Source organism: Mytilus trossulus, chromosome 4 (assembly GCF_036588685.1).
Source record: "Mytilus trossulus isolate FHL-02 chromosome 4, PNRI_Mtr1.1.1.hap1, whole genome shotgun sequence".
Taxonomy (NCBI): Eukaryota; Metazoa; Mollusca; class Bivalvia; order Mytilida; family Mytilidae; genus Mytilus; species Mytilus trossulus.
In genome coordinates, this window is record NC_086376.1 from 83,605,541 (window position 1) to 83,677,629 (window position 72,089).

At 31.6% G+C, this 72,089-nt stretch overlaps 3 protein-coding genes across 3 annotated transcripts; 1 reads left to right on the forward strand and 2 right to left on the reverse strand.

Annotated features, from left to right (window-relative positions):
* Window positions 1-229: 229 nt before the first annotated feature.
* On the forward strand, window positions 230-22,807 carry LOC134716156 (retinal dehydrogenase 2-like). The gene is made up of 15 exons (XM_063578951.1): window positions 230-361; window positions 4,006-4,093; window positions 6,838-6,942; window positions 7,559-7,699; window positions 8,291-8,420; window positions 8,796-8,857; window positions 9,263-9,391; window positions 9,870-9,983; window positions 11,242-11,344; window positions 17,416-17,600; window positions 18,101-18,265; window positions 19,018-19,175; window positions 20,268-20,342; window positions 20,809-20,848; window positions 22,172-22,807. The coding sequence occupies exons 2-15, from the start codon at window positions 4,046-4,048 to the stop codon at window positions 22,199-22,201; spliced, it is 1,485 nt and encodes a 494-aa protein (XP_063435021.1). The 5' UTR covers window positions 230-361; window positions 4,006-4,045; the 3' UTR covers window positions 22,202-22,807.
* Window positions 22,808-25,750: 2,943 nt separating this feature from the next.
* Window positions 25,751-31,722, reverse strand: LOC134716862 (collagen alpha-6(VI) chain-like). The gene is made up of 5 exons (XM_063579874.1): window positions 31,552-31,722; window positions 30,800-30,809; window positions 28,648-29,241; window positions 27,983-28,015; window positions 25,751-26,775 (listed from the first exon to the last, which is right to left on the reverse strand). Exons 1-5 carry the CDS (start codon window positions 31,720-31,722, stop codon window positions 26,246-26,248), a joined length of 1,338 nt encoding a protein of 445 aa, XP_063435944.1. The 3' UTR covers window positions 25,751-26,245.
* Window positions 31,723-37,576: 5,854 nt separating this feature from the next.
* Window positions 37,577-44,581, reverse strand: LOC134716157 (cartilage matrix protein-like). Its single transcript, XM_063578952.1, has 7 exons — window positions 44,465-44,581; window positions 42,971-42,995; window positions 40,960-41,523; window positions 40,702-40,746; window positions 39,818-40,375; window positions 39,222-39,257; window positions 37,577-38,436 (listed from the first exon to the last, which is right to left on the reverse strand). The coding sequence occupies exons 1-7, from the start codon at window positions 44,528-44,530 to the stop codon at window positions 37,892-37,894; spliced, it is 1,839 nt and encodes a 612-aa protein (XP_063435022.1). The 5' UTR covers window positions 44,531-44,581; the 3' UTR covers window positions 37,577-37,891.
* Between the last annotated feature and the right edge of the window lie 27,508 nt (window positions 44,582-72,089).

Below are 72,089 nucleotides of genomic sequence, written 5' to 3' on the forward strand. Positions count from 1 at the left end.
ATATATTTGTTCAATATCGTCTGAAAATAAGGTCATGGTTGTAGTATTTGTGAGAGCATATTAATCCACCATTTTCTACATTTGAAAATGCCTGTACCAAGTCAGGAATATGACAGTTCTTGTCCATTCGTTTTTAGATGCGTTTTGTTATTTGATTTAGCCATGTGATTATGGACTTTCCGAATTGATTTTCCTTTAAGTTCAGTATTTTTGTGATTTTACTTTTTAGTAATGTTGATTCATAACAACTGATATAATAAAGTAGCTGCTTAAATTGTCAGCAGGCTGACAACTGCTGAGCTCGCTGCTGGTCCAACAGCCTCAAAACTGTTACTGTTAAAAGGTCCTATTTGAAAAGAAGGTATGTAAGTATTATCAAGTACCAGTTAAACTATCAATTATTTCATGAGGATATATTTTTTTACGTTTTTAATAAAAAATGAATCGGATATTGTATACAGAGTTTACATCCGTAATTTCCTCCTTTATATCTATATGTCAATTATTTTTGTGTTTTTTTCTAAAGGATTACGGTCGGTATGTCATTTTATAGTTTTACTTATTATTTTTTTAAACTTATAAAAAGTATTTTTATGTTTTTATAAATTATTTTTAAAAGGATGCAACATCTTTTTCCATACTTATTTACTTACAGCTGTTGTCAATGATTAACTACTGACATGATTATATACTTTTTTTAGTGATGGATATTTTTATATACATATTTCTATTGATTTATCATGCAACAAATACACAAAATTGTAATTGAAACTGGAGTCTAAATGACAGAAAATAAATACTTTGAATATTGAAATCGTTGACCACTGAATAATAGTTTTCTCTAATTTCCCTTTTGTTCCTTGTTCTCCTTCTTGTTTCTTTTCCATTTTTATGTTTGTTGTTGCAATGCTAGGTATTACTATATTATACACATATTATTATCAAATGAAGAGTTATGGATCATAACAGTGTCTTGTTGAGATTGGTTCTCATTCTTAGGACTGCCACACTATTGAATGATGATTTTACAATTTTACTGCTTTTAATTTTAAATATTACAAAAGTAGGCAATGATTGTTAAGTGGAATTTTAAAATATTTTTCTCGCAATTCAAAAGAAAAATTGTACGGCCTTCAAAATTCTTTGTTGAAAATCAGGCATTGTTGTTTTTGTAGTTTTTTTGTGGGGGATTGACCTCTGAATTTTAATTTATTCACCAATCTTTTTTTCATATTTGTTACCGTTTGAAGGAGCACTACTGATGTGTTACGTTTGACCTGAATTTGTGAAATTAATGGTTCTCTTGATTGACAATTTAAAAATTTGCAGATGAAGCAGGCTCTTTAAAATTTTAAGCAAATATTTACATTTGAAACAATCTACTCAAACAGATAATTTCTTTACAGTTCATTATGTGATATATTTGGGAATATAAAAATAAATGTTTTGTTGGAGTCATCACAAAGGAAAATTACCTATGTCCTTCAAGCAAAAACATCATTAGATTTATAAAATTGTTTAATTCATACCAAAAAATCTAAAATGATTAATAAAACCAGAACCTGTTATTTGCAAATATAAATGATAAAGTAGACCAAAGGTTTTATATTGGAACTTTGAAGTGCTATTATATTTCCAAAATAAGTTTATTTTTTGTAAAACGTAAAAATTGTAATTTACTTTATATTTACTTTGTAAACACGACTATCGTATAACATTGAATTCTGGCGCATAATGGAAGCGTTTTAATCAGCTATGGAACTTCATTGATAAAGTACAATGTAGAAATGGAATTAAAATACTTTCACGTCGGAAATGTTATTAAATTTCAAGACGCTGAACTCAAATTTATAAAAATGAGTAGACATATAGAATAATAAAGGCAACAGGAGTATACCGGTGTTCAAAAGCCAAGGATCGATTGAGATAATAAACTCATCATAGATACCAGGAATAAAATTTAACATTTACGCCAGACGCGCGTTTCGTCTTCAAAAGATTCATCAGTGACGCTCGAATCAAATATGTTATAAAGGCCAAATAAAGTACGAAGTTGAAGAGCATTGAGGACCAAAAATTCTTAAACTTTTTGCCAAATACAGCTAAGGTAATCTATTCCGGAGGTAGAAAAGCCTTAGTTTTTCAAAAATTTAAAGCATTGTTCACAGTTAATTTACAATTTTAAACGTATCAATGATAACTCAAGTCAACACATGAGTGCTAACTACTGGGCTGGTGATATCCTCGGGGAAATAAATCTCCACCAGCAGTGGCATCGACCCAGTGTTTGCATACAATCAACTAAAACCGCATCTTGTTTCCGTCAATCTAATATAAGTTAAACTCGTGTATTGGGGACAATTTTTGATTTTACGTTTTTTCCTTTTTTTATTTTTTTTAAATAATGCGAAAAAGAATAAGGCAACATTAGATACGTTTATGGAAAATAACACCTTTAAGGGGCTGATTGTCGGTTATAACAATTCATTAGTAGATTTTGAAATTAAGTTTCTTTCTTTCTTTCAAAATGTTCAAGATTTTTGTTAATAATGAAAAACAAATCAATATAAGATTTTGGTCATTAAACATAATTGTGCATCTTTTCCATCTTACATCATTATTGTATTTTCAAATGTCATTATGACACTGCACATAGTGTAAACTGCATCATGAGGACACCATTACAAGAAATAGTTGACACTTGATACTTGTTTTATGAATTTATTTGTGTATTTAAAGAATGACATAACGATATTATGATCACTATAACAATAAAAACTTAAGAAATCCATCTGTTAATTTTTGTAAAAAATCAAGGACAGATATATGATATTGACAAAACAGATATATTCTAATTAGTACACAATCTCATTATATTAAAGGCGAACACTTTATACATCCTTTTACCATTTAAGATTCCTGTCTATCTTTTATACATTTTATTATATTCGCGAAAACATTAGGGCAATTAAACTTATAAGGTGCATTGAGTTAATTTATTAAGAGTCGTTTCGCAGGGTACAAATGGTAGACAGATATTGATATCATCAGCATTTTTACTCATGTAAGATTTTCGCTACCAATGACAGTTTTCGAGATAATGAACAACTAATTGCACCTTCTCCTTATGTTTATTAGTCTTAACCGAGCTTGCATTATTGTTTTGTTGTTGTTTTTTTTACGGCTGGCTTAAATCATTTAGTTTAAGAGTAGATTCCCTTATGACGATTATTACAAAGTGCAATGTAATTTTCTAATTGGCCTATTGTTGGTTTCCGAATTGAAGATTAAACAAAAATATTTACGTCGAAGAACGCCAAAAACGATAATAACCAACATAACCCTATAGTGTTTCGATGAGCGAAAATTCAAATTCTCTTTCCAATTTGAAACGTCAGTGTTCCCTATTTTGTAGTGTTGGTTATTCATTATTTTTATATCGTTCAGACCGGTTCATGAATGAATACAGATATTCTGTATATAATGTTTCTGTTTATGCTCCCTGTGTTGTAATGTTTCGGCATGTGCAGTAAAACAGGATCGTGTCTTTAAAAAATGTTATTTTCACTAGGTGGATTTCATTTACCAAATCAAAAGTCTATAATGACTTACTGGAGGTAAACTAGAATTTGTTTTTCATTTACATTGTCTTTCTTTTTGTTGGGAGAGATAAACGACTTACTATGAACGTACCAAACTATTTTTCATATCTTCAATTTTCATTTTAATCTGATACAAAAAGTAATCGAATAATATTGCTCTCTTGAAATGTAATTAATATTTGTAATCTTATTTGTAATATTATATTTAAAACAAAAGATACATTTGTGTGTGCTCTACACGTGGCGCCTCAATCACTTTAACACGATCGAACAACAAAAAAATAGTTTTGTTAATTCAATGACCTGTTTGACAGATCGACTTTTTGTTCAGAAAGAAATAATGCCGTGACGAGGGTTACCTATTTAAAGAGAAAAAAATCGTTTAAATCTTTTTTATTGACAGACAGCTGTTGGTTATAAGGTTATAGATCATAGTGTGCAAGATGGGATTACCAAAACCTCAAGCAAAACCTGAAATCAAATACACTAAGGTCAGTTAATTTTCATTACTTTTTCTTATTCTTTCATTGATTGGAATCTATTTACGTTTTTTTTATACCGCAGTACAGCCTTATTGTGCCGAAGAAAGCGTAAAGCATTCACCTATCCGACAATCAGTCTTTTTGTTTTATGTAATCACAATTTTTTTTTATACCATTATAAATATGGGAAACTTGAACTGCATTTCTCTCTTCAGAATTGCCATTTACAGATATGCATCATTGTTAGCATTTGTAGATATAATATGCAGGGCAATCTGTGCTCAAGATTGTTTTTTTTTAATTTATTTTCTTTATGTATTTTTGTTTGTTTGTTCTTCATGTCAAAGAGTCAACGAGGCTCTCAACATGCATGCTGTGGAAATTATATTATTATATTTGGAAAACCAAATAAAAAACAATGGTTAAACCACTATTATAAAATTCATTAATGCTAAATTGGGTTCTGAAAGAAGCTATTTATGTTTCCCCTTTTAGAGTTGCAATATGTAACCAATAGCTATAGTTACCTTAGTTAGGTTTGTTCAGTAGCAAACACTTTTTTACCCTTCCCTCTAAATCCTTAGCTATCCTTATTTCCTTGTTCGTGGAAGTGGTCTTCCTGTAGGAAGCTACACTTCAGTTGTAACATTTGTTTTATTTTTACGACATACGATCTAGATAGAAAAAGGGTGAGCTTTTTGTGCATTTGTAAAACCGGCAATTTTCCACCAAACTTTTAGCCTCAACCAAGATAGTAGATTATGTGGATCATATTGTTCGTTTATCTTCGTATCTGTTTGTACGTTTCTTTTGTGTTTGGTTTGGTCTTTTTTACCGACTATAATTTTTGTTATTCATTTTATAAATTGTTGTTTTATGGGAATACTAAGTATGTCTAACAATAGAAACTGTGTACAGTTACCGTACAATTGAAAAAAAATGATTTTGCCTTTGTATTGACCATTCAAATAAAAAAAATATATAGGTATGCACATGTTTCACTAAGAATTATTTTTGCTTCATTTCAATTATGATGTGAGGATTAAGTAAACATTCTAAAAGATATGCAATTATAGATATTTTGCTTTACATTTTGTAAGTATCTACTACCAACAAAATTACTACTTCGTTAGAAATAAAACCGCATACCTGATGTATTTAAGTTATGTTATCAGCAACAACAAATCAAAATTAAGTAAAAAAATGAAAAAAAAATGGGGCAAATAAACATCGTTTCATCAAATTATAAGTTTGGGTATACGTATGTATTTACGTTAATACTTCAAATAGGATATATGTACCACTTTGCAACATCTGTTGTTTTATCCTTCCGACGTCACTTTAGAGGAATTAATGTTTTAACCTAGACCTTGTCGGTTTGTACGCCTGTACGTCCGTCTACTTGTCCGTACATATGTCTTAATTTGGTTTTATGTTCTCTAAATTAAGTTTGCCTCAACCTAATGTTATGACACTTACTCAGAATAATTATCATCACAAATATTTTCCACTCTTGAGTTATGCCCTTTAACGTCATATGCAAGCAGTTATGCCCCTTTAACGTTATAGGGCATCATCTGTGTTCCAGGAACATATTTTGAAATCATTCATTTTATCATGCTTCAGACCGTCTCTTTTCGACTGACCAGTTTTCATTCTCCCTTTAATATCTTCCGTCGACTCATTTTTAAACTAAACTAATTTTTGCTGCAGGTGCTTCGTGGATACAAAAAAAACCAATACTTATGTTTAACCGTCTTAACTTAATCAAAATTTTAATACAATTTTATGGTTAATAGTCTGAAAGTACCACTACGGTAAATTCAAAAGAACGTTTGAAATTTTTCTGTAAATAAAGATATAGAAATATTCAATTCCACTGATTTAAAGCGATTTTTGTCTGACAATACTTATCATTACAACAAAAATAATTCAATGCTCATAAAATATGTGAGATGGAATTTCTCCGCTTGTTTTTTTTATAAATCTTTTCTAAAGCTCATTTACAGAATATCCAACTTATATTAAATACTTGTAAAAATGACCTATAAAATAAACATTTAGTAACTAGAGTCCTTGATTTAAAATTTTGTAACATAAGCCTTGCCTTCATGGATAAAGAAACCTAATTATAACTATCTAAACTGAGGTTTATCGGTCAATACTCCACTACTAGTCTTTATAAAGTACAATCTCTTTAGTAATCATTCAGTACACAACATATTGTATTTATTTAACAAATTCTTTGTGGAAAAAACTCGATCCACCCATTTAATTCAAAAATGATGATAACTATTAATGAAAAAATGTCCAACTTTAATCCACGGGTTGTAAAATATTGTATAAACGCAATCATACATTTAAATGCTTTATTCAGCATGAACTTTTAAAAACAGTATTTTGAACGGCAATGTACAAAGAGAATATTTTTTTTATTTAAAAGAACAATATAGATAGTTTGTAAAAAAAACCTTTTTGAGTAGATTGACCTTTAAGAGGAATATTTTTGTAAACACCATTTTTCGAGGTTATAATACATTTGCTTTGGACTCCTGACCTTGGAATATTTTTTTCTATAATTTTGAATAAAGACTTTCTTTTCCATCTTCAAAAACATTTTTTAAATACACCATTAATCTAATTGCATTTCTCCTATTTATTTGCAAAGAATAAAGCACACTGTTAGATACATATTATTCCTTAATTTTGTCGATGTTCACATGATTTGTAATATTTGATAATAATATTTGCAGCTCTTTATCAATAATGAATGGGTGAATTCTACAAGCGGGAAGACATTTCCAGTAGTGAATCCTGCAACTGGAGAAAAGATTGTTGACATACATGAGGGAGACAAGGTAATATGAATTCGATGCTCATGTGTAAAAATGTAAACGATAACAAGTAAAACATTTCTATATATGATATAGTGAAGTTACAAGCATATGGAAAGTACAAGTTTTATATCTTTTTGAACATCAAAGTTTCTTTGAAATATATATCCACAACATTGCCACCTTCTAAATCAAAAATGTTATGCATGACCCTGAAATCATAAAAAAATGAATAATTGCACCTACCCTAAGTCAGGAACCTTATGTTAAGAGATTGTCGTTTGTTGATGTGGTTCATAAGTGTTACTCATTTCACGTTTTTTATATATCCAGTTTGAATGGTTTTACACTAGTAAATTTTGGACCCCCTTCCTAGCTTGCTATTCGGTGTGAGCCAAGGCTCCGTGTTGAAGGCCTTACTTTGATACAATGGTTTACTTTTTATAAATTGTGACTTGGATGGAGAGTTGTCTCATTGGTACTCATACCACGTCTTCTAAGATCCATGTAACAAAACACTTTGAAATTCTGTGAATCCGAAGCGTTTTTTTTTATTTACCATCATAAGGACAGGTCCAACATAAACAGTTTAAGGCAAGCTCGGGATGTGAAATCATTTTATATTTTTTTCATTTGATAGGCTGATATTGACAAAGCTGTAAAAGCAGCTCAAGCAGCGTTCCAACCAGATTCAACATGGCGGACAATGGACGCCAGTACACGTGGAGAACTGTTACAAAAACTGGCGGATCTTATTGAGAGAGATGCAGTTTATATAGCTGTAAGCAAACTAATAATCAAAACAAAACTACACAGTAAAGAAAAATGTAATATAAGGACTTTTCTGAAATATTTAACTGTTAAAATAAGAATTCAACCAGATGCTGAGTAATATTAGTTTACCGATGTTCATTCATCGTAAATCAAATATAAAAACCAAAAAAAACCTCATTGAAATCAACATTTAGTCAACAGGGTAAAAGCCTCCTTCTATGCATGCATAACCGTCAGTAGAATCCACACTCATGCAGTTAACATTTATCTACGTATCTTTCTATGACCACGACTACGTGTCGATTCGGAGTTGACATTACTAAAAATATATACCGTACCTAACTTGACCGAGATGAACAACTGATTCCTTGAAAATAGAGTTACGAGAGCCCATCTGTGTCGGGATGTGCTAAAAATGTTAAGTAAACATAATTGCAAGGCCAATAACATTAATCAAATTTGTTCCGATTACGATACCGAAAAAGGACCATGAATGAGCAATCGACCTGCACTTCTCTCTCAAAGACCCCTTGGCCTCTAATAAAGATAAAAAATATATTCTCAAAATAATTCAGCGCAGTATAAATATAACTTTTAGAGTTTAGAAACGCTAGACAATGGAAAACCGTTTAAAGACTCATATGGCATTGATGTTCCATATACCATCAAATGTTTACGATATTTTGCTGGATGGTCAGACAAGATACAAGGAAAGACGATACCCATGGGTAAGATTTATTCATATAACATGCTTGTTCACTGTCATAATCGATACTAATCATAAATGAAAGCTAAGAATTGTTTAAATTCAATTTTATGAATATAAATTCATGCATATCAAAACTTGAACTTCAACAAACAAATCAGATGACAAAGTTAGAATATCAATGATGAAATGTAACTGGTAACTATGATAAATCATAAGGATTCATTTAAAAAAAAGCTTAGAATTGACCCTAAATAACCATTATTAACTAGTGTATAATGTCGAAATCACATAGTTTTATTTCTTTTTGCTTGAATGTCTATACAAACAAAATACAAGATGCAAAATTATTTTTAGATTATGTTAGTTCTAACATTATTTTGTTCTCTCTGATTAGATGGAAACTTTTTCTGCTACACTCGTCACGAACCAGTTGGAATATGTGGACAAATTATTCCAGTAAGTCCATCAAATACTTAGTACAAATAAAAGACAAAGTGGTTTTTAAATCAACGAGAAAGCAACACAAGAAAACAAATTAGAGTGATACCGATTTTTTTGACATCATGTGGACATCATGAGTCAAACTGAGATAATGAACAGGGCAAATAAAAAGAAATGATGTCAGGTACTAGACATGATAGAAAAAAAGCAGTTTATTAATTTTTCTACCCAAACAACCTCGTAAAATCTCTGAAAAACAAAATATAAACAAAAATACCGAGCTCCGAGGTGAATTTAAAAAGGGAGAAGTCCATAAACGCTCAAATCTAAATATTTGAAAAACATATAAAGAGTTTTTTTTACCAAGAGAACGAAAAAGAAAAAGATAACAGATTAAGGTAAAATATTTTAATATTTCAGTGGAACTTTCCATTACTTATGATGGCCTGGAAGATTGGACCAGCTCTCTGCTGCGGAAACGTCGTGGTGTTAAAGCCTGCCGAACAAACACCACTAACAGCCCTTTATACAGCACAATTGGCTAAGGAGGTAATTCTATTAGGACTGAAAGTTGCGTTGTCCTAATTTTTTAATCAATCCTTCTGTTAAATATCGATGATGTAACGAAAAGAAAGTAGTTTTAAATATATATTGCTTGTCGAGAAAGGCATGACTGCATTAGAATCCTTACCAATACTTATTTTTTGGTTTGTATATGTATGCGTTGTTTTACTTTACAATTACTTGTATTAGAATATTCCAACACACGTCTATTAATAGTCTTAAACAAAGCACTTATAACCCTTACATTTTAAATCTTCAAGATAACAACGACGATGTAAATTTGCAATATAAAAAACTGCAAAAGCAACTTTTAGTTCTTTAACGTTTTTCGATGTATTTATTTATAAAAAAAACCAGTGAAAACTCTTATGACGCTATGGGTTTTTTAAATCCATACTCAATTCTTATTGTGGTATTGCATGAATATATGACTTTTTCATAGCTGTGTTTATGATTAAATTAGGCTGGTTTTCCACCCGGAGTGTTGAATGTTATTCCTGGATATGGACCAACCGCTGGATCAGCCATTTCTCACCATCCTGATATTGACAAGGTCGCATTTACAGGATCGACTGAAGTTTGTACATTATAATCAGTTAATAGCGCCAAATGCTTATATATTCTGTACAAAAAACCTTATGCAACAGTAGTTAACCTATGTTCAAAACAAACCCGTATTCAATTTTGATTTTAACAAATGAAAGAAATGACAGCCATGAACTCGAAAGTCTGTGTGTTAGCAGGTTGTGCGTCTCCTTATTTACATGCATCATCCGCAGTGCGAACACAAACTCAGAAACGCAATAATACGATTGTAAATACGACCCAATCTTTAAATTTATAGAACAGAGGTCTATTTCATGGTGTGTTTTGACTACATTCTCATTTTTCGACACTAATTGTGGTGACAGTTATTACCGGAATAATCGTTTATACTTACCTTCTTACGTAGGATCAGTCTTTCAAGATAGAAAGGAAAATTCAAAGGTCTTCTGTGCACACTTATTTCTAAAATGTTTTTAAGACTCATCATTGACTAAATAAACCAAAGACACTAAATAGTAAAATCACAAAAACACTTAACTCTGAGGAATATTCAATTGGAAAGTCCCTAATCATTTGACAAAATCAAATGACAAAACACATCAAACGAATAGACAACAACTGTCATATTCCCGACTTGGTACATACAATTGAGAATGGAAATGGGGAATGTGTCAAAAAGACAAAAACACGACCGTAGAGCAAACAACATGCATTAGAATGTAGAAAATGGTGGATTGAACCTAGTTTTTATACCTCTCACTTGAACGACAGTCTCTAAATTCCGTTATGTTTACAACGATCAAATCAGACATTGTGATGTTGCAAACCATGTATGAAATGCTGTGTTAAACTTTTGCTGTGCATCAAATTGTTCTAACTATAAAACTTCCCAACTTCCAATTTTGGGTCAAAACAACTTATCACTGGATTTGTACTTCCACGTGCCACGACACGAATGAAACATATGAGACAATAAAGAAAAAAGTGTGTTTGTATTTCTGAATCGAGTTTCCGGTGTAATGATTGTTATTTGTTGTTTGTCTTTTTGTCGTTTTTATTTTTGGCCATGGTGCTGTCTTATGAATTCATATCACAAACCCAAGTAGTCAACACGTCTGTGTTGACGTGAATTGACATACATATAAAAAAAATGAGTAAATTGAAAATGATTTTTACTTTGAATACAAGCAACTATAATATCATATTGTTGTTTTTCCCCTGATTGTTACTTTTTAGAGGATTCGGAAGTTAAAATTAATGATCTAATTTGCCAATGCTTTTAATTTCAGGTGGGTCAACTTGTGATGGAAGCTGCAGCAAAGACCAACCTGAAGCGTGTAACATTAGAACTTGGTGGTAAAAGTCCAAATGTTGTGTTCGCTGATGCTGACTGTAAGTTGTTTTAATGGGTTTTTTAAAATAGCTGTGTCACTCGTCACGATATCAGCCGATGATGTTGCGTGTTGACATCTACATGTATCAATTATCTAGTCCCGAAAAATTTGAAAACTGAGAGTGCATTTGTTTCTAACCCGAAATTTTGTCATCGATGACTATCGTTTAGTAAACGTTGAGCTGCTAGAAACAAATACATCGGTTAATAAACTTTATCGACCCCACGTTGTCAGACAGAAATAGATTACAATCACACACTGTAAACAAACAGGTAAAAGTGCGGGAAATAAATAACCAGGACTTTGTGAAAACAACACGTGCTCGTAATTATTTAAACGACAGATGCAGAAACAAATGAATCGTTTATACGTCTCAACGATAAACGATCAACGACTACGCGACTATTTTGCGCGTACATCGTTTACGTGAACGATATCAACGTTGACAAAAAAATGTAAGAAACAAATGGGTTAAACGACTACGCGCGTAATCGTTTACATCGTTTAGGTTAGAAACAAATGCGCTCTGAGTCACATTAACCAATTTATTAATTTAATCTTCTATCATAATCACTTATAAAGTTCATATAACAAATCAACAAATATTTTATAAAAACTTTGTCATAGGTTAAGAAAGTTCATATGTTTTGTTTAGAAATTTAACGTCCAGTTTCACGGTCAGAAATACATTATAATTGCCCTTTTCATAGTCAGCAAAAATGATTAATTGAGTAGTACCACTCAGAGAACTGACATTTATTCGATAATTTATTCATTATATTTTTATAAAGATAGCCCTATTATTACTGACATAATGAGGAACACAATTTAGTGTTTCTTTGTAACGTGACTTAACAAAATATTCTGAAGGTTTGACCTAAAACGCCTTTTTAAATAATAATGAAAACCCTCGTTTTTGTCCTCTGTTACATATTGATTTTAAAGTGTCAACATATTTATAAATAATAAATAATAATGTCGCCATGTCTCGTCGCAAATTAAATAAACTAACTTTATAATGAGTATTTCTGTATTTTCAAATATGTCAATATTAGTCAATAAAAATGTTTCCTTTCTAAATATTTATTTTACTGCGGAAGTATTTATAATGCAAATTTATTGTACAGGTTGCGTTAAAAAGACGTCTTTTTTTTTTTAAGACGAACTGTTCTTTGTTTAAGGGAAGACAAACATAACCTTTATTATTCACACTTTTTGATGAACGAAGAAACTAGTTCAGGGCCCAGTTTCACGAAGCTGTCTTAGGACTAAGACATGTCTTATGATGGTCTTACGACATATCTTAGTCCTAAGTGGGTTTCACAAAGTGGTCCTAAATTAGGACATCTCTTAAAGTTGGTCATACAGTTAGGACAACGCGAGAGGTGTCTTATGATGGTCTTAGGATAGTTATACGTTTATTTATATAAATTACTCTTATTTTTTATATTAATTTTGAAAAAAAATATCTTATTATCATCTAATTATCTATTCTCCTGTTCCTGCTTTTAACGTAATTTTTCTAGATTGACGGATTATCATGATTTGTCAACAATGTAAATTCAATGTATAATTGATATCAAGATTGCACGATTTTATCCCTTAACCCTTTATAACCAATAAAGTCGAAATTGAATTCAACTCACTTGTACCAAAAAAATATCATTTTATATTCTTATTTTCTTAATTTTTCATTAAAAATTTCATATTTATATTGATGTACTGTTTGAAGATAATTTATAAATAAATGACCTTTACTTTTTTTATATTTATTTTGCAAATTATGTCATTTATATTGATCAATACGTTTAGAATGATTTATGGTAAGACAGACAACATTTACATGATTTTTTTCCGTAAATCATATTTATATTTGAAAATTTAAAGAACTTGTCTTAGCTAAGATCATCCTAAGACAGCTTCGAGACGAGGTCTGAGATATGCCCGGAGATATGTCATAGGAAAGTCATAAGAGGATCATAAGACATGTCCTAGGATATGTCTTAGGATAGCTTCGTGAAACCGGCCCCTGATCTCTAACTTCAAATGTTGGTAAAATTTTGACTTCATAAAATTTGCAGTACACATATCTTTTAATATAAGTGAAACAGACTTACACCAACGCTTTTTGTAGTACATTTATATACAGAAGAATAGCAAAAATATCGAACTCCTTTGTAATATTAAAAAAAAAGGGGAACATTAAAACAAACTGATAAAATCACACTTAAGACCATGTCAACTAACGAAAAAAAATTTAAACTGGTAAGGTAAGGTCATTTCAGGCTCATGAAATTAAAAATAAAGGCAACAGTAGTATACCGATGTTCAAAAACTCATAAATCGATGGAAAAAAAATCCGGGTCACAAACCAAAACCGAGGAAAACGAATTAAATATAAAAAATGACGACACAACATTAAATGTAAGACATATAGAAACGAACATTTGACAAAATCCGATTAGACTTACAAATATAACATCAAAACTAAATACATGAATTTAGGATAGAAAAGTACCGTGACACGTCTTATAATAATGTGATTTCACACTCAAATATAAGAGGAAACAAACGACACAAAATAACACAACGTTAAAATGTAACACATACAGAAACGAACTATAATATAACAATGACAATATTCCTGACTTGGTACAGGATATTTTTTAAAAGAAAAAAATGGTGGGACGAACCTTGTTGTGTGGCATGCCAAACCTCTCTTTCATGGCCATGTTAATTCACGGAAGCCATGGATTGTTGGAAATTTACACATGGCCTGGGCCGTGATATTCGAATTTTAACCTGAGCGTCAGCGAGGGATAAAATTAACGAATATCACGGCCCAGGCCATGTGTAAATTTCCAACAATCTATGGCTTCCATGAATTATTTCGATTCTAATAGGACAAATACGGTCATTCAAATACTGAAGCGAGGGTTGCTTAAGTGTGTGTGTGTGGCTGATCTTTTTTAATCCCTGTTAGGTAAAGCTCAAATATCTTAATAAATCCGTAGCTTGCATGGATTATTTCGTGAATAACCGCTAGAACAAAAACTTTCATTCTCAAATTAAACAAATGCTCAAACCCAACATTTGCCATTTTTTTAATTTACATGATTTTCTCGTAAGCCTCCGTCAAATCCAAAGTTGACAATTCGTAACCAAGGAGCCGCCATGTTGACTTGCTGAAATTAGTAAATATGCAAATAATGCAACAGAATAGAGAAAAAAAACTACCTCAAAAATCAGTTTCAATACATATGAAACGTATCATATGAATTTCGATGATTCACGCAACAGAAAACTTTCAACTATAGTGGCTTCATTTGTATGATGTCATGTTTTGAAATGACTGAAATGCGCCAAAAAAAAAATAGTCTTTCGCGGAATTTTATTTTTATGATTTCTCTGAGCTCTTTGCATTACATTTTAAGCTCACCGGTCCCGAAGGGACAAGTGAGCTTATGCCATCACTTGGCGTCCGTCGTCGTCCGTCGTCTGTCGTCTGTCGTCCGTCGTCCGTCGTCGTCTGTCGTCGTCTGTCGTCGTCTGTCGTCGTAAACTATTTCAAGAATCTTCTCCTCTGAAACTACTGGGCCAAATACTTTCAAACTTTAACTGAATGTTACTTAGGGTATCTTATTTATAAATTGTATCCGAAGTTTTGATCTATCAACAAACATGGTCGCCATTGCTAAAAATAGAACATAGGGGTCAAATGCAGTTTATGGCTTATAACTCAAAAACCAAAGCATTTAGAGCAAATCGGACATGGGGGTTATATTGTTTATCAGGTCAAGATCTATCTGCCCTGAAATTTTCAGATGAATCAGACAACCCGTTGTTGGGTTGCTGCCCCTGAATTGGTAATTTTAAGGAAATTTTGCTGTTTTTGGTTATTATCTTGAATATTATTATAGATAGAGATAAACTGTAAACAGGAATAATGTTCAGCAAAGTAAGATTTAAAAATAAGTCAACATGACGGAAATGGTCAGTTGACCCCTTTAGGAGTTATTGCCCTTTATAGTCAATTTTTAACCATTTTTCGTAAATCTTAGTAATCTTTTACAAAAATCTTCTCCTCTGAAACTACTGGGCAAAATACTTCCAAACTTTAACTGAATGTTCCTTAGGGTATCTAGTTTGGAAATTGTATCCGAAGTTATGATCTATCAACAAACATGGTCGCCATTGCTAAAAATAGAACATAGGGGTCAAATGCAGTTTTTGGCTTATAACTAAAAAACCAAAGCATTTAGAGCAAATCTGACCTGGGTAATATTGTTTATCAGGTCAAAATCTATCTGCCCTGAAATTTTCAGATGAATCAGACAACCTGTTGTTGGGTTGCTGCCCCTGAATTGATAATTTTAAGGAAATTTTGCTGTTTTTGGTTATTATCTTGAATATTATTATAGATAGAGATAAACTGTAAACAGCAATAATGTTCAGCAAAGTAAGATCTTCAATTAAGTCAATTTGACCAAAATTGTCAATTGACCCCTTAAGGAGTTATTGCCCTTTAAAGACTTTTTTCACAATTTGTTCATCATGTTGACTTACTTTAAAAAATCTTCTCCTTTGAAACTGCTGTATCAATTTCAGCCAAACTTAGGCTAAATGAGTTTCAGAGTATCTAGTATAAATTTTATATTTCATTTCCTTGTATGTCAAGAAACATAGCTACTATGGCTAAAATAGAACATAGGAGAAAATGATTATTTTTTTTTGGCTTTTGAAGAAAATAGGACGATCCAAAAAACATTTAAATAAATTGAAAAGCCAAAATAATCATTGATGAGAGATTTAACCAAAAGAATTAAGGTGAGCGATTCAGGCTCTTGAGAGCCTCTTGTTTGGTTATGTATCCGAATAAGAATAAAAGCTATTTTGTCTTTTTTTAATTGCACTTTTTAAAACAACAAAATCGACAAAGGGTCTGCAAATAGGTTCCAATACATGTATATTTACGTGGGGAGTATATTGTAACAGCCATTATTATGTATATCTCTGAGTCTGCGCTAAGTATAGATATATCGAGAATTTTATCACAGTGTTGTTAACAAAGCGAAAGAAGCACGTCATATTAGAAATAAAATGAACTTTACAGGACTACAATAGAAATAAATAGGAGAACATAATTGATAAAGAAACACACGCATATTAGCTAACAAAAGGCAACAGGTTTAAAATTTAATACGCCAGAAGTGCGTTTTGTCCACACAAGACTTTAAGATTGAATCAGCCGATGACCCAATGTTGATCAATGTTGTATGTCCTGTTTAGAACCATTAATTGATATTTTTGATTTTTCCCCTTTTTTTTCGATAAAAAAAAAGTTCTATACTACAGAACACGAAATCATATATGTACATTGTGCATTTTACCAGTAAAAATTCATTAAAGATACCAGGTGTTATGGAATTGTACTACATACGCAAGTTTTGTCTGACTAATAATCACTAGTGCCGCTCAAATCAAAACAGTCGGAATGCAGAAACAAATACAAAACCAAAGAACATTTAAATGCAATATATTTTTTAACCTGAATAAATAATCAGAAGAACCTGAGCTGTTTTAAGATGATAGATTCGCAAATTTAAAAAAATTATATGTCGAACATTCTCAAACTAATGAAAAGTTTGCTGTTTGACAAAAAAGGAACAAAATGCAGGTAAGGCAATAAAAATATTAATCCCAGTGTTAAAATTAGCAACCATTGATAATTTGTGCTTGTACCAAATCAAAAAGGGCACCTTGGGGGAAGATTTCCATAAAAGAACGATAATCCAATCACGGATGAGAAACAAAATGAACAAAATATAAAATTTATAATATCAACCAAAGTTTTGACAACTGTTCTAACAAAATTCAAACAGAACCCCTTGATAGATCCAAAAAAGAGACAGTCTATAAAACTGCCAAAATTATACCTTGTCAACCAAGGAAACGAGTGAACATTGACTTATATTTTTACGAATTTCAGTATGATATCTTCAAATCTTTTCTAATCTATAGCTCTAGTGTATTGGTTTATACATTTTTCCAAATTTTATGTATCAACAGTGGATTTAGCAGCTGATATGTCTCACTTCGGATTATTCTTTAACATGGGACAATGTTGTTGTGCTGGATCAAGAACATATGTACAGGAAGAAATTTATGAAGAATTTAAGAAAAAATTGGTAGAGAGAGCAAAGAAGAGGCCTGTTGGGAATCCCTTTGACGAAAAGCACGACTCCGGACCACAGGTATGGTATAAAACAGTTGCTGAATAATTATATTTTAGGGTGCTTTATGTTTTGTTCTTGTTTTACGAATGGGTTTATACATCATTGAATCCAACATACCTCTATTTGCCAGTGACAGTTGGAACTTCCACCTTCTGTCTCATACTAACCGAATTGCAATGCACCTTTAAGTTAAATTATTTTTTATCAATAAGATTCATTGCTAATTTTTTTCCCACTATGTATGCATTAGACACTTCAATCCACCATTTTTTCTACATAACAAAATGCCTGTACCAAGTCAGGAATATGACAGTTGTTTTCCATTCGTTTGGTGTGTTTGAGCTTTTGATTTTGCAATTTGATTAGGGACTTCCCTTGTTGAATTTTTATCGGAGTTCTGTATTTTTGTGATTTTACTTTTTGCCGCTGGTCGTTCACCTTACAACAATCAATCGGCCAACGCATTTTTTATTGTTACAAACCTTTAAAATATATCTCACTTATTCATACATGTATAGGTTGACAAAGATCAGTTTGAAAAGATAATGGAATTGATTGATAGCGGCAAAAAGGAAGGTGCAAAACTTGAATGTGGAGGAAAGAGAATTGGAACTAAGGGTTACTTCATCGAACCAACTGTATTCTCTGATGTTAATGAAGATATGAGAATTGGAAAAGAGGAGGTACAATTTATCCTAAGAACCATTTCATATTATAAGTATGTTAATAAAGTCGACACATTAATCAAAACAAAACAATAATTTTACACCATGTATCAAAAATGTTAAATTCATATTATCTTTACTTTTGAATTATAGTACAAATGAATATTAAAGTTTTTATACTCATTTTTATGGTTTTTTTTATCCGTTAAATTAATATTTTAGGTTTTTCATTTTTTCATTCCATAGTTTAAATATATCTTTTTAAAATAATTGCTGCGTCAGATGCGTTTTTCTTGAATCCTATAGATAAAAACAAAGACGAAGAAGATCAGACGCCAACGAGACCGCATTTTAAAACCTAAATTGCAAATCAATTTGAAAGAACGCAATGAACAGGTCCAAGCGAAATAACATAGGCATGGTTAAATTATACACGGACAAGTATCTTATACTTGTAACAAACGTTTTTGATAATGATATATATAAGTAAAACATTAATGTTACTTTAAAAAATTAAGGATTCAGATGCAACTGTTATAATATACCAATAAAAAATGGGGAAGGGGTATTGTAGGGTGTTTATATTCAAACTTAATCCACTAAAACAATCGTATTCAAAAATATTGTTGACTTTAAAAAAAAACTAGTTGAATATTGAGTTGGTAAACAAAGTAACGTTATAGTTTCATCTGAACTTGGACACAAAACAACATATTATCATGCAAGACATTTCAAATGTATACATCTTTATATATTTTATGCTTTTCCAGATATTTGGCCCAGTACAACAGATTATTAAGTTTAAAACCATGGATGAAGTGATTGAGAAAGCAAATAAAACATCATACGGTTTAGCTGCTGCTGTTTTTACAACAGACATCAATAAAGTAATGACCTACACCAGTCGTGTCAAGGCTGGAACTATCTGGTAAGTTGTCCACCAAAGATATAAATGAAGAAAAGATATACACGCCCTGTAAATTATAGAACTGTCCGGCAAGTTTTTTGTTATTAATGAAGTTCATCAACTTATTAAATATTGGACACAAACAGTATTTGTCTATTTGAAATATTCGAAGCACTTATGTGTCTCATCCCCAAGGCAAAGCTTGCTTTATCCATATTGTTGTTTCTTTTGTGCACCTTGCGTAACAAGCTATAAGCCTGGTATTTTGGATAAGTTTGTATAAATTTCTGATTTGTTTTTGTATGTAGTTTAAGATTATAATTTTGCGCGTGTCCTTGGTTACTCTAATGTCATTTATCAGCTCCTAATATAACAGGATGTGTAATAAAATAAAGCTAACGAGAATGCAATTTAAATGAGAAAGTGAAGACACTGATATTAAAGTGTTTAAGCTGAAATTAAAGTGTTGATAGCAATATAAATTTTGTAAAACCACATTAGGAAATACTATTAACAAATGGTGAATTTTGAACAAGGAATGGAAGGATGAGTGATTTATCTACTAAAGTAATTGAAAATTGATTTAGTACGATTTCGGGAGAGAAGTGCGCATCAAGCTGGGCTAGGACAAATATATATGTCTTATTTATGAACGTTCCTGGGTCACATCAAATTGACCGCCATACGTCAGAAATCTATCGGACTTGTGTTTGCTATGTGCAAAAATGTAAAACAAAGTTTTTTTTTTTTATATAGATCGTATATTACCAAATTTGCAAAAGGTTAAAGGGAAATGTCTATTAGATGTTCTTTTTCAACAAAATAATGTTTTGTCTTGTTTGACCTGCCCAGCTTCCAAGATTTGTTTTTATATTCGTTTGCCTTTTTGAACTTTAAAATGTGTACTATCCATCATAAAATAACTCATAAATTTTCAAATAAATCAAGATATTTGATATGTGGATCCTATTGTCGACAGTTTGAGACCGAACGTTATCACTTTCATTCACTGTTAAATATCCTTCGAAATATTGTAAATATATGCTTTGATCATTGTCGTTCATGACATGTGTTATTCACCATCAACAGAATGATATGTATTTCTTAATTCAGGGTAAATTGCTACAATATATTGAGGACGACTTGTCCATTTGGTGGCTTTAAGAAATCAGGAATGGGCAGAGAGCTGTAAGTTTTGTTAACTTCTGATTCGTGTTTAGTATTTATATTTTAAAAACAAATGTTTTCAATGTGATTATTATTCCAATATAAGTTTTCAATAAATACATGAATCTGTTTTAATGAATTTTAACAATACGGGCATAAATATCACAGATAAGTATGATTTTTACTCAATTTTGATACAGTTTATGAGAAAAAAAAGTATACAAAAAAAAAAGTCCTTAAACTGCCATAGTCAAATGTATCAACCAACGGAACGATTGAAAAACAATTGTTATATTCTGACATGGCTCAAGCATTTTCCTAAGATTTTAAGTGTAAATTTAGCTTAACCCTAGAAATTTCCTCCGGAAATACAAAGGGTAAAAAATGGCATCGTGAAAACTAAAAGTTTTACAATGTATATTTGACATTAAATTAATACTGATTAATAAACTACAAATAATTCAATGTAAGTTTTAATACATTTCAGTGGAGAATATGGTTTACATCAATACTCAGAAGTGAAAACGGTTTGTATTTAAGAATTGAATGCATCTTTTTGTAACTTTATAGGGGTAAAGGCGTTGACCGAAGTTCATTCTAAAAATGTACACACGGTCAACGCTTTTACACCACTATAAAGTTACAAAAAGAAGCATTCAATACTTCTAATTACATTTTTTAGCTGTGATCATGAAAACACGAATTTTATAATTAATTTATTTAATTCACCTGTACACTTTATTGTGGGACCACGTCTTATCATGAATGAACAGTTTTATTGCGTAATGCAATTGCTTAAGGAATAACATGTGATGTGCAGTTAGTCAATTAGAATAAATTATTTTAATGAAACATACATCTAATGTAATTATTGAGAAACATATATATAAAGAAACCTTTGATTGTACATTAGTAGCATTACATATGGAAAGTCTTTAGTAAAACTAAAACCAGACATAGTTTTGTCTAAATTGTTTTAGTGTGGACATGACCGTTCTTGCTTTGTTACTGATCAATCTATAGTTATAAGCCTACTGTTTTATTTTTATTTTTCAAATTTAAAACAACATTTTTTTTTAATTGATTTGATAAGAGTAGTTGTACATCTGGCATAACTCAAACAATGTTAAATAACACTTATTGCGTACTATACTATTACTTAAATATAGTAAATAAAGGCAACAGTTGTATTCTGCTGTTCAAAACTCATAAATCCATGGACAAAAAAACAAGATCGGCATAACAAACTAAAACTGAGGGAAATCTGAATTTTATACGAAAATTTGTCCCACAAAACAATTCATAGATATAAAAACACAGATTGTTTTCATATAAATTTTAAATCTTCTCTTTAGTGAATATTTAATTTTAACAGATACGTATACAATTCAAGTTCACAATACACAAATAAGATAAACAAATAAACATTCGAGTTATTTCGCTTGCATTGGGAATAAATAAAGTAATATTGTTGACACTTTCAAAGCTGTGTTTCTTGCAGTATAGATAATTTCAACAATCCACTTCTTTGAATAAATGTTAGTATAGTTGCTTTTTGATAGAGTATATCGTCTGTGACAAAAAAGAACAATTGCATCCTAGGTAAAATCGTCTTCTTTGAAAGAAAAAAAAAGAATGAGAAGTTAACACTGCAGCAACTTTTATAGAAGGTTTCTGTTTTGAATTGTGAACTATATGTTGTCTTATTGAACTGTAAACCTTTTTATATGTATATATATCAAAAATGATTCGTAATATGACCAACAGACTAGTTAATGGGTGAACTGACCTTTTAATACGAACATAGCAGAAAAGAAATGTAAATTAACTGGATTTTTTTTTATTTATAGGTCATCGTTAACACACCAACAAAAGTGTAAAAACTGGTTGAAGTTGAAGGATACTTTGTTATAGTGACACTATTTTACTATTAATTTAGTAACACTAGATATATATATATATATATTATATATTATATTTGTAAAAATGCACAGTTGCGATTTGGTTCATAATTCTAATTATTTGAAACAAAATCTATGAGGTTAAGTATAATGATCGTTAATGATTGTGAAGTAACTAGAAGCACATTGTTTCATTTGTATTGTACTCAACTTTATGAACAAAAACGATATTTCTTATATGCAAATATTTGGAACTTGCAAGTTTTGTTATGAGCAATTCACAAATGATAATAACCATATTCCCAGTAAACCTTACAAGTTTGATATCAACATTGACAATTAAGCCTTTTCGGTATCTTTCTTGCATTCATCGATCATTTCTGTTTATATCAATTTTTGTTATGATTGTCATCTTATCTTATTACTATTATGATTAAATGAGGTATGTAATATGAGATTTGACATATAGTTTACAGAAATTAATTTAATTTTCTTACCTTTAGAATATTTCATTGTTTTGCATGTTAGATAATGGATTCATTTAACTTATATTTAATATTTATTGGAAATAAAACGTATATATTATTGTGTTGGTTGGCATGGTTTGGGCAGTAATAAAAAATCAGACAGCTGTCAGCCGTCAAAGACAATGGAAACCATTACTTGTGGATCTTCTTCTTGTCATTGAACTCCCAACAATTGGGGGGGGGGGGGGGGGCATAGAAACAAGTTTATAATCACTGTAGGGAATTGGAAAACAATCGACATCATGAGGTGGTGATTAAATAGAGAATAATACATGGTAGAACCCGTCATGTATTATATGTCGTATCATCCCGAGACACCAATATCAGACCAAGGGCCTTTAGGTCCGAGGGATGATATTAGTCGAGGGTGTTACGGCATGTGATACGGATTTTACTATGTTTTTATACGCTTTATCATATATTTCAAGAGGAAAGTATTATATTATATGAACTGTTTTCTGATCCATAGCACTGGGTTACCTTCAGTTCTACTTTTGTCTTTTTTCAAAGGCCATAAAAGAACTGCTCAATTACTTATCCGAAGCACCTGTGTTACCTTACAATTTGCGTGCTGTTGTTTTAAAAATATTTTGTTTATTATTGTATTTTTTATGTTTTTTATAGTTGCATTTAGTGTGCCAAAAAATATGAAAACTTGACGTTCGTGACGTCATATACCAAACAATTGTGTCATTCAATAAATTGCATCACGCTCGAATGACCGTTCTATTGGACCTATTTTGAGGAAAATATTTCTTAAGCTTACATAAATAAAAACTGACTCTATAAAAAAAAGAAGTAGGGGTGTGATAAAGGGTATGTGATAAAGGGTAGGGTGTGATAAAGGGTATGCGATAAAGGGTAGGGGTGTGATAAAGTGTATGCGGTAAAGGATGCACATCAAAGGTGCGCGATATGGATTAAACAGCAAGCTATTTATCAAATATGCAAAACTACTGTATTTACTACTAAACATATGATAAAGCAGTAAATGCCTGTATCAAGGCATGAATATGACAGTCGGTATCAATTCGTTTTTGAGCTTTTAATTTTGTCATTTGATTATGGACTTTTAAAATATTCCTCAAGATTCGGTATTTTTGTGATTTTACTTTCTTCTCGCAAAAGATAACCAAAATGAAAGTACAGGAATATGGAAATTTCTTATTTCATTTGTGGTTATCTCAATGACATATATCACTACAAATAGGTCGATACTAAATCGTTTGGTCTCCAAGTCCCCGAGGTTATCACTTGATCAATAGTACATGCTTTTGATTGTACGTGGTATTTTCAGTTTACAAAAAATATATAGTTTGGTGAATTTTACTTTGATACATAGAAGGTTGTTTGGTTTGTTATGAAGTAACTAATTTTTATGTAATATTAATGATTTCTTCAATTTGAAAAACTTTTTTACTTTTGTAATTTCCATATTTCATTTCAAAACTAATAACCGAAATAAATTTTCGAATGCATATATGGTGCATCAAAATGGAATTGTTGTCTCGTTATTTCTTTTCTCTTAAATAAAAAGATTAACATGTTAGTCATTAGTTTCAATTTTATATTCAAATTTATGGAATTAACCATAGATGTAATACCCATATTATTATTACATCTATGAGTTAACTAACGACATTCTACAACTATGTACATAAACAGTAAACACTGATTATAAGGAGTTTCCTACACATACAATCATTTCAAACAAAGGTATTTAAATTACAAAAGGATGATTAGATGCATGCTCCTATCAATAAGATAAGATAAGATAAGATTTTTTTTTAATCTAATCAAGAACCCATAAAAGGCATCATTTTACAACACAATATGATTGGAAAAAGCAAAACAGAAAACTAATACCATACTATAACGTTATAGACAGGATCAGAGCCTAACACAACATGTGTTTTATATAACTATTATATCAAATATTATAACAATAAAATATCATATTACTTCATATATTTTGTTTACATCTGGATCTTATCAATATGTTATGTATTACCTGTCTTGCATTGAACGTATAGTTGATGTCGATCATTCCTCATGATAGACAAACAACTATCAAAGCAATGGCAGTCTGATATCTTTGGAGAGTTAAAACAAAGATTAGAGATAAAGAAATTATGTCAACCGCAATTGCTTCTTTGGTGTGGATAGGTTGTTATAGAAAATAAGTTGATCCCTGATATCTCTCTATATATTCATGACCGCCGCAATAAAGCCTTTTTGTGCTGATGCGACGCAAATCAATCACAAATCAATCGATCTATAATCGTAGTATTTACAAATCAGGGAGAGGATATTACATTTTGATTTTTATTTCGGTGTGTAAACAGTCATGTTAGATATGTAAACTGCGGATGAGAGAGACATGCGGAATACTCTTATTGAGTGCCGTCAATATGAAATTTAACAAACTCATACACACTTTTAATTGGATTAAAAAGGCCGCTTTTTCTTTAGCCTTTGTGAAGATATGAAGTGTTACAGAGAGTGATGTATCTTCATTTCTTTTCATAACAAACCACGGTATTTTTTCCTTTTTTTCAATCTAACGATGTTATTCTTGGTACATTCGTCTTCAATTTTAACAATTCAATTATCTTTACATTGTCTACTCTACAAACATTTATTAGATTAGATTCAATTAAGAGAGAGGTAAAGGGTCTAACGCATATTAAGTATGAAGGACGGTTTGAAATTTCTTCCGAACTTTATAGTATTAATTTTAAACTAGTAATCAATTTCATTTACAACAAAGTATGTAGGAAAAGACATGTAATTATGTTAAATTTTTCTGTCTATTTCGGTCTTTTCAACTATTTAATTGAATCTATCATTCATTATTCGTTTGATTTAATGGGGTGGTATAAAGGTCTATAAACGATTATGTTGATCTCGATACATGGATTTGTCACTGTATCTAATTTTGCTATACTTTATGTAGTCTTACAAAAAGGGTTTACCAGCACCGTCACATCTAATTAAGAATAATACAGCTACAAAACATGTTCAGTAAATTTATGAACTTTGTTAATTGTGCACCGATTGGTGAGATTCGGTTTGTTTTCTTGCTATCTTTAGATGGGAAAATCTGCTCCATTTTTTTTACTTAACGAAATTCATGTCATTTGAACTGGTAGCTGTTATTCAGAGAAGTACGTTGCGCTGAGGGCTGTTTCACTGGCCAATATGTTATTAACTATAGGTATCTTTCTTTTGCGGAACAATATTTTTCGGAAAAAATAATAATGCCGTATTAAAAATCGACATATAACACTAGAAAATAAATACTATAGTTTGTTTTCTGAAATGATAATTTTTTTTATAAAACTCTATCTAGGAGCTTTCCTGGTATCAAGATTCGATTAATATTCAAAAGTAAAGATCTATGGAAAGCCATGCATTAGATAAATAACAAATAAAATATGACTGGAAAACAAATGCTTCGAATTGATGAAAGTGAATACAAAAAGCCACAGAATAGCTAGCACCTTTCTTGCAAACAAATTTGCTGTTTTATCGATCCAAGAATATCGTTTATTGACATCTTTTTGTCGACTGTATAAACACAATGTCGATTGAAGGGACATAACTCATTTTCTTTGTAATAAAATGTTCGTGAAAGTTTTACTACGTATAATTCAGAAATACTTGAGACACGTTTCAGTTCTTCAAAAATCCTGTTGTTTTGAAGATGTTTCCCATACAGGAAAACTACAACTGTTTGTGTTTGTTCTCTTGGAAAAGCAAATAGGCTTGTGTATAAGGATTTTATCAGTTTTCGCAGTCTTCTTGATTTTGTTATGCCTGGTTGCAGATTATTTAAGAACATGTGTCTTCTTTGCGGCGTTGTTACATCAGGTTGATTCAGTAAAGAAAAGACCATCTTTGTTTTGTGAACATCAATATTTTTTGCCATCAGGGCTATACTTTTTCGCAGCTCTTTATCAACGTTGGCAGTAGTAACCTGATCATAGACAAAAGTTAGACGGGATAAAAGTTGTTTCCTTTCTCCTGAAATAACAAATAGTTGGGCTAAAACATGTATTAATCCTTAAATAACAAACAAGTGTGCTAAAACATCTTTTTCCAGATATAACAAATAACTGTGCGTAAACATCTTTCTCCTGAAATAACAAATATGTGTGCTAAATCAAATTTCTTAAAAAAAATTATCTTTCTTCTGAATGACAAATAGTATTAGTGCGCTAAACTTCCTAGGTCTAAACAACAAACAAGTCTGCTAAATCATGTTTCTTCGCAAAAACAAATAAGTGCACATAATCAACTGTCTTCTAACTAACAAATAAGTGTGCTAAATCCTCTTCTTATAACAAAGTTTGACTCCACTAGATTTTCATTTTCTTTAACCGAGTTATGAGCTAGTCAGTGGTTTCTTATCGGATATGGTGCATGCATTGATAGGAAAAATAGACCATGAAATAGCGTGTAAACACTTGCCTATTGTTGAAGATCGAATGACGACCTCGTTCTGACATTTTGTGTTTCATTTGTTTAGGTTGTTTATCAATTGACGTATATCCCAAACCTCCGTCATTCATAGTATTACTTATTAATAGAAACCAGATAGCACAATCACATTTTTGACACTATTCGTGACATAGGCTATTACAACAAAAGGGTAGTTTTTAATTGTAAACCGACATATAAAATTCAAAGTTTAATCGAGTGTACCTGGTAATAATACCTACTATTATAGATAGCACAAAATCAAAGAAGTTAATTTATGAATTTGGTTTGTTTTTGTTTTTACTCACAGCAAAATGCAATAAGAGAAGAAAGACAAAGTTGATTTAATACAGATAAGGATAATTCTGTAATATTGGCTGTTAAAATGATTGTATGTTCTGGTTCAAGTTTGTACTTGTTTGGCTTTATAAATAATTTGGTATAAGCGTCACTGATGAGTCTTATGTAGACGAAACGCGCGTCTGGTTTACTAACTTATAATCCTGGTACCTTTGATAACTATTTGAACACCGGTTTACTACTGTTGCCTTTAAATATCATTTGTGCATCAAAATCATTAGTTTTGTAGGTTTTTTTGTGTGCATGATCTATTCCCATTTAGTGCCTGATATTCACCATGAACGCAACATTTAGAATGTCAAAAATGTCAAAATACACGCATTTAAAACAGGTATAACCGGCATTTTAACAGCCTTTTTAAAAAACATTTGCATCGTTATACAAGACTCACCTCGGTCTTTCTTTATATTTGCTTGCTTTGATTCTACAATAGAATAATATAAGATTCTATAAATAGCAGTAGAGGGGTATATGATGACTTGGGTGATAAGGCAGCCTTTTTATGAGATTTGAAATGATTCTTAAAACAAAATTTTCATTTTAGGTGACCGCTATTTATTTGAAGCCCTATTAAATCTGTATTTTGTTCATCAAATTAACACAAATTAAATCAATCAAAGCCCAATAGAAAGGTATTACAAATGTGTAGTTGTGTAGTTGTCGTTTTTCCTGGCATACATTCTGCAATAAAAATTGTCATCTTATACTAATCCCTGAAGACATCTAGAACCGAAAACAACAGTGCACTGTTTTGAGAAGAGAAAGGGCAAACACAAAATATTCTGTTATTAATTAATTGATTGAAAAACGTTGAGACGATATTCTTAGGATTGGTTTCAACTTAAAAGCAAATTGATTTGAAATAGAAAAATAAACCATACAGTTGTGATATATTCCAAATTTCATTTTCCTATGTTGTGACGGGTCAGTCATTTTGATTTAGTTGATGAATCAGTAGCAATTGTTTTTTAAGTAGAGACCAATTTTCTAACATTTTGTTCGTTAGTTTGATATTGTTTCTTTTTTCTCGGTATCTATGAATAAATAGTAACAGACCTTTGCATGTTTTGTACGTTAAATCATCAATTATTGTTTTCAAACTTCCAAAGTTGTCAACACTGAACACAAATCTTGACGATGGTGTACTTGCTATAGCCTGTAGTTCAAATCTGTCGACACCACTGCTCACACCAATCACGATAGTTTTGACTCCTTTTTGTTTTAACATTTTCGACTCATAAATTGTTGCTGTTTTATTTTCTGATATTCCGTCCGTTATTAAAATTAAAATATCTGGTGCAAGCTTCCGTCCTCCATTTTGTGCAGAAAACATTATGTCACGTGCGTATGCGATAGCTTCAGCAGTATGGGTTCCTTCCCCGACATAGGCAACTCTCTTGATGCCATGTTTTAATGATTTTTTATCAACATATTTATTGAGATTGAAGGCTGGATATACATGGTAGCTAAATGTTAAAAGACCGACTCTCACTTCATTTTTTGATATTGGAAACTTATCAACTACTTGCTCAACAAATTGCAATTGTTGACGGAATTGGTCCCGATGAATGCTCGCAGAGGAATCGAGTGCGAATACTATATCAGCAATTGGACTTCTTCTACAGTAATCTGTATCTTTGTAAGACAGAACTGTAAATATCAATTAAAAAAATATTTGGTATAGAATTCACTGAAATTCTGCATGGAGTCATCTTCGCTATGAAATGGTTACGATCCACTTCCCTTCTCTCTGTGGTAGAGAAGGGAACTGAATCGTAAACCTTGGCTAGTTAAGATGGTATGGTTTAACTAATTCGTCAAAAAGAGTTTGATTTCATTCATATGAATGTAGCATTTCAAAATAAACTATTTATTACAATATTAAGTTATAAAATAAATATCAAAATAAATCTTTCTGAGTGTTCTTTCTAAACCTATATCAAATCAAATTGAAAATGAAAATTTAGAATATGTCAAAGAGACAACAAGAATATTTCATAAATTCAAATACATTACGTTTTTTTTAATAATCTCATTAGAATTCAAAACATTTTTAATAAATATGTCATATTGTCTTTTGTTATTGATAAAATACAGGCTTGATTCTGATATAATATGATCAGACAATTCTATTAGATACCCAAAAAGAAAGCGTTGTTTGCTAAAAGATTTTGATTAATATGTATTCTTTTAACTAAAATTCAATCTAAAATGTGCTTGACATTTCCTTCGTTAAGGATCTTTATTTATATATTTAATCACTTACCAAAATGAAAACAAGAAGCAATCTGAAATTAAATATATAGACGTGCACATTATCTAACACTAGAACAAAACAAGAAAGCAACTAAAAAAACTAAAAAAACCTAAAAAAACTAAAAAAAGTACATGCAAATTTAAACTTCGGACAATGGAGATACCGGGAAAAACATAAATGTATTAATTGAAAGGAAAATTGAATAAGAACTATGACAAAAAAGAAAACTAATATAATAAAAACATTAACAAAAAGGCAGAACAAAACCCTACGAAACCGGGCTTAAATATGGGTTGCCCAGAATATGAAGACGGGATCTGTTTTTTTAACAAAGGACACGCTTCTTAAAGAAGTTAATATTTAAGATAATCATGACTGCCTTCATATTTCACATTGAAAAATTATATAAAGAGGTCAAACAAAACTTGACAATGAACATTTCATCCGAGCGGGGTTTTTTTATCAGTGAAAGAAGTGCTTTTATTTTTATTCTTTCTGTTGATTCCACAAAAAATCAGTTTCTTCTTAAAAGGGGTTACATCATGTACAAAATAAATTCCACTGAACACGAGACCCCATTAGGACAATAAAAGTATATAATATTCAGGAATGATTGAGGTCAAACTATTGGAAAATCCGAAAACGAATTATATCGTTTACGAGCTGATAAGAACGTATTTTAGAAAATTAAACAAATATATACGGATATTTATATACCTACAATATATCTTACACTTTTCCAAACAGAAATATATCAAGGGTGATGGGTTTTTCCTGACAGTATTTGAAATGATGATAATGTAATCATTTAGCAAAACTTGGTATTTCAAGAAAAATTAGGCAAATATTCCATAGTTCATAAATAACAATATTTTCGCAATTAGAGACTATTTGAAGAGGGGTGAAGATACCAGAGGGACACCCAAACTCATCGATCGAAAAGAAACTGACAATGCCATGGCTAAAAATAAAAATAAAAATAATAGTACACAAGACACAACATATAAAACTAAAGACTAAAGCAACACGAACCCTACCACAAACTGTGAGTGATATCAAGTGCTCCAGAAGGGTGAGCAGATCCTGCTTCACATGTGACACCCGTCGTGTTGCTCATATTATTACAAACCCGGTAAACAGTCTAATTCGGTAGATTCTCTCATATATTAATTAACTAATTTATCTCAAAATAATATCTAATATTTGTGCAAATAATGCACATCAGCACAATGATATGCAAAATATATATACAAATGCAATAACTGATTTATTAAATTCACTTAAAATGTTAAATTGTTTATAAGTTAAAGACTTACAATTGCTCTGAATTTTGTTATTGTATTTTACATAACACTTTATTCTATTTTTTCCTTTTAATTTTCAAATAGAATAAATAAATTTTCTTTAAATTTGAAGCTGAAATTGGATATTGTTTCAAGCGCAGCTCGGAAAATAAAATGATTTAATTGGAAGAGATCCGTTTGCGCAAAAAATGCGTCCTTTTGCGACACAACTTTTTTTTCCAATGCTACGTTTGCGCAACCCGTTTTAAAAATTTCATGGTATCATTAGCGCCAAAGATAAAATATACGATGGCGCCAATTTAAATAAAGATGACTTCTCTTCTCCTTTATCCGGGCTTGGGACAGGCAGTTTTCATTTGCATTTCTCAATTTAATGTAAGTTGTAGCTTGAAATTTTACTATATTGTCCACAAACACAAACATGGAAGGGTGGGATGAGTAAAGGAGTTCATTATAATTCTTGTTGAATGCCTCTGCTCCAATATCAGTCCGTCTTGCGGTAGATGGTATTTCGGCCAATATGGATGGTGGGAACAAAGCACTGTCAACTACATATGTGACCAAAAACATAATCTGCGAACGCTTCTATTTTCTTGTCTTTTGGCATATCCTGTATCAAATCTTTAGCAAAGCAATCACCTACTTCATCTGGGTTCAGCAAAGCTTATCTCGAAAAATGGTGTAACCACTTGCTCACATGACTGCCAACTTATTTTATACTCTTTTGCTAGTCGAAGATTTTGTATTTTACGCCACCATGCCTTGCCAAGGTGAAAACGACATGCCTTGACGATAATTCATTGGAAAAACTCTTTCTCTTCTCAAAATCTACATTCATATATGCAACATTCATTTTGAAAATTAAACCTTTCACAACATTCCTTAAGCAAAGAAACCATTTTTCTATAACAGTCACCTGATTTGGAAGGCAAAAGGCAATATAAAAGTGAAATGTAATGTCCATTCCTGAATCCATATATATTAATCATTAATATGTACGATCAATATGTGTTCAGGTAAATTGGCGCAAATGAGTTCCGAAAACTGGCCCAATTGATACATTTGAAGAAGAAAAAATATGGCGCAAATGATACCCCTGAAAAACAGTTATTGGCGCAAAAGGAGTGCTGCCATTTAATTGAAGTTTGACATGATTGATCTCAAATAAGGTGTTTCTGGAAGCGTCTCGTGTACAAAATTCATTTCAAGGGTTGGAAACTCAAATTTAGGGAACACTTGATCAAAAGGTTGAAACAATACCAAACAATGTGTTTTGTTTTGTTTTAAATGTTATAACAACTTAATTGGGCATTATTGTTCCTTTTAAAATTGTTATACGATGATGACTGCTGTTCCCATATTTTGACTATTTTATTTATTGTGTATGTTTAGTAAACGCATCATTTTAAATATAACGGAATTTGATAAGACTGTCATCAAAGTGAGAGTGTTAGCACTATAGAACCAGGTTTAATCCACCATTTTCTACATTCGAAAATGCCTGTACCAAGTCAGGAATATGACAGTTCTTGTCCATTCGTTTTTGATGCGTTTTGTATTTTAATTTTGCCATGTCATTATAGACTTTCCGAAATGATTTTCCTCTAAGTTCAGTATTTTTGTGATTTTACTTTTCATTTAATGGTTTCCAACCTTTAGAATAAACGTCTTTAACCAAACCTCCCTAAGCCAAATTGGTAACATTACTATAGGTGGAAGTGTAGTATTTCCTGGCACATATGGAATAATGATAACCTTTTGTAGAATGTTAACAACTTTCTAACACTGACCCAGAACCTACATACACAGTTAACTGAAGTATTCTTACTACAGAACTCAGAAATAAATGTGAATATGTATATGTGTTTTGCTATCTTTTTAAACCTAAGGCCACTAGCACTTTCATGTCTTTTATCATGTAGGTATTACAAAACATTGAAAAATTCTCAAAAAAGCATTTCGCTCGAATGAAATAATATCATGTTTTTCTACACATGATTCATACGGCAACTTTGGAAATATGTTCAGTAGATGTTTTTTTTTGTCGAATCACAGTTTTCAGATACATTAATTTAAGTAGGGTACAAAAAGCAAATTAGTCCCTAGAAAGTAAATACTTCTGTTCCACCTTTAACCAGACCCGGAAACAGGTTGGGGACAACCAACCAAATGGGGAGCTATTCCTCAAATGAGTAGCAATCCCTCATAGGGAAATCATTTGTTAGTGCTTTAAAACAAAATTTTCTAAACTGAGTCTTTTTACTTAACATATTCATGAAAAATGCAGTCATTTTTCAAAAGATGAATAGCCCTATCTTGATTTACTTAGAAGTTACAAGTCTAAGGAAACTTCGAAATGTTGACAATGTTCAATGCATAATGGAAATATAGTTCTTCGGAAGAAATGGTGACATTTTAAGTAAAAAGACCCATTGAAAGAAAATTTTGTTTTAAACACTATCATATATATTGTTAGTCATTTGGAGAATAGTTCCCCATTCGGTGGGTTGTCCCCAACCTGCTAATAACTAGTTACCCAACGTCGTTAATGACAAAAATAAGGATAAAAACCGCGAAAATTGTGCAATATGTAGCTGTAATAACTTACAGTAAAAACATTTTTTAAATAGCCCTTTATAAAAATAACGATACATGGTAAGATTACACATACATGTATACTGGTCAACAAAAGTCAAAATGACGTAAATGTTTATTTATTTTTGTTTGAACAGGCAAATACTATGTGTCTTCTTTTTATCGATTTGCTATCTAGACGCAAGGTTATCAATTAGACTTTTCGTTGTGGTGAATACTTTCCTTTTCAATACTCTATGTACAAATTTATTCACTTTTTGTCCCCATTTATGTGTTGTTCAATGTTTATTATATTATTCAGTACAGGTAGTACGAAAACATACCTGTGTAGTATAGAAATTATAAATGCATATTGAAATACATAACTATTAGTTCATCTTACCATATAAAATATAATAATACGGAAGTGAAACATGATCAAGTCGTCACTGAACCTCAAAGTATCTATTTCTGCTAGCTCTTCTTCCGAAATTCACATCTTCAAAATAAAAAGTCAAGGTCGAGCTAAAAACCTAATAAGACAAACTTTATTCCCATACAAGCATGATACACTTCTAGATAAAACTGTTTAAGTCTCTTATCATAAATTTACCTAAGAAAATCAATAAAATATGACCTCATATAGAATTAATGATTTTTTCACTTTCGCGGCAAGGAAACTGGAAAACCACGAAAAAAGTCACAATTCCGCCTTCTTTCACTTATTTATAGTTGAAGCAAATCTAGGGTGTCTGTTGATGTCTATATTTTTGTACTAAAAAACGTTAAGCATTGCACAAGATAGTGTTTTTGCAGTGTTCATTACAATGCTCAATAAAAGTTCCCCAATGTACAACCGCCTATATGAGAAAAAAAAACTGTAATTGACTTTCAGCACAAGATCATGCTTACAGTATAGATGAGAAATCTTTGATTACGGTGGTACCCAACACTGGTTATATAGCAGTTTGACAAACACTTATTTTGATCATTGAGAAGCTTAATATTCATATAGCAAAACGTTTAGCTGCTTTTACAGAGTTGTCTCCCTGTAGTGTTAGGTACCACCTTTATAGCATAAAATATTTCCTACATCTTTTTATGTCTTGAATACAGTACATAATTATTGTGGTAGTTAAATGCCTTTGCAATATTAATTTTTATTGTACGTTCTTTAATTCTAATTTACCTTTTCTTAACCCACTGATGCACTAATGGAGATTAAAATGCTAAAAGTAAAAAGTTCAACCCTATAAACACATTTTTGAATTATACAGTGCTTTCTTGACTGCCTTTTTTTTTTTTTTTTTTTTTTATCTTTTGGCATATAATTGAATGTTGACCATGTCTTTCTTACATTTCTGTTCTTTTTGTGGTATGTGAATAAAAATAATTTTAGAGAGTTCTCTCGCAAATTTTTATAGTTTTTTTTTTTTTAATTAATTTTTAAATGTCCCAGTCCCAGAATCTTACAGTTTGAAAATCTTCCAAAAACTCATTAACAGACCGTGCTTTCTTGACTGCCTGTTTGTCTGTTATTTTTTTGTCATAGTATTGAATGTTAACCAAGTCTTTTTTCAAACTGATGCCATTGTAGTGGTATGTGAATAGAAAGTAAACTTTAATAGAGAGTTGAACTTCTCTCGCAAAGTTTTTACAAGATTGTATGGAGCCTTGAAGTTATTTAATCTTCAAAAAACTCAAATTTTGTAGAATATTTTCTTTGTTTGTATCTGGTATTTAATATTACTAACATTATTAATGTTTAAAACTTTCTGATACCATATGCTCAATATGAAGACACGACTGGCACATGTTATAGTTTGTGCAAATAAACTCATCACAGATACCAGGACCAAATTTAGCATATACGCCAGACGCGCGTTTCGTCTACAAAAGACTCATCAGTGACGCTCGAATCCAAAAAAGTTAAAAGGCCAAATAAAGTACGAAGTTGAAGAGCATTGAAGACCAAATTTCCTAAAAGTTTTTCCAAATACAGCTTAGGTAATAAATGCCATCCACTTTGCAAAATGTTCAAGCGAACTATGCGTCATTATTGAAAGATTGCCATGAATTGCTTTATTTTCTTTGAAAAACTTGCTAACATATTAATGCTAATGTACATTTGTATTTCATTTAAAAGTACTTAAAAAACTAGCTTAAATTCTATCTTTGTTTGTTGAAAATGCATACTCTACTAATTTCCTGGAAACAAGTACAATCCAGACATTGTTACAAAATTCAGGCGAATCTAATGTCGTTCTTAGAAAAAGTAAAAGATTTTCCGTAAACATTTCTGAGCTCGATGTGGTTTTCATTCCAAACTCATAGCCACACCACTTATTAGGATCATAGTGTGTACTTTGCCATATTCATAACATATATATTTGACACGTAGATAATTATTAATCTCACAATTAATCACAAAACATTTGCTTCATTAACACTACAAAATGAAACTATCGCAATGCGAGCAGCAAATTTGGGAGAAGTATTATGAGCCATTAGAAGGTTTGAAATGTTCCTGTCCTCCATTCGACATCTGTTTTGTAATTTTACAGGAATGTCGATGGCAAATATGGTTCTTTACAACAAATTTACTGTGTAATTACGTTCGAGCTCGAGGTTACCAAAGCAACGATGCGATTCAATAGACAATATACTATAAACAGAACCTAGCAACTTAGAATTAAAACAGAAAATCAAAACACGCATGAAATGGATGTTATAATAGTTATCAAAGGTACCAGGATTATAATTTAGTACGCCAGACGTGCGTTTCGTCTACATAAGACTCATCAGTGACGCTCATATAAAATAGTTATAAACCAAACAAATACAAAGTTGAAGAGCATTGGGGATCCAAAATTCCAAAAAGTTGTGCCAAATACGGATAAGGTAATATATGCCTGTGATACGAAAATCCTTAGTTTTTCGAAAAATTCAAAGCTTTGTAAACAGGAAATTTATAAAAATGACCACATAATTGATATTCATGTCAACACCGAAGTGCTCACTACTGGGCTTGTGATACCCTCGGGGATGAAACGTCCACCAGCAGGCATCCACCCAGTGGTGTAAACAGTAACAAAAAAGGAACAAAACATGTGAACGAACAAGTTATAAATCTTACCTAGCTGCTTGTCCTATACTAACATACATACACACGTGCATAGATTTGATAAAATTATGTCTTCAATGGTTATAATATAAATAAGATGTGGTTAACATGTCAATGAGACAATTCTCCATCTAAGTCACAATGGGTAAAAAGTAATCAATTATAGGCCAAAGTACGGCCTTCAACACGGGACCATGGCTCACACAGACCAGTAAGCTATCAAGGTTGCCAAAATGACTAGACAAGTGTAAACTCATTCAAACGGGAAAACCAACGGTCTAATCTCTATAAAAACCTAAATGTATCGATCTTCTATTTGCAAATGTCTAAGACACGTCACAAGACGTAGTTATCGTTTAGCAACAATATCACTCGATATAGCACTGTGCAGCGAAATTGTTTTATAGGAGGGCGAAAAGGTTGACGAAATACATATTTCATTTTAGCTTTGTTAGTCCTGGATACCTCTCTGCTCCGAAATTGTTTATGTTATCAAATTTCAATAACTATTTTATACTTAATATAAAATAAATAAAGAAGGATGAACTTTAACAACGGAATACACATTTGCTTTGAAGCGAACATCAAACGAAAAAATATAATCTGGCAAAGACATGACAATTGATATGATGTTGATAAAAGGAAAAACTTCCATCAATTTCAAAAAGTACAAAAATTCAATACATTTTTTATTAAAACAAAACATTTAAAAAAATCATATAAATATCAAATATACAAAATATAATGGCTTTCTATTACAACTCTAAATCATTCTTAAATTAACTTAAATTAAATATAAATGCTGTTTTGGTAAAGAATATGGGTTGTTAACCCTCACAATCACAATGTATATTAACATATATATAAAATTTAACTGGAATCCTGATGAAATATTCTCGATATTGCAAGCTTCAAATCAAATATATATTCGAACCGGAAGTCCGCTTACTGTATTGAGAATATTGTGTCAGGATCCCATTCTACATATAAAAATAGGAATATTAACAAATCACAATGCTTATAAACCTTATTAACAAATATTTAACTGCATATAGTTTTGAACATGTCCAATACTGTATAAGGTAAGTCGTTATAGCTTTCCGAATGGAACAAACATTGACTAGATGTGCAGAGTCTTTCGGCTTCTTCCTTGCTTATATATTCACCAATCGACATCACAAAAACGTCACTTTTAAAAGCAGTGCGCATGGCTTCCTTGGATGCAGTTCCAATAAAATTTAAACTGTCATCAACAAATATAATGGCAATGGACCTATGAGAACTTGTTTTATGATGTGATTTCTGGTGTTTTATTCGGAACTTACGTAAAAGATGACTTAAACCATCGGACGTTTTTGCGTTCAACGAGTTTATTAATTCTGATTTTAGTTTGTAATCAGAGAATAATATATTACTTTGTTTTGAACAGGTTTTAGATAAAACACCCATTTTTACATTGTTTTTGTTGAAATCCACTGTCTTAACTACTCCACTGATGCTTTTTCGAATAATTTTCGATCTGTACAGGCCAACTGCGCTAGAATCGTAAATAAAAGTTACGTCCGTTGATTCTGGAAATGAACAAACTGTAAAAGAAAATAAAGTCATTCATATATAATATCAAATCATTAAAAGCATGTCACTAATTTGTTTAATTTAAATCATGCAGATTATATTATAACTTGCAATGGCAAATACTTTGATATATTTGTGCTTACACTTAAAAAAGTTGGATGTGTATAAAGCCACTTTTCATTATCAATTGTACAATTATTGTGTTTCATTGTTAAAATACTCTGTACTACAAAAACTGTACCTCTAAGAAATGTCCATGACATTCAGATAAGTATGGAGGAAAAATGCATTATTGGTGGAAATAAAATAAAACTGTCATCAAGTCAAAAAGTTTACTTGGTAGACTATGGCTTATTTGTTAGTTGTATATATTTTTCAGCTTTGAAATATTTTTCAGTAACTGGGATAACTCTAAAATCGGAATTTTGTGTCTTTTTGTTTTTATTTCGTTTTTTTTTTGTATTTAGCACCCAACTGATGAGTCAACCTCTTATCTATATCACTGTCAAAGATTAAAGGAAGGTTGAACGCTCACAAAAATGTATTACTCCGCCACAATCTCTATACTCTTCTGAACTTAATTGGGTTTTTTTTGTTTGAACTTTCTTGATGAATGTAGATCCAGAAAAAAACGCTTTGAACACGGCGTTATGGCTTACTACAAATTATGTGTTTAGGTCATTGTTGATGACGTATCACTGTATGTGTACATCACAGTTGTCTAATAAGCAGTTGTAGGACTTCCCCCTTCTTATTTTACTTTAAAAACATGATATAAATGTATATTGCCACTTACTGTATTTGTCTGTTTGTAGCCTCCAGTCTGCTTGGACTGAAAAGGAGAGAAAAAAATATTTAGATTAATTAATTGCCTTGTATAATTACTTATCTCAACTCCAGTGGATAGTTGTCTCATTAGCATTGTTACTACATCTCTAATTTTGTTTTAATATTGAAGGAAATGGATGTTGTAAGAAGTATACTCGTATTCTATTTCTATTATCTCTCTTTGCAGCGAGTATTGTGTAGTTGTTCAACACGCTTAAGATTTATTTTTGTTATGATTTTTTCTATTCCTCAAAAATGTAAAACTGCTTACTAATGGAGTTTTTCCAAATAATGTGTACAAAGAGGGAGTGCCTGCTCCAAAGGAATTCTAACTTGTAAAACATTTTTTTCTGGAAAGACAATAAAATATGAATAATGTCTAGAGTAAATGCAGAATTTTGATACCCAAAACCATTAAAAAAACAAGTATTGACTTAAAGTATTTTACATTGAACCTGTGTATGTTCTGCAAGTGTGGTAAACGATGTGTTTTTATTCCACAAGTCTTTTTTCAGCAGATATATCAAATACTTAATGAATTTCACAAACAAAACTTTTGGTTACCTTGACATGTATTCATCACGAGTCTTTCTTTTATAGTAGCTAGCGCATTATAATTTTTGACATGGAACATAAATTTATCTTTTGGTTCACTGGCTATTTCTTTCAGTTCTTCAAAATCAGATTGTTCTTCAATTCCTACTGACAGGATATGGATCCCATGTTTTTTGGCATCTGAAGCTGCAATTTTTGTTTCGCCTGGTTTCTTTGATTTTCCATCCGTAAAAATAAGTGCTACTCTAGCTGCTTCGGGTCTTTCACGACTTTCCGAAAATCCATATGAAGTCAGATACCGAAGGGCCTTTGCAGTGTCAGTCCCCCCGGTTAGCTGATTTAAACTCATAACCTTCTTTGTAATTTCTGAACGATTTAGATGGTTGTCCAGAGGTAACATTAAATGAACATCATCACTATATGAAATAACACCGATCCTTGTAGAAGATGGATCGAAGTGATCAACAACTTCAGTAATGAAATTTAAAACTTTTTTGAAATTTTCTGACCAGATGCTATTTGAATTGTCTAAAATGAAAAATAGGTCAACTGGTCTCTTTTTACATTCTGAAAGAGAAAATCATATACAATTTTTAATATTTATTTAGCAAAAATGTAAACTAAACAATGTTAAGGAAAATACGAATGCTGTGGGTTTTTTTTATTATTAAATTTAAAATATGTCTTTGAAGTAAGGTTATATAATCATATATATTTTACAACTATTGAAATATTGCAAGATTTTAATGCAAAATTGAAAGTTAGGCTAGCTTACTTTAAATTTGATATGTGCTTTATCATTAAATTTACAAATACATAAATACGAGTTAGAAATATCAAAGCATTATTTTGTTGTTACTACTTATGTTTTTTACTCTAACATTTCAGCTTACCGTCTATCGTATTAGCTTGATCATTCTGTACAGGGGGTGGTTCATCTGTAAAACAAATAACATCATGACATAAAGTTGACACTATCTAAACATACAAATATTTACTTGCTTTGATATTGTTTAAATTTACAAATATCATAAATCTTAATAAAAACAGCTTTGTAATGTGATTTTAAAAAGATCTGTGGTTTTTAAAAAAATCTGAAGTTCAATTTAAATAATAAATCATTTTTCTATACAAAAAGTAAAATATCTTACCGCTGCAAGTATGTTGACTTAGTGATTCGACAATAGTATCTAGTGCATCGAAATTGTCAACCTTGAATACTGAATCGTCACTGGCTATCAGTTGCAGTTCCCTGTCCTTTGGTTCGTTTCCAACACCAATGGCAATGATATGTATACCTGATAACTTTGCCAATCTAGCCTCGGTATCGGTTTTTGTTTGATTTTCTGAAATTCCATCTGTTATAACGACAATTAGTTTTTCAGCGAGTTCTCTGCTTCCAATTTTTTTCGTAAACATCTCAGTGCGCCCATAATGCAGTGCTCCTCCTGTGTTTGTACCCCCTCCAACATATGGAATTTCTAAAATAGCCGCCTTTAATTCCTTTTTGTTCAAAAAAGAATTTAGATGGAAGTTTGCATGAACCATGTGTGTAAATGTCAAAATTCCCACTTGAACCTCGTTTTCACTAATTTCAAAATGGTCTACAACGTTCGCCACAAATCTCAGTTGTTGTTGAAATTGATGTGGGTGCATACTAAAAGAAGAGTCAAGCATGAACACTATGTCCGTCATTTGTCTTCTACAAACCACAGCTGAAAAAAAATACAATACTTTATTATTCACAGCCTATTCAGCGGTTACACAATCAACTTATATATTTTCTATACAAAACATTTGAGTGTTAAAATAGTTTGTGATATCGTGCCAGTGATCAGAAATCTGTAATTTATTTGTTGTTTGTTGTTGTATCTTATATTTGTTTTCGTTCATTGTTTTGTACATTCATTAAATCGTTAGTTTTCTCGTTTGAATTGTTGAACATTTGTCAATTTGGTGCCGTTTACAGCTTGCTATGCGGTATAGGTTTGCCCACTGTTGAAGGTCGAAGGGTGACATAAAGTTGCAAATTTCTACTTTATTTAGTTTCTGATGAGGATTTGTCTCATTGGCATGCATGCTACATCTTCTTATTTACATATTATGACTTTTATTTGACATGTTTTGTGAAAAGTGCAATGATTGGACGAAAGTTTGTTCAGAAAATAGCCAGTAAACATCAATGTCTTGTAAATTACTAAACACGAATAACGTATACTTATCTTGTTTTATATATGTTCCTACTTAAAAAATATAATCAGTAAAAAACATTGTAGTCTAAAAAAGTCAAGTCTAAACAATCATATGTACTCTTTCAAATACTTGTACATGTCAAACTTAGACGCCTGAAATACAACTGGCTTAATACCTTCGTTTATTATTGATATTATTGACTTGATTAAGGCCATTGGTTGTCAATTTCATATTTCTGTTTTATCATAGTACTAGTATTTCCTATATAAACACCTCTTCCTTTACATCTCTGATATTTGCTCGCTTAATATCCCCCCTTCTATTTTATAGATGAAGATTGTTTTAAAAATGAAAACTTTAACAGTCATATATACTTAAAGGAAATAACATGCATAATTTGTCACTTTTACGAACATGACTAAATTATGAAATCAAACGAAGTCGTTAATAATATTTTAGCAGGTATAAAGTGGATGTGTGTTCCTGGAGTAATATTACAGTGAAACATTATCTACTGGTTCGTCAATTGTGGTTTTAATGTACAATTGGAAATCAGTGAAAGCTGGAACAAGCAGGTACTATGTTGTTTAACTTAAGGAGTTCTTTAAAAAAATATATACCAGGGTGATTAAGTCAAATACAACAAAATATGTGGATCTAGAGTTTCTTCGTTTAGAAAAAGGGTACGTAGGTATATATATATTTTTGTTTTACGTTGAGTACAATTATAAAAAGACTACCAACATGTTTGTTCCCGGAATCACTACAATAAGTCCCTTAAAAAACTTAGGGTTATCATTTTGAGGCATACGAAACGGGTAGGTAGGCCTACATGTTTAGGGAAACACTAAACACAACATTTTTAATATTGTGGCCTAGCTTTGTGGTTTAACAACCCTATATTTTTTTTTTCACTTTGTCATGACACTTGTTCTATTTTTGAAACAATGTAACCAATTTTCAACATACCTTTAATCCCTCGGAGGTGAAATATCTGCAAAAGAAATAAGGAGAAATTTACAATGTGGTTATCAATTAGATTAGAAATGAATCAATGGCCTACCAAGTGTTTTGTGGATAAACCCCAGGTAGTATTTTTGTTTAATTAAGCTGATAACAAGATGTTCTTGCGACGCCGATACCTCGATCGATAACAGTAACTAAGACTTAGGGTCACCCGATATAAATTTGGTTTTTAGTTTGAAGAATATTTCCTTCTTTTAATTTCCCTTTTACAAAATTGTGTTTCAGAAAATTTTAAATAGGTGCTCATTATATATACGGTTGTAATACATTAAAATAAACAGCGAAAAGGCCCTAGAAATCGCCAAACAAATGTAAACAATATTTTATAGCACACAACTTTAGCAATATTGTCTTACATCGTATCGTTCTGAATATTATGAAATATTTGCCACTGGAAGTTAATCAGACATAAATCGTTCAATCTTACAACGTATGATACACACTTAGTGTGCACATTCATCAAGTTCGCTTGAAAGCAAATGTTTTGGTATCCAAAAATAATGTGCATTAAAGGTTCATGAAGATCAAACAAAAATAGGGGCTGCATTGTACTACCTTAACTGACATGTATCAACTTTGTCTTAGGGGTTGCGTACTTTGTAATTGTTTCAGAACAATTTTATAATTAAAACACTAAAATCTCATTTAATGTGTACAATAAAATCTAACATAATAATATAAATAAAAAGATGCAAGATTCTATAGTCCATAAGTTATCAATTTTAGGGTCAAAAGCTTACATTGAAACGGCATTTTTTTTCATGAGTCATTTAAAAGCTTTCAGCAAGATGCATCATGTTCCCATGAAATGGCATGCAAAAATGCCTTTTAGTTTGGCATGACCAATGCAACTAGCCATTTGCAATATGGCATTTCAAGTTTACTGAGATGTGTGAAATTTGTACAACTGCGGAATGGCAAGGACCAATAAACTGCATACAGGTTAAAGTTCTACTCTACCAACGTGATTCTATATGTGTCTGAATAGTCATAAAATCTCAGAGCATAACATGTTTAAATACTGATTGATTTATCTGCAAAGCATTTTAAAATGGTTTGTGGTTATAATTTCTACTACAAGTAACACATATAAAATAATTGTTGCACAAAATTCAGTATATAATACATACATGTAAATCTCCAAATTTGAGTAATAAGATAAATTTCATTTAGAGACTTTGCTACAGTTACATTTTAATGAGCAATACATATCTATGCGAACAATTTATTTTTCATTTATCTAATTTATAAGGCAAAACAAATATCATCTTTTTTTTGTTTTGTGCTTGAAAAATGAGCACTTGAGACAAGTCTTTAAGTCTTTTCTTAAAACTTGTAATATTTACAAGCAGATAAATTAAAGTCACTGAACTTGTGGCTTTAACAGTTACACTTTTATTATCGAAGCTCGGTTAAATGACTTAAATATTTACTTACATGTAAATAAATAATTATATGCAATATTTTAGTAATGTATTCCATGTTAATGTGTTTGTCGCACATGTCTATTTGATAATAATCAACTACTGAATCGCTGTTTTATTTATAAACACACGTGGGGGCAGATAAATGTTTTACTCGAATGAACTAACCTATGTAATGACATAAGCGGCCTCTGGAGACATCAGCCGTCAGCGCTGACATCAAATTTCTACCGAATTAGGAAGTATTTAAGACACGTTGGTTTTTTTGTAATTGAAACGAGTTGGGAAGTGACTATCGAATTAATGAACAGGATTAATGTGTTTATGATACACAGGAATGTCAATTGTATGTTTTTTTTAGTAGTATGATATAATTCATGTAAGAAGTTTAACCTTTAATCTATTGAATTACTCAGGACAAATATTTACCTACCAGAAAAAAGTAAAAGTAGTATACAATTAAATAGGTTGTTTATATTCATGATTCATTTGTAAAATGATAATATTTTAAAATAAAGACATGAAAATGGCTTTACCCCATAATACCAATGACTGCAGGTAACTTCCAATTCCTTGTCGCAAAATAGTCACATCCTTCTGACAGACGTACGTTACATACTTTTGTTTTCAGTTACAATTAAAACCAATAAGCTTTTCTTCTTGTGCACCAACTTTTGTGAAGCGCAAAATCGCCCCGACTCAAGATTACATATTAAACTAATTAACGTGACTGATTGATGTTGCTGAAAGTCCAGTTACTAATATTACATGCATTTTTAGTACGAGAACAAATCGACAATACATACAATATGTATAGGTCCTGTAATAAAGAACGTCAGGAAAACAAGGTCTTGGAATTTTTGGCTGTCCCTTCAAAATGAGGGTATACTTGATAAGAACATAATTGTTTGCCATACAAAAGGACACCTACGAACAACTCAAAAGCGTTTTGGCAAGGGTTCTTAACATTCAGAGACTCAGAGCGTGGTACTTTCTCTACACGAGGCATCAGCTTTTTAAACGGGTCTGTTCTGACCGGGCGTGACTGCGTTCATATACCGCCAAACATACGGCCAATTTTGGAAAGGGATTTACTGTCGGTCGAAAGTAGACTAATGTTACCATATTTTTTTTTCACAGTCACATACCTTTGGTGATGAAATTTAAAAGAGAACATCAATCATCTGCCATAAACTACAACTTCTTCATAGAAACTCAAAAAGATTTCAACAATGACAACTTTTAACCAGATTCTTTAACATACTAGTTTATAAGCAGTTATACCCTTTCCCATTCTTTTTCAATTTAGATCTCATGAAAAAAAAGAGAAAGTTTGACGCACAATAAAATTTAGTTCGGTGACATTTGTCCTTTTTTTAAATATTCGAAGCTATATAGAAATCAGTAAAAACAGGTCATAAAGGAATGCATTCGGGCATCTTGGCCACTCTTTCGATTTGATTAATTGCTTTAACTGAGATCTAAGTATTGTTACCTTACAACATGTCACCGAAGTCAAAGGGGTTGTGGAAATTTTTCTTCAATAAAAGAAGTTATATTATGTTTGTCCTTATTATTTTGTCTTTACATACCGTGTTCCGTGATTTCTTCATTTCATCTGATTAGTACATTAGGTAACTTAGAATGGTGTAGTCTTTTTGCAATGGTAACATATTTTCGTTTATGCTGAGTTAAGTTATTATTCTATCAAAAGTACTAAAACAAAGCACTGAGAATACCCTTCACTTTATGAAATTTAATTGTAAATCATTTTAAAGTCAATAATGTAATTGTTTATGTTTGCGTGTGATCTCAATTTTATAAGGTAAAGTGTATTTGTTTGCGTGTGATCTCAATTTTCGCTATTATCTGAATGTGATGACGAAAAAAATCAAACAAAACTACGTCAGAAGTAACGTATACCGCGATTGTTTGTTAATAGATTAAAATATCTATAGAAATAGTTTACACAATGTAATGTGTTAGGGTTAAACTGCACTTATGGTAAGATATACGAGTGCAATAACACGACTTAATGCATTTGAGCAAATTTGAGTAAAACCATATAGTACTTGTTTCACAGCACCCGCTTACCTTCTATCAAGATTTACTATGGAAAACCAAAATTCAGCCATCAAATAGATTATAACAAGATTAAGACAACTTGTTTTACTAAATTCCAAATTTGCATTACCTCTGCAAGTTTGTTACAATTGTTTTTGAATTATTTGCATTTTTATATATAACGTTATAGGGGATTCAAACTTATGTATACCGGTCAGTCACTTTTTAGGTGATAATCTAATAAGCATTGATTGATTCCTTTGGTAATGGTCGTGGTCCCTTTTCAATTGTTATTGTTCTTCTGATTGAAATATAATGAAGTAGGAACAGTGATTACTGTTCAAATGATGGAACTATTGTAATCTAATAACTCAATTCAATTCAATTCTTTATTACTTTAAGCACATTATGCTTATCAGTGCAATAAATACAAATACATTTTTATAACACCACATGACATAATACATCAGAGAAGCAAATACATATCAAGTATTGACCAATAACAGTTTGGTCCTATGATTAAATGCATTAAACAGGAATTTACACAAATTACGCAAATCTTTTACATTTTCAGTGCTGAGAAGTTGCACTAATTTGAACGACGATGGACGTCTATAATAATAAGGTTTAATAAACTGTCTCCTTAAGTCTCTATAACATTCACATTGTAAAACAAAATGGAATTCATCTTCAGTAATATTCAAAGTACAAAGAGTACACTTTCTATATAGCCTGTTAACTCCATGATAACGACCTACTTCAACAAACAAATTATGAGATGACAATCTAAGGCGAGTTAAATACACTCTAAAATTCATATGTTTAGTTAGATAATTCTGTAAACATACATTATTGACAATATATTTATATAAATAACACTTAGATGAAACGTTCAGTTGATCATTCAAAGTCTGTTTTGCTTGATCATATATCCTTGTTTTTACAAATAATAATAAATTTGTATCAATAATCAAATTGTCTTGGTTATGCCAGATCTCATTCAAACCTAACTTAAATAATAATTGTTGTAGTTGATATATCCAACTGCTTCTAATATTACAGAAATTGTACAGTTGTTCCCTGTAGCAGTTTTTAAGAATACAGTTGCTTGTGGATAACAATTTTAACCAGTACTTCACTATTTTGTACATTCTAAAATATATCAAAGGATATCTACCCAATTCAAAATAAACCATAACATTTGTTGTACATTGTTTAACACCTAATATGTTTTTGCAAAAATCAAGTTGTATTTTTTCAATATTTGGAGCTTTATGGAAGCCCCAAATTTCACAACCATAACATAAAATACTGTTAATGTAAGTATCAAATAAATTCAAATATGTAAAAACATTCAAATACAATGACGAAACCTTCGACTTTAAACCAAAAACAGCTTTTCTACTTTGCTCAGCTAAATGTTTTTGAGCTTTAACAAATTTACCGTTAAAATTTAACAGTACACCAAGGTAACAAAATTCATCCACTATGTCAATAGTATTGCCATCATAATACCAAATTTCTTCGTCTTTTACATAACCTCCGTTTCTAAATACCATAATTTTTGTTTTGGCAATATTTACAGTCAAACCCCATTTACAAGTATATAATAATAATGTGTCTAACATATCTTGCAAGCCAATAACTGAATCGGAAAATAAAATCATATCATCAGCATACATCAGTAGAAAAAATGACAAGTCTTGCACTTCATATGGTATATTACTATTACGTAGAAATTCCATTTCAAAGTCATTTACATATAACGAAAAAAGTATAGGAGAAAGAACTTCCCCTTGCATAAGACCAACTGAACTTGTAAACTGCTCAGAATAAAAACCATCAACTTTCACACATACTTTTACTGTAGAATACATTGATTTTAATACAGACAGTAATTTGCCTGTTATACCAACTCTTGACAGTTTCAACCATAAGTTAAGTCTGGTTACGGAGTCAAATGCCTGTTTGTAATCAACGAAACAGCAATATAAACGTTTTTTCTTGAAAAGTGCTTTCTGAACGAGTGTCAACAAAGAATAAATTGCATCAACAGTGCTGCTACCCGGGCGAAATCCAAATTGCGCATCTGTAATAATATCATTATTCTCAGACCATTTAATTAGTCTTGAATTTATAATAGATGTAAACAGTTTCGCTAAATTACTGACTAAACTGATTCCACGATAGTTTGCTGGATCGGACGAGTCGCCTTTTTTAAAAACAGGAATTAACACTGCGAGTGCCCAAGTTTTCGGAAAATGTCCTGATGCTAATATCTTATTGAATATTTCCTCTAGGAATGGTAGCAGAATATCCTTAAATTCAATGAATAACTCGTTAAACGTACCATCAATACCATGACTTTTACCACGTTTTAGGTTAGAGATACACTTCAAAATTTCATCTTGTGTAATAGTTTGATCAAGTTCATCATATGTTGTGTCGGAAACGGTCTCTGGAGTATCGACTGTCACATTAACACCATCATTTGTGACTAAATTTCTAAAATGTTCGAAGAAATCTGAAAGTGACACATCAGAAGTCTTGGCTCTCTTCTTTTGAAACAGTTTATAATATAACTCAAATTGTATTTGAAACAAAGTTAAAACTTTTATCAATTTGCTTTTAATTGATAACTATCAGGAGAAATGTCATGAAAAAAATGAGACTTTATTAAAAAATAACATGTCTAAATATATACAATATATACAATACATATCTTAAAATTTAAAATTCTTAGTCACTTTGGATTTTAGCCAAGAATTGTTATTTGAATATAAAAGAATCCATAAATTGCATTTCTACTGAATCAGAGGAAATTTTTGAATTTCATGATTCACTTTATTGATACAAAGAAGGTTATATGATAAAATTCCTTATTCTCGTTCAAAACCTTTGTTATTAAAAGTTATTATTTAAAGGTATCCTTACTTTTTACTTATTATATTGAAAGCCGTAGATTGGATGTCAAAGACACCTCCGATACATTCATGAGCAAACATTGTTTACCTCTAATTTAGTTTTTATGAATTATCTAAATTTATTTGGGATTTTCATACCAAAACATTGAATTCTGCCATTATACATATCCTGTTCTTTTTATCGATGGGACTAATTTTGGATCTCAATCAAGTTTTGACTTTGTGATTTAGCAATTTAAACAACCTTAAATGTATTGTGGCTAATTTCTTGTTTTCTTGCCTTGTAACTTTTTGTGGTTATTTCAGGAACATAAAAATTATTCTCATGTTATTTGTAGCTTTTTTGTTATAAAATCACTAAAAAAATTCGGAACAAATACTCGGAGATATTTAAAAATATTAAAGATCTCGATCCTAACAGAATAAGTGACATTTCTTAAAACATTATTGCAACTTTCTGTATGAATGTAACTGTAAATTTTGTATAAAAATACTAAATGCATGAAGCTTTTTTCTAGATAAAAGAAAGGCGTCGAAGATCTAATGACTCAAGAAGATCATCTGAACTGCATGATCACTATCATTTCAATAGTGTGGTTGTGAGCTACTCTCGGAACTTACTTTACTGGGATCTTTACTTTTCCGTTCGAAGGTCGGTTATTCTCACGGGTACTCCGATTCCCCCCAAAAGCACAAAATGGCCGCTAAGATAAATACATCCAAGATTTAGGTATCAGTCCGGAAATTCTTATCGTATTTGGGGTATAATTTCTTAAAAGGGGGACGAAAGATACCAGAGGGACAGTCAAACTCATAAATCGAAAATAAACTGACAACGCCATGGCTAAAAATGAAAAGGACAAACAGACAAACAATAGTACACATGACACAACATAGAAAACTAAAGAATAAACAACACAAACTCCACCAAAATCTTTGGTGATCTCAGTTGCTCTGAAAAGGTAAGTAGATCCTACTCCACATGTGGCACCGGTCGTGTTGCTTATGAGATAACAAAACCAGTAAATTATAGTATAATTCGGTAGGTTACATTTATGAAAGGGAAGGAGATTGCAGTTATGACGTAAGGAACGTATCCAATATCATTTGTGAAACGGTTATTCAATAACGGTCAACAACTCGTGATGGCGTCCGTAAAATTTACGAAGAGATGATTTCAACTTCACCATTTGGAACTCTTGATTTAATAGCTTCCCTTGTGAGCAACAACCCTCTATCAAGAAAACATGATAGGAAATGCAAGTACGGGAATATCGTATCAATTGGGAGATATAGACAACGTATGCCGGTGCTGCTGGTATGATGCTACTTAGAAGTGGAAAGTTCACAATTGGGAAGCTGAAATCATCTCTTTTGTCGTAAAGTTTTATTTTCAATCGACCCTCATTGTCAATTTCTAGATGTAAGTCAAGATATGAGTCCGACTTAACTGTATCTGTTGTGCCATTTATCTCTAGTTCAATGGGATAGATGCGGTCGACATAGTCACCAAACTATAAACTGCAACAGAAAGCATTTTCGTTTCAGACATAATACAAATACTTTTTAATTTTCTAGGTGGTCTTTGATTCAATGTATCTGTTTCGATTCATGTGAGTGAAAGAAGATAGGGGTTTTGCCCTTTTACTGCAATAAAAGTGCATATTTGGGTGTTTATGTCGCCAATGTGCTAATTGTTAACTGGTAATACTCTGCACCTAGGTGCGTTTGCACCATATACGCAATAGTATTACAAGTACAATTATGAGTACAAAATCATAACTTTTCATTAACTTGCCTCTCCTTATTAAGGTAAATTTATTGCTTATTATATAATAAGCATTAAGTTGTCAACCTATATCGTGCAAGATCTAATTTATCAGATGGTATAATCAGGAAAGTTAAAGTGCATATTACAATTATAGTGCAAACTAACTTTCATAATTGTTTTTACTAGTGGAGGCTGGCATTTGTTTATAATTGTATCACATATGACAAACAATGTGTAAGTTACATTGTTGCAGTCTCATCCTTCTTTTTTTCCATGCACGATTATTGTAGAAGTTTAACATGATTTATTCTACAACTGTCGCTTCGAGACAATGAATTGCTTCACCCATGCTACTTAACATCCTAATTGATTCGACATTCCAATTGTACTTATTCTAGCCACTGATGAGTCTTAGGTAGATGAGAAGTACATCTGGTCTATGATTCGGCCTCGAGGGAATCACAAGCCCAACAGTCAGCACTCCTAGGATTACTTGAATATTATTGATTTGTTTAATTTACGTAAATTTTGCATTTCATTAAATTTTGAAATGATCCAAAACACTGATGATTCTACCCCCAAAATACGGATGGTCTCATCTAGATTAGCGTTAAAACCAAAAATTCTAAAAAGTTCTCGAATTTTTGGTTTAAACGCTTTTCAACATAGTAATTGATGGTTCTCTGAAACTGCTTTGATTCGAGCACAACAGACGAGTTCACGAAACGAAGGCGTTCTAAATGATAAGTCTTATATCTTGAATGAAGGTTAAATCGTCCTTAGAAAACGAAATATTTTGATTTGTGTATAATATTTACATTTCTATTTTCTTGTTTTTTTAGTTTATAGCTTGTTGCCGTTTTTTAAATGTTGATTTCTGAATATTCTTTTATCTTAATTCCCCATCGTTTCAATACAACTAAACATAAGTCTACAACTTGCATTTATTTTGGAGACAAATTCAAATACAAATTAATAATATGTTAATACCTAATTGAATTCGTGGTTGACCTGTACTTACAAAAACCACGAAAATTGGTATCCAACGAATAATAATGAATCCACATTGCATTTTCATATATATTTTATTTATCATTGTGCTGATGTGTATTATTGGCATAAATATTAAATATTATTTCGAGATAGATTAGTTAATTAATATATAAGAGAGTCTACCGAATTAGACTATTTACCTGGTTTGTAATAAAATGAGAAACACGACGGATGCCACATGTGGAGCAGGATCTGCTCACCCTTCTGGTGCACCTGAGATCACCAGTCCCCCCACCCCAGTTTGTGGTTGTGTTCGTGTTGCTAAGTCTTTAGTTTTCTATGTTGTGTCTTGTTTAGTCATACCATTAAAAGTTTATTTTCGATCGATTAGTTTGAATGTTCATTTGGTATCTTTAATCCTTCTTTAAATAGTCTCTAAATGGGTACTAGTAAAACTATTGTTATTTCAGAACTATTGAGTATATAGTTATCAAAGGTACCAGGATTATAATTTAGTACGCCAGACGCGCGTTTCGTCTACATAAGACTCATCATTGACGCTCATATAAAATATTTGCCTAATTTTCTTTTAAGTTTTGCTACTTGATTACATTATCATCCTTTCAAATACTGTCAGGAAAAACCCATCAGCCTTGATATATTTCTGTTTTGAAAAGTCTAAGATATATTGTAGAAAAGGAAAATAAAGTTTATGAATATCCCTATACATATGTATATATTTGTTTAATTTTCTAGTACGTTCTTATCAGCTCGTAAACGTTTCGGGTTTTCCAATAGTTTGACCTCCAGCATTCTTGAATATACTTTAATTGTCACAATGGGGTCTCATGTACAGTGAAATTTATTTTGTACATGATGTAACCCCTACTTAGAAGAAATTGATTTTTTTGTGAAATCAGCAAAAACGAATAATAGCAAAAGCGCTTCTGTCACTGATAAAAAACCCCAGCTCAGATGAAATGTTCATTGTCAGGTTTTTGTTTGACCTCTTTATATAATTTGTCAATGTGAAATATGAAGGCAACTATGATTATCTGAAATATTAACTTCTTTAAGAAGCGTGTCCTTTGTTAAAAAAACAGATCCCGTCTTCTTATTGCTGTAACTTTTCTCAGCCACCAGATTAGGAGAAATCCGTTTGTTACAGTAAATAGTTAAAATGAGGAATTACACGTTTTCACTATAATTTATGTAATATATGTAATTCCTAATACACCTATTTACTAACTGTTAAACAATATCGTAAAATGGTTAGCTGATAAAAAAAAAATAGAAGGTTGGTCAAGCTTCTTCTTTGTTTTCAATCAAAATGCGAGCAGGAAGAGGGTCTGAATTTCGAGATGACCAACAAACATCATAGATATGTTAATCATTGGCAAAGTAAGAACGAGAATTTGGTTGCATCAGTTTACCAAAACAGTGCTATAAGCGTCGTGAAGTGTGCATGCAAAACAGGTTTTGTACGTAAGACATGCAAATGTGTCAACTTTAACGTTTTGCGTACATAAGATGTCACAATAATAAGCTATGTCGTAACAAGTAATTTGCATTCATTATGTAAATATGCATAAATTCTATGTCAATTGGTGACAAAATACATGATTGATTGAGATAATTTGTGAATCAAATACCGTCGTTGCATGGACGTATATCATTGGCATTGAATAAATAGGCATTAATTCGTTTGTAATTGGTGAAAATATGCATGTTTGGTTAAGACAATTTGTAAATTAAACATTGTCGTTACATAAAATTTATGAATATCGTTGTCTTACATTTTGCAAACGATTTTCCGCTAGTTTAAACAAGTATAACGCATTCAATTATTTTCCAATTTCACTACACAAACTGTAAATAAGTAGTAAGCAGTCTTGACGGATCCTACAATCACTGCTCTTTTACTTTGTTATTTATTAAATCTTAAGCCTCGGTCACACCTTACAAGATAGCCTGAACGGACGCCTAAAGCCTCGGTCACGCCTTACCGGATAGCTCGAACGGACGCCTAACGGATATTTTTTTTCAATCCGTTCATGTCCGTTAGACGTCCGTTCTTATCCGTTAGACGTCCGTCCATACCCGTTGCGTGTCCGTTAAGCGTACGTTTTATCCCTCGACGTCCGTTCTGTCCGGTAGAAAATTTTGAGCATGTTCAAAACTTTGAACGGACGTCCAACGGATAACATGTCCGTTGAACGTCCGTTAGGCGTCCGTTTTGTACCATACTCGTCCGTTACGTTTCCGTTTTGTATCCGTTACGTGTCCGTTATACATCCGTTTGAGGTCTGGGAGATGAATTCACCAACGGACTTCTACCGGACGTTTAACGGATAGAACGGGTGAGAAATGGACTTCAACTGGACGTATAACGGATAAAACGGATCTGAAACGGATAAATGCCAATTGAAATTTCGCGTCAGAAATGCCAATTATTAGTTTGTCAGATTTATTAAGGTTCATGACTTCTTATTATTCATAATAGATCTTACAGTATAGGCACGTCTTCACAATCAAGCAGTTCTTATTCACGCCAGACACTGCCCTTTGGTGGAATTTTGAAGAACAAACCAAAACCTGTTACACAGAAACATATTGCATACTTATGCGATTTTTGTGTACTATTATTGTCGCCTTTGATTTTTCCGTATATCTTGTTCATCCGTTTTATCCGGTACGCTTCCGTTAGGTGTCCGTTTTATGCGTTATTCATCGTCCGTTGGATGTACATTCGACATCCGTTTTGTCCGGGTACGTGATCGTTTCTCGTACGTTGCATATCCGGTGTGTGTCCGTTAAACGTCCGTGAAGCGTCCTTTTTGTACGGTACTCGTCCGTTTCGTTTCCGTTTTGTATCCGTTACGTGTCTGTTATACATCTGTTGGAGGTCTGGAAGACGAATTCACCAACGGACTTCTAACGGACGTTTAACGAATAAAACGGATGTCGTACGGAGGAGAAACGGACTTCTACCGGACGTATAACGGATAAAACGGATGATAAACGGATCTGAAACGGATAAATGCCAATTAAAAATTTTGCGTCAGAAATGCCAATTATTGGTATGTCAGATTTCTTAGGGTTCATGAAGTCTTATTATTCATAATCGATCTTAGCGTATAGGCACGTCTTCACAATCAAGCAGTTTTATTCAGGCCAGACACTTTCCTTTGGCGGAATTTTGAAGAACAAACCAAAACCAGTTACCCAGAAACATTTTGAATATTTATGCGATTTAAATGTTTTATTATTGTCGCCTTTGATTTTTCCGTATATCTTGTTCATCCGTTTTATCCGGTACGCTTCCGTTAGGTGTCCGTTTTATGCGGTACTCGTCCGTTGGGTGTACGTTCCGACATCCGTTTTGTTCGGTACGTGTCCGTTTCTCGTACGTTGTATATCCAGTGTGTGTCCGTTATGCATCCGTTACACGTCTGTTTTATTCAGTCAGTACATCAACGGACTCCCAACGGATAGCAATTTTGTGAATGAACAACTTTTATTTTCGTCCGTTAGGCGTCCGTTCGTGCTATCCGGTAAGGTGTGACCAAAGCTTTAAATTTAAAAACAATAATGTCAAAATAGTAAATAGCTGTAAAAATTACCAAAACATATCAATGATAACCTTTAATCATTTAAAAAATTACTGAATTTATAGTAATAACAAGTATTTACTGAATTGATAGTAATAACAGGTATTTACTGAATTGATAGTAATAACATGTATTTTCAGAATTGATAGTAATAACAGGTATTTACTGAATTGTTAGTAGTTATGTGTCATTCCAACTTTCACCTATATACTGTATTATACATCATTGATATGGTCATACTTATACATTTTTTAAAAACTATTTATTTTAAACTTTGCATATTTGAAAACCTCACGCTTTTCTATCTAAGGAATATATTACCTAAGCTGTATTTAGCAAAAAAATTAGTAATGTTTGGTCCTGAATGCTCTTCAACTTCGGAATTAATTAACATTTTATTTATTGAGAGTCACTGATGAGTCTTTTGTAGACGAAACGCGCGTCTTGAGCAAATACAAAATTCCAGTCCTGGTACCATGATGAGTTTATTTATATATATACTACGGGAAAGAGAGCAGCTTTGATCAAATTATCTACCCACGAATTCTGTTATGAAGTAACAATATACTTCTGAAGGTAAGAGCATCATAGCATGTTGGACTAGCAGGTGCGACGGGGACGTTGAAGTGCGATAGTCACGCTGAAATGCGAGGATCTACGCCGAAGTGACATGGTTATTCCCCTGATGTGCGTTGGACTATACAATGCGGGATTCGTTTTGCTCAGTTACTATTTTCTATGTTGTGTTTTATGTAAATTTGTTTGTTTGTCCTTTTCATTTTTAGACATGGCATTTGAATTTTAGTTAGTTAGTACATAAATGTATGCCATTCAACGTTCATCCAGATCATTTACCGTTGGATCTATCTCATTTCTTGCTCTTATTAACCGCATCAGTGTTAATGTCTCGCTACTATCGTTTCATTCTAACTTATCATTTGCAGTTCAACTTCCACATTTTTTTCAGTCATTGCAAATAAAATCGGTTTTGAACGGAAATAGCCTTTGTATATGTACTTTATATTGATCAATTTCTTAATGATTACATGATCGAGTACTTTTTTGTTTACTTTATTTACTTCAACGTAACATTGAGGACGAGAAATGCAATGACTATTTACATTGATGTTGAGCAGGTTATATGTTTTATTTAAACAAACGAAGAGCTACTTCTAACAAAAATGACATTTATATTAATATGTGAATATAAAAAATATTGAAAATAAAGATAATGAAGTGTATTGCACTTCAGCGTTACAACCATCGTAACTCGGTGTAGCAAACAACAATATAGCGTCAAAATGCCACCATCGGACTTCAGCGTGATCAAATAGTTATCAAAGGTACCAGGATTATAATTTAGCACGCCAGACGCGCGTTTCGTTTACATAAGACTCATCAGTGACCCTCATATCGAAATATTTATAAACCAAACAAATACAAAGTTGAAGAGCATTGACGATCCAAAATTCCAAAACAATTGTGCCAAATACGGCTACGGTATTTATGCTTGGGATAAGAAAATCCTTAGTTTTTCGAAAAATTCAAAATTTGTAAACTGGGAATTTATAAAAATGACCACATAATTGATATTCATGTCAACACCGAAGTGCTGACTGCTGTGCTATTGATACCCTCGGGGACGAAACGTACACCATCAGAGGCATCGACCTAGTGGTGTAAATAGTTATCAAAGGTACCAGGATTATAATTTAGTAGGCCAGACGCGCGTTCAGTCTACAAAACACATTTCATCGTAAAACCATCGCAAATCAGATTGACCATCGCAGCGCTGAGAACTAAATTTTTACTCAAAAAGAGCAGCTTTGAACAATTCATGTACCTAAAAATTCAGATAAATGTAGTCACAATGTACTTCTGAGGGAAGAAGATTATAATGAAGTCATTTACTTTTATGAATAATTTGTGAGAAATTATGATAATGACTTTGTAACAACATTTACAAGAAACAATCCGTTTTCATAAATTATTCATGTACGATAAAATGGGCAGATAATGAGCATTTATAAATGTCTATAGTGAAATTTATTCCGTAATATAATTATTACATCATAGCGATAGGTAATTCTATACGTATAAATGACGCTATAAGAGGTTATTCCGGTAGAGAAACGAATTTCAAAGTACCATATAACGTTAGAGACAGTCCTTATACAGTTGTCCTCGAATATCAGTCCTTATTGATTTACAAATGAGCTAAAAATAAGTTTCTCGAACAAATAGCACAATAAATTTAACCTTCGATGTTATAATGACAAAGGCGTAACTTGTTGAAATACTGCACGTTTTGAGGAAATACACTTCTATTGAATCAGATTAACTTCTGGGTATCAGTGACTCAACACATCAAACACATAGAGATGAAGTTAAGTAGCGCACAGGTTATTTTTTTTACACTTTCTTTTACAAAAATTGATGCATCATATTCGAAATTGACGATTATGATAATGACACTATATATTTATTGCGTCCAACCTTCATCAGCAAAACTCATATCCCACAAAATAAAATCCAATGTTTAATTCTATATATATGATTAAAGTAGACAATTAACTAAGGAATAAACGAAAGGATGGAATGTAATAGTAAAACCAAAACTTAATATTACGTTTTAAAGTAGTATTGTGGCGTGATGGAAATCCTTGACAAAATGGAACTGCAATCGACGAAGAAGAGCTGCACTGGAACGACAAAAACGAACGTTATATGGATTGACCTGCTAAATCAATAAGAAATATCTTTCAATTTCAGTCAAGTCTGCTCTAGAAGCAGTGATGATACTTGTATTCTGTAAAACGTTTTTAAACTAGCAAAAGTTTTATTGTGCGTTAAAAGAGGAACGAAAGATACCAGAGGGACAGTCGAACTCATAAATATAAAACAAACTGACAACGCAATGGCTAAAAATGAAATGGACAAACAGACAAACAATAGTACACATGACACAACATAGAAAACCAAAGAATAAACAACACGAACCCCACCAAAAACTAGGGGTGATCTCAGGTGCTCCGGAAGGGTAATTGATTTTCAGAGCTTTAATAAGATTTTATTCAAAGAAAACTCTTTTTATTTAAACGTCATTTTATACTTTAATTTTTATTAGAGATGCATGTAAATGATTGACATAATAATATGAAATCGTTAGTGGATTAAATATTTAAAAATAGACATCAAGGATAATCTACATAATTCAATATTTCAGAAGCAACAACCGTGGAACTAGGCAAAACACGCGTGAAGTTCCCTGATGGTATGGGTAGCAACGCCCGGGTAAATGGGTTCGCATTAATCCGGGATTATAGGTTTTGTAACGACATGAGTAAATCAATTAAAATACTAGAAACTAACTGTCGATGGAAAGTTGTCTCATAAGCACTCATACCACATCATCTTATTTTCATGTCACCAGTGGTTGGATTTTTATTCATATTTCATGAATATTTTCCGCATTTTTGGGGGGATATTTCCCCCCGTCTTTCTTTCAATTGTTTGATACATGGCAGATTTTTAAGTTTTAAAAATATGTTTAATAGATAATTTTGCACTTTCAAAAATTGTGCACAATATCAATATTTGAACAAATAATTAAAAAAATATATACACATTTGCACCCATAAATCATTTACTTTCAAAGATGATAAAAATAAATCTGAATATATTCTACCTATAAGTGCTTGGATTTTAACAAACATTTTATTGATATTTTACACCTAAAATCTCTATAGAAAAGAATACTTTAAAGATAAAAACCACGTAATTTTATATGTCTTTACCAAACCAATTGCAATCAAGATTTTCAACCACAAAATTGTTATATAACCAGACTATACATTAAAGGACGAAAATTGTGGTCCTCCTGATTGCTCCTGTGTATCATAACATATCAAAATAGTCATCATTCGTTAATATGGCTCAAAATGCTGACTTCTTATACTTTCAGGTATTTCATATCCAATCTTTTATGGTAATATTCTTTATAAAGGACAAAAATGTCAGTATTCTCCTCATAAGCTAACAAAACCTTTAAATAGACTTCAAATTCAAATTCTTTATTACCTTGAACTTTACAGTTCATCGGTGTAAATACAAATTTTCAAAGTAAACAAGTAAACAGACAGAGAATGTTCATGTAATATTGTCTCTGATTTTAAATGCATTAAAAATGTATTTTCCTAAATTGGTTAACTGTTTGATATTCTTTAAACTTAAAAGTTCAATAAATTTAAACACACTTGGTCTAGACCAGTAGTATTTCTTTATAAATTTTACTCTAAGTTCCTTATATTTCGGACACACTAAGATGAAATGGAATTCGTCTTCAATACACTGACGGCAAATTGTACATATACGACGTGACAACTCAATGTTTTGGTATCGTCCTGTTTCCACTGCCAAAGAATGAGAAGAAAGTCTTATTTTTGAAAGAGCTCTTCGGTACACAATAGGAATATATTTTGTCAAATAAAACTGTAAATCGAAACTGTTTATAATGTATTTATAGATACGGCACTTGTTACTGTTATCAAGTAGCGAATACATCTCTTGTTTTTTAATATCTAAAAGTCGTTGTTTAATAAGAGGGAAGTCAATCTCAAATACGAGGTCTGATTGTTTAATCCACATATCTCCAAGTCCAATGTTGTTTAGTTCATCTCTGATTAACTTTGCCCAATTTACAAATTTTGAACTTTTTCTGTCAATATCGATACACGGAGCTTAAAATACAGTTATTTGTTGACATAATTTTGAACCAATATCTAAAAATTTGTAGTTTCCTTTTAACGATCATTGGAAGTCTTCCTAGTTCCATGTATATCATTGCAGAATTTGTAGACTGTTTAACACCAAGTTGTCTTTTACAAAAATGCAAATGGACTTTTTCGATATCATCACCTTTATAAAATCCCCAGACTTCGCATGCATAAGAAATTACACTACCTACGTACACATCAAATAGAGACAGAATAGTTTGAGTATTTAAATGGTAATTCCTTAACGTAGATATCATGGCAAACATTGATATTCGACCTTGTTCTGCCAACTTTTTCTGTGTAAATAGAAATTTTCCATTGAATTTTAAATTAAATCCTAAGTAACAGAAGTCATTGACCGTCTCTAAACTCTCATTATTATAGAACCATCTCTCACCATCCTTATTAACACCTCCGTTTCGAAACACAACTACCTTAGTTTTGTCAATGTTAACTGTTAAATCGTTTTTCACGGTATATAGTTTTAAAGAATCCAGCATTGACTGCAGACCTTGAATGGTTTCCGAAAATAACACCATATCATCAGCATACATTAGAAGAAAAAGACTTAAATCTCGCATCTCAAGCGGAATACATCCATCGATTAAAAAGGACATTTCACAGTCATTCACATATAGAGAGAAGAATATCGGCGACAAAACCTCGCCTTGTGGTAAACCGATTTGACATTCGAAGAATTCAGAGTACGAACCGTTGAAACGAACACAAGACTGTGTTACTTCGTAAATAGAGCGCACAACTGTCAATAACTTCCCACAAATTCCTACACGTGAAAGCTTCATCCAGAGTTTTGTACGATTAATACTATCAAACGCTCTCTTGTAGTCCACAAAACAGCAGTACAGTCGTTTCTTGTCAGATAATGTCCTATTTATAAGAGAATGCAATACGAAAATTGCATCTGCCGTGCCATGACTTTGTCTTAATCCAAATTGTGCGTCGCTGATAATGTCGTTTTCACATGCCCACTTTAGTAGTCTTTGGTTTAAAACAGCTGTAAACAATTTGGCTAAATTGCTCAAGAGGCTTATTCCTCTGTAATTATTTGTAAAGTTTATGTTCCCTTTATTTTTATATACCGGTATGACTATTGCTTCGCACCAAGACTTTGGAAAGTGTCCATTCTCGAGAACAGCGTTAAATAACTCTACTATAAATGGAAGCAAAGAGTCGCAAAGTTCGATGAAGTATTCGTTTAGCAAGAGGTCAAGACCATGACTTTTACTTCGCTTCAATAGATTAATAACCTTCTCAACTTCATTGTTTGTTATTTCAGCATCTAGTTCATCGAAAACACAACAATCACTTTCTTCAGTTGATGCATTGTCCGAATCCAAATTCATTTCCAATCCAAGATTTTTGAAGTGCTCATAGAAATCGTCTAATTTCAGATTACTTTTAAGTGTTTTCTTTTTTGGCTTAAACTTTGCATAAAATAATTTTGGGTTTGTTTTGCGGATTTGACTAAGCATGTCACCTTCTTGTTTCATGTATTGGCGTTTCAGATAACGTTCCTTTAATTTGTATGTTTTCTTGCAGTCATTTAATATTTTATGATTATTTGTAGAACTGTTGCTGTTAAACGCATTCAATGCCCTGATATAATTTCGACGTAAAGCTTTTAACTCATCTGAAAACCACGGTTTATCAAAATTCAGTTTTGCGTTTTTGTGCCCAGATTTATGTCTTGTAGTAACTTTACAAAATGGTTCAGCAATAGCCACAACTGCTTCCGAAAAACTTTCCACACAGCTGTCTATATCGGCATCTGATGATAAGTCACGATTTTCAAAGCAGGAGTTTAGTAGATCATGATTCACACGGAAAGCCTCACGAATCTCGGATATATTTTCGTTTTTCCACTTTATTACTGTTAATACGTCATTTTCTGGTATACCAGTAGATCTGCTATTTACTGTTGTTGCTTGTACGGAGTCAAATTCGAAGTGTAATGGAGCATGGTCCGAAAATGTCGTAAAACTACATACAATAAACTTACGAATCAATTCAAAATTTTGTTCCTGTGTAATAAGATAGTCATTCACACTAGTTCCGTTTGCACCACAGTATGTAAAACCATTTGCGTAGCCTTCGCTATGGCGTCCATTAACAATTCGAAATCCGGATGATTTGCACAGAGAAAGTAATTTTAAACCCCATGTGTTAGTTTTCAAGTCAGGATTTACTCTTAGAGAAAGTTGTGAATCGGCTGAATATGAATTAAGGTCAACAAGAGAATCCGGCAAGTTGTCTTCTTTTATGAAATCGTCATACGTGCTTGTCCGACTTATAAAGAAGGGATATACTTACGATACTGTTGTCTGGTCATTAAAGATTGCATATTTTGGCTTTAATATTGATTCACTTATAGGGTCTTTGTATCGGAACTAAACTCATCCATTTAAAAACCAGTTGTTGGCATACCACGGGTTATGTTCTTCTCATATATGTTATGATGGTATAATACTAAACCCCTTACGGGAGGGATTGTGCCTGATATTCATATGATAAAGACATAATCTTCAATCAGTTTAGTTGAAGTCTGGAGCTGGCATGTCAGTTAACTGCTAGTAGTCTGTTGTTTCTTATGTATTATTGTCATTTTGTTACGTTTCTTCTTGTTACATCTTCTGACATCAGACACGGACTTCTCTTGAACTGAGTTTTAGTGTGCGTATTATTATGCTTTTACTTTTGTACATTGGCTAAAGGTATAGGGGGAGGGTTGATATCTTAATTTTAGTTTCCTGTGTATAATTTGGAGTTTAGTATTGCGTTCATTATAAGTGAACTAGTTTATATATTTGTTTTGGGGTCAGCTGAAGGATACCTCCGGGTGCGGGAATTTCTCGCTGCATTGAAGACCTATTTATGACCTTCTGCTGTTGTCTGTTCTATGGTCGGGTTATTGTCTCTTTGACAGATTCCCCATTTCCATTCTCAATTTTATTTGTATACTGGTCGTGATATAACTGAGGACCTCGATATCGTCAATTCAAGAATCTAAAGAGCGTGTGTCGCTAACCTAGGTCAACGTGCATTTTCAAAAATGGTCGCTCACCTCCTAGGTTTGTCTGCATCTTCAATATATAATGGCCAAACGCCTAGGTTTACATTGTAAACTATCTTCCCTTATGGCAGCTTACTTATGTCGATATGTATCTTTAGTTGTTTGGTGTTTGCTTTTGTAAAAAGTAAAATCATAAAAATACTGAACTCTGACGAAAATTCAAAACTGAAAGTCCCTAATCAAATGGCAAAATCAAATGATAAAACACATCTAACGAATGAGCTAGAACTGTCATATTCATGACTTGGTACAGGCATTTTGAAATGTACAAAATGGTGGATTGAACCTGGTTTTATTGCGCTAAAGCTCTTATTTGTATGACAGTCGACTCGTAACCGGGTTTTTTCGTAGCAGTTCAGTGTTTCTGTTGTTCCGTTGTTTTCCTCTTTCCCTCGATTTTGGTTTTTGACATACATGTATTTAGAATTTGTTTTCGCTTAATCGATATATGACTATTGAACAGTGGTATACTTCTGTTGCCTTTATTTATTTATCCATGCGAGTGTCGTACAAATGAGAGGTTTCCTTTAGCTTGCTATAAAACCAGTGTATCCATTAGGGAATGCCTGTACCAAGTCGTTTCCTGTGTTTCAGCTTTATATTTTCCATTTGTGAAAGGACTTTTCTATTTGAAGTTTCATTGGATTTCGGAATTACATATACTGAACTCCGAGGAAAACTAAAAACGGAATGTCCCTAATCAACTGGCAAAATCAAAAGATCAAACACAAAAATCTTTCAGCGCGTTCGGTCTCGTTTCTCTTTGGAGTTAATCGATACACTTAAATTTTGTTTATTTACTTGATTCATTTCTTTTGAATTGATTTATAGATAAGAACATCGATGAACATTTAATAGACAATTAAAGCTACGCCAAATCAGATACTACTTTGTCTAAACCTGAGTTCTTTATAAAGTGATGACGTTACTTTCCCCTTGTATATCTTCTTCAGCTTTAAAAAAAACAACAACCAATAGATAATACCTTGTACGTTTGAATCATCAAAGAAGGATTTTTAAATTATCAGAGGTACCAGGCTTAAAATTTATTACACCAGTCGAGCTTTTTCCTCATTTAAAACAAGTGTGAGAAAAACCTTAGAGTTTCGAGTATTTGAAAATTTTATACGCAAAACATTTACAGAATATTAACATTTTATTGATATTTGTCAACAAGAAACTGCTGTTGAAGAAATAAATGCATCGACCAAGTTGCCGAAGTTGAGACGTAGACAGAGGACATTTCAACATGCAGCTTAAAATCAATTATTGACCGTAAAAAACTGGTGCACTATTTCTTAATATGTTTAAGTAACAGACGGTAACATATTACACTGGCTATTTGGGTCTGGTAAGTTACAAAACCCTTAAATGACGTCACGTTTCATAAACTAATATCCCGGAGAATTTTTTTTAAACATTATTCCTATAACTTTATTCTTTCATCACGACCAACTAATTATTACTGGTTTATAAAGTGACTAATACACTGTGTATTTCATTATAAGTAAGATCTGAAGCATGAAATATGAAACATACTGTAGGTATCTATAAGACTTCCGTGGTATATTATTCACGGATGGATTACAATATTAATATAATAGGTAGATATAACTGTGAAGATGATTTAGTATCAGACCTTATCTAGTCCATTAAAATTCTTTAAGTAATATGTGTTAATATATTAAAATGTATTCGTAACCACCCGTACATGTAATTGAACTGCTGTAAAATTTAGCACCTTGTTACTAATAAGGCGTTACATTACAATACTCAAATATGTTTAGAAAAGGCAATTCAGAAAGTCGTTACTGCAATATAGGATTGAGATGTAAATAAAAATTGACAATAGAACAGTTCTTTAGAAAATTTAAGATTGAGCAACTCGAAACCTTCTAAACTCTAAAATAGGCACCAGTACCTATTCCTTATTTTGATTAAAATGAAATAAAAGAGTTAAATGCAATTTAGTTTGATTTACTCGATTATATTCACCGTAGAGTAAGGGGAAACACACAAGCCAAGCAAAACAGATTGGTCAGCTCTTCACATATTGTCAGTTTTGACTTGTTTATATGCTCCAATATGACATGCCAATGTCAATTTTTATATAAATTTGTAGATATGACTCCTCTGGTGAAAGGAATTTATTGAATACATTAAAGTTTCAGTTTTATAATTTGTTTGTTGTAAATAGGGAATACAACTAATTATATCTTGCTTATACAACAGTAAACCTGATTGCATTTTTGAATGGAGACTAAGCATGTGAATACCTTGGAAGTTTAATAGATGAAAGTAACTGTGTTTGTATGTTAGTTTAGACACGAGGGTAGTACTTTGGCGGTATCACTACCCCAGTATCTGGTTCTTCTGTACTAGACTGGAGATATGAATGTTATTTGGATTTTGCTGTTATAAGATTTTGAGATTATTTAGATTCATGAATATATCTCTTGTTCGCAAAGCTCTGATTCTTTGTACGAATTTAGCTTTTCTTTAGACCTAGATTGTCGAAATGTGCATATGGTGAAAAAAGATTTGTACCGTTCATTTTATTAAGACTATTTTTATTTTATCAGCTCTTTAACATTTGTAAAGGTTTTGGACTTAATATATGTTGGTCTTGATCATCACTGAAGAGACTTTGTTTGTCGAAATGCGCATCTAAAATTATAAAACAAAAAGAACCGTTAATATTATAGCCTAAAACATTTACCGATAGTATCATATTCTTGTTTTGTTTAGGAGATCGAGCAATCTTCTGTATCAATTATTCTAGTGTCTTGAATATTATATTCTAAATAGATTTTGAATAAAGATGAACCAATATCACAGTTATATAAAAACAACAGAACTAATCTGAATTATTTCCCTTTGTGTATTGTTATTGTTACAAACTATATTCAAACTAACTATAATACATGTTATGTTTTAGATTTCTTTATTACAGTAACTAGTTTCTTTATATAAATAATTACAAATCTAACGTCGTCAATTATATATTCTGTCGGTCTCATTGAGAATATCGGATTTTGCACTTTCCGAACCAAGTTATTTATTTCTCTTACAACTAGAATAAAACAATGCACTTATGTATTTACAAAATTATATGTTATCGGTACATTCTATAAACAGGTGTTTGAATATGGTTAACCGCAAAATAATATTATGATTTGAATAATAACCTATATATTTTTTTTCAGGTATATTTACATGTGATTCACTCAAAAGATATTGTTGTGTCCTGTAAAAAGATTTTCTTTTGTGTTTTTCAACCTCTTTAATCATGATTCTTATCGAACGATTGAATGGAACATTCATTTTGTTTAAACAATGATGATTAACAAGTTCATTCCGCAAAACAGCCTTTGTATATTGTCCCGAATTAAAAATGAAAATATGGTATTGACGAAACAAATATGTAGTTATTTCACTGCAAGTCACCTTTAATATTGATTCGATCCCCAAAAAATGTTTTTTTTAATTGTTTACCAACATGGAATATTTTCTTGATACAAAATGCTATCTCCTTATGTACCGATAACAATAATATAGATCAATAATATTGGTTAATATCCATAACGGGTATGAAATGAGTAACAAATTTATAACAAATATTTTTACATTTGCCTGTTTTGATTTGTTGATTATAAAGAAACTAAGGGTTTTAACTTCCTCAGCCAACTTGAAAGTTGGCTTTAGATGAATTTTGATATTTGTTTTGTCCGCTTTGGTCATATAGGTCTTCAACTGTTTCGGTTCTTTTACATCCTTTGCTTTCCAATGTTCGTTTTTTGGGCGTTCATGATGAGGGTAAATCCAAGAAAGAGTTTCGGACTCATGAAATTAATATACTATTAAAGTGTTGTTTTCTTTTTTTTTTTACAGCACAGCGTCAATATTACTGGTTGTGGACTATATGTCCCTGAGGGTTTCATAAGCTCAGTAGTCATTACTTCGAAACTTACATTGTATATGAATTATAACAAACCTTGCTTGAATTGTAGTATGGAAGTAATTTTAAGTAATTAAGAAAATAAGGTGTAAACTCAACTCCCTCAAATAAAGTTAACTTTAGATTCATTTTGTTAGTTTTTCCAGTTCTTTTCGAACATTTGTCTAAACTTTTTCGGTTCTTATACATCCTTGCATTTCAATAACTCGGTTTTGAAATAGTATGTATGAGAAGCACCTACTTACGCTTCCGATGCGTTTGGGAGTTATTCTCCTTTGTGTTTGGGGGGTTCCTCATGGCAGTGTATACTTTTCTGTGCAGTGTGTAGTGTGTTATGTTTAGTACTTATGTTGTTTCGTTGTTTTCCTCTTTTATTTGATATGGTTTACTTTGTAATTCGGATTTGACTTTCGAACAGCGGTATACTACTGTTGTCTTTATTTATAACTGTTGGTCGTCGTTTCGTCTCTTAACATCTTATACCCTTATATCTAAATAATAACAATAGCATTGAATTCCTCTATGAAATTGATTCAGGGCGTTGTCATTTCGTTTTCGACTTTATCTACGAAACAAGTAATCACATGATATATTTTTTATGTAATTTTCAAGTTCATAAAGGATAAATTTATGTTTTGACTCACTTATGCAGATTTTAAATGCTCTGTTAAAACACTTTTTTTCACGCTCTCATACACGTGTTAAATATTTGTCACTGCGAAATTGAAAAAATAATTGGAGTTGTTCCTTTGCTTTTTTAAACAAAAAAATATCCATATGAATCAGAAATGGTTTTGGTAGTGTATTTAAAAATCAAGACCACATAATATCAAGACGAGTTGACTCTGGGATATATTAGATGAAAGCGCTCGTCGAAATATGAGTTACTTAACATTATCAATATATCTGCATGTAAAATGATTCGCTTTTTTGTCTTTGAGACGCCTTGGCTTGAATTTGTACTCGCATTTAAACAAGAAAAAAACAAGGTCGGGCAGTAGAAATGAACAATTTCAGATTTTCGAATATGTCTTTAGAATTTTACAGAATATACAATAGTTGAGTATACATCATCTAAATAAGTGTAAGACCATCGATACTGCAAAAAGACGTTTACAAATTGTTTTTGTTGTGTCAAGTAAAATATCGCATGTGACTAACCACTTAGATAAAAACAAATAAACCATAGAATATATCATCAAACTCCAGGAATTATATGTCGACAACAAATCTGCTGTTTTTAATTAAGATTGATATTTAAAAAAAACGCCAGTCGATACTTCCATTGGTACCAGTTGTCCTCTCCTACCGATCGATTTTTTTTTACTCCATAACACAATAGTATCAAAGACAAAAAGAAAAATGTTTATTGTTATCTAAGTTCCTTAACTTCACTTTCGGATATATAGATGATATCATATCACTCAATAACTGGTTTTATTTAATGCATGAATCTCATAAATCATTTGCACTACTCCCGATAATCAAGAACGCACAAAGCTAACTATTTGAAAACAAAATATATACCAGAATTTACATTCATCAAGAACACTTAAAGCCAAGTACTTGAAAGCATAAGACGAATAAGAATTTACCTTTATCATGAACTCTCTCAGCTAATTATTTGAAAGCAAACGATGTATAAGAACATAAACAGATGAAAAGCTGAATCCATCTTCGGTAAACTTTTTCAATTTATATGTATTAATATATGACAGCTGTTGTTAAGTCATGCGATGCGTTCTGGCTTTTGATTTTGCAATTTTGTTTAGGGATTTCTGTTTTAAATTTTCCTCGGAGTTCGGTATTTTTGTTATTTTTCTTTTGCCTAAGAGTTAGATAAAAGGGATGATTATCTATTTCTAACTTCATCAACATGAGCAGAATACTGAAGCTTCAACTACTGTCCAGCAGATTTATTTTGATGAACTACTGAAATCGACACTACACACTTTTGTAGACGAAACACGCGTCTTGCGCAAAAACAAAATTTCAATCCTGGTATCTTTGATGAGTTTATCTACCGTTTCCATCGCGACTTTATTAACCAATGTGTTTGTGTCTAAAGTCATAAATGAAATGTTTTCGCGGTCAAAGATCTACAGAAACCAATAGTCTGATATATAAATTTGCAAATTATTTATTATTATCTTATGTAACATTTAAAATGAGTATATGATTTGAGCGGTGGACAATAATGCAGCAGACACTCAGCCTGTTCACCCACCCTTGTATATACTTAATTGATAAACGATATTTGAATGTCGGGTTTTTACTGTTGCATTTTACTTAGTGGAACATCTAGAGAGCCGGCTGTTCTTCATATATATCTTGAATGTGAAACCAAGTTCTTTTGTTAAACAACCCAAAATTAAAAGTTTTGCATAAAAAACAATGTTGTTTAATGCTACATTGTATCTTTGCGGGAAAACAAACTTATATTGCTTCAAGGGATATAATCGCACAGCTTTGATCTATTCAGATTAAGAGTATAGTTTTGTTTTGTTTGCCAGCGATTTTTAACCATTCTCAATAATAAATGCACGCAATCATATCTGAATTTACAGTATTTAAAAGATGGTGAAAAACTGATCTTATGGAAGAATTTGCTTTAAAGGGATCGGATAAAATCAGCATTAACAATATTGTCACCAAAACAATACCTGATTATTTTTTCGGTTTACTTTTGACAAACAAGTTGTTATTGTACCAGAATAAAGATAATAGCTACCCACGATTTTCCCGTATGTTGACAATATCTAAATGATGCAATAATTTATAATCTCTGCTTTCGACGTTTGATATTCAAGGTAATAAATGAAGTATATAATACCATATTTGTGTATAATAAATTATGTCATTTATACATCCGTCGTTCATTCAAAAGTAAATATTGACTTTTTGATAATATATTAAAAAAAAAATCTTTATATATTGCATTTCTTTGTTTGGGTTTACAAATATATGTATATAAGTAACAATCCTTACTTAAGCAAATACTTTAACTCTCACGATTTGCATTTTTTTCATTTAATATGTTTTGCGAAAAGTTTTAGTTTTAAACATTTTGTCTGTAATTCATTATATGCAGTTACATCACAATCGTGATGTATATTTTCTGTGGTATATATGCTTGAAGAAGCGGGGTTGATATGTAATTTTTGTACTAAATAAGATCAACAGAAGAATACCGCTGTTCAAAGTTTCTAAATCCATAGACAAAAAACAAAATCGGGTAAACAAACTATAACTGAGGGAAACGCATTAAATATAAGAGGAGAATAACGACACAACATTAAAATGTAACACACACAGAAACGGACTAAGCATTAGACAAAATCCGATGAGAATAACAAATATATCATCAAATCCAAATACAAGAATTTGGGATAGAAAAGTACCGTGACACGTCTTATAGTAATGTGAATTCACACTCAAATATAAGAGAAACAAACGACACAACGGAAACACAACGTTAAAATGTAACACACACAGAAACGAACTATAATATAACAATGGCCATATTCCTGACTTGGTACAGGACATGTTTAAAGAAAAAAAAATGGTGGGTTGAACCTGGTTTTGTGGCATACCAAACCTGACGATGTGTTTTCACGCGGCTTTTGATTTTGCTATTATTCTACAAATAGTCCATTACAACTTTGGTTCTGAAAACATCGCATAAAAGGAACTTCGGTTCTGGATACTAGACATGAAAGCAACTTTGCCTTTGGTTCTGGATACTAGACATGAAAGCAACTTTGCCTTTGGTTCTGGATACTAGACATGAAAGCAACTTTGCCTTTGGTTCTTGAAATATGTCGACATTAAAGCAACTTTGCCTTTGGTTCTTGAAATATGTCGACATTAAAGCAACTTTGGTTCTAAACACATGGTCTATAACAAAAGTATGTTTGTTACTTTACTGTAATAGTGCAAAGAGTTATACTGCACTGTTCAAAATTACTATTATATTACAATTTTTACATGCTATATTGATAAAAGAAAAATGCAATTTTTTGAAACGTAAATTATATCAAAATAATGGTTTTAAAAACTGATTTCTACGAGAGGATAACTTGGGAGTTTTTTCATCGGAGAGAGGAGAATATGTGTACAAATAATAAATATATCTGTAAGTTTACAAAAGTAAACATCAATGGGGAAACTCGCAACTATTATAATGGAGTTTACATTTAAATAAATCAACCTAAGAGAGGTAACTTTTATCTAAATATTGACGTTGATGATAACAGAATGAACGAAAAATATTTTTCTGTAATGAATTCAGCAATCGAGGTTTATATTTGTGGGTAGTAGAATTGTATTCGAAAAACATGACATAAACAGAATAGGCTAATCCGTCTTTGTTTAATCTTGGATTGGGAGTTTCATCTTGTAATTTACTGCAATTTACTGTCTGTATTCTTGTCTTTCGTTTTTGCTTATCC

Excerpts from the sequence above, each read along its gene's own strand:
- LOC134716156 (XM_063578951.1), top strand. The coding sequence starts at position 4,046 with ATGGGATTACCAAAACCTCAAGCAAAACCTGAAATCAAATACACTAAG. Across the intron at positions 19,176-20,267 it reads GTCAAGGCTGGAACTATCTG|GGTAAATTGCTACAATATAT; the intron begins GTAAGTTGTCCA and ends TTCTTAATTCAG. Across the intron at positions 20,343-20,808 it reads TCAGGAATGGGCAGAGAGCT|TGGAGAATATGGTTTACATC; the intron begins GTAAGTTTTGTT and ends AATACATTTCAG.
- LOC134716862 (XM_063579874.1), bottom strand. The coding sequence starts at position 31,722 with ATGTTTTTGGTCACATATGTAGTTGACAGTGCTTTGTTCCCACCATCC. Across the intron at positions 28,016-28,647 it reads AACGTACAAAACATGCAAAG|AATCAAAGCAAGCAAATATA; the intron begins GTCTGTTACTAT and ends ATTCTATTGTAG. Across the intron at positions 26,776-27,982 it reads AAATATAAAGAAAGACCGAG|GAGAAAGGAAACAACTTTTA; the intron begins GTGAGTCTTGTA and ends TTGTTATTTCAG.
- LOC134716157 (XM_063578952.1), bottom strand. The coding sequence starts at position 44,530 with ATGTGCGACAAACACATTAACATGGAATACATTACTAAAATATTGCAT. Across the intron at positions 42,996-44,464 it reads ATATAATTATTTATTTACAT|ATATTTCACCTCCGAGGGAT; the intron begins GTAAGTAAATAT and ends TTTCTTTTGCAG. Across the intron at positions 40,747-40,959 it reads AAGTCAACATACTTGCAGCG|ATGAACCACCCCCTGTACAG; the intron begins GTAAGATATTTT and ends TTTGTTTTACAG.